The following is a 62088-nucleotide window of genomic DNA, read 5'->3' as shown; positions in this document are numbered from 1 at the left end:
TCTCTCTCTCTCTCTGATCACGCAAAGCAGTACAGGTCTTTCCCAATCTTCCACATGACACTAAACACTGACTGGCGGGTGAACCGCTGTTTTATACATTAGGCGCCACTAGGTGGCACCTGTGCAGTGGTGAAACCAGTCACTGTCTGGCAAGGTATGGGAGAAGATATGCTATGATATACTGCATTGGAGAAAAGGGTGATTGATCTGGCCACCAAAGATGTCATGTACATATTGCATCCTGTTGCATTTATTGACTATTTTTGATAAGATAAAGGAAGGTGCTTGGCTTGCTCATATCTAAATTTGGGCGCCAGGATGCATCATCCGGATGCCATTTTAAATTTTGCATTTATCGTTGTGTAACAGAGTGATGGCAGATGAATAAGCATGCAGGCATCATCACGCCTGGGGGTGGCGGCATCTATATAAAACGGCAGTTAGCCTTCTAAGCCATGTTCGGTGTTGGGAGGTAGTAGGCATGAGCAAAACGACAGACAGCATGATGAACTTGATGGATCCGTTTACAAGTCAATGGGGTCCATCAGGTGCTGTTGGTGCCGTCGTGTGACAGAGCCGTCACAGCTTGAATTATGTTTTTCTGCTCCTATGGTGGGACAGAAAAGCAGAATTCACAACACAGATGTGAACTTAACATAAAGGCATATACTTTCAAACTCAATTACCAACAGCTTAAAGGGGTATTCCCATCTAAATATAGCTTAAAGAGGCTCTGTCACCAGATTTTGAAACCCCTATCTCCTATTGCAGCAGATAGGCGCTGCAATGTAGATAAGAGTAACTTTTTTTTTTTTTTATAAAACGAGCATTTTTGGCCAAGTTATGACCATTTTTATATTTATGCAAATGAGGCTTTCTAAAGTACAACTGGGCGTGTTTAAAGTTAAAGTACAACTGAGCGTGTATTGTGTATGTACATCTGGGCATTTTTACTTCTTTTACTAGCTGGGCGTTGTGAATGGAAGTATATGATGCTGACGAATCAGCATCATCCACTTCTCTTCGTTAACACCCAGCTTCTGGCAGTGCACAGACACAGCGTGTTCTCGAGAGATCACGCTGTGACGTCACTTCCTGCCCCAGGTCCTGCATCGTGTCAGACGAGCGAGGACACATCGGCACCAGAGGCTACAGTTGATTCTGCAGCAGCATCAGCGTTTGCAGGTAAGTAGCTACATCGAGGGCAACGATCAGAAACCACTAGCAGTGGTCTCCGATCATATTTAACCACTCAGATGCGGCGCTCAATAGCGAGCGCCGCATCTGAGTGATTTTAGAGGGAGGGGGCTCCCTCTCTCATCCCACTGGCATCCCAATGTGTGCATCGCAGATTGGTTCTATGGCAGCCTGGGGGCCTAACAAAGGCCCCCAGGTCTGCTTTTAGTAATTGCCTGTTCGACCATGCCAGAGGTATGACCTAACAGGTGCCTGTCAGTTTTACACTGACCGGCAATAATACACTGCAATACCGAAGTATTGCAGTGTATTATAATAGCGATCAAAAGTTTGCACAGTAAAGTTCCCCAGTGGGACTAAAAATAAAGTAAAAAAACAGTTAAATAAAGTTTGAAATAAATAAATAAATGTCCCAACTAAAAAAAAAAACACTTTTTCCCCTTACAAAATACTTTATTATGAAAAAAAGTAAAAAGTTACTCATATTTGGTATCACCGCATCAGTAACTAACCCAACTATAAAACAATTACATTATTTAACCCGCACAGTGAACGCCGTAAAAAATATATAAAAAAACAACGCCAGAATTACTGCTTTCTGTTCATCCTGCCTTCAAAAGAATTTGATAAAAAGTGATCAAACAGTCGCATCTACTCCAAAATGGTACCAATAAAAACTACAAGTCGTCCCGCAAAACAAAAAGCCCTCATACAACTGCATCGGTCAAAAAATAAAAAAAGTTATGATTCTTAAAATATGGCGACACAAAAGCAAATAATTTTGAAAAAAATTGTTTTTACTGTGTAAAAGTAGGAAAACTTAAAAAAATCCATATAACTTTGGTATCGCCGCAGTCATAATGACCCGCTGAATAAAGTTATTATATTATTTATACCACACGGTAAACGGCGTAAAGTTAAGACGCAAAAAAAATGACGAAATGTCAGGTTTTTTTCCAGTACCCCACTAAAAAAGTTATTAAAAAGTTAATCAATAAATTATATGTACCCAAAAATGGTGCTATTATAAAATACAACTTGTCCCGCAGAAAAAAAAGTCCTTATACAGCTATGTCGATGCAAAAATAAAGAAGTTACAGATCTTTGAATCCGACGATGGAAAAACTTAAAAAATTGCTCGGTCATTAAGGTTTAAAATACCTTCGGTATTAAGGGGTTAATGTTGGTCATGCGACTGATGTGATATATTTAAATTTTGCCAAAGCATTTGATACTGGTCCACACAACAGTCTTGTTCTGAAACTACAGAGGCAGGGACTGGGGGTAAAGAATTGGTTATAAATGGTACTTACTCAAAAAGGGCTGAAGTCAGCAGCGGAGTACCACAAAGATCTACATTAGGCCCAATTCTTTTAAATCGTATTATTAACCTCTTTAGGATGCAGCCAGTTTTGGCCTTGTGGACACAGACGATTTTTTCAAATCTGACATGTCGCTTTATTTGGTAATAACTTTGTAATGCTTTTAGCAATCCAAGCGATTCTGAGATTGTTTCTCATGACATATTGTACTTTATGTTAGTGAAAAAATTTGGTCGATGAATTCAATATTTACATTGTGAGAAACTAGGCATGGTCCTCACATCCACAATATATAGGTTGACCTAAGCCGCTAGGCATAATTTATAAACGTGAACATGAGGTCCATTTTTATTAAACTGTATAAGCCCACTTACCACTTCACAGCGACCTCTTTCAAAGTGGGTCCCTACTCTATCGGTTGCAGCAACACATGGTGGCCACTGCCACCGCAGCACCGCTCCTGCACAGGGAGCAACCCAGGGACCCAAAAGCACCCATGCTATCAGGCCATGCCAAGCCTCCTTGGCTCTGAGCCAAATCTCCCCACAAGTGCAGCACTACAGCAACAGACGCCACCCCACACCACCACAACATGTGAACAGATGGAATGAGCTCACCTTACCATGCCCTCCCAGTGGCCAACTGAGAGCACAAGCAAGAACAGAAACACTTATGAGGTCATTCCTGAATTAAAATCAGTTGGGTCAAATGCGTGGAGTGCTGGTACCAAGTAAAACAAAAAAATTGAGGAGGATAAACTATATAATATCAGCATTGTGAGAAACTAGACAAGGACCGCACATCCACATTATATACATTGATCTGAGCCTCTAGGCATAATTTATAAATATGAACATGAGGTTCTTTGTTAACATTTTGATCAAACTGTATAAGCACACTTGCCACTTCAAAAACCGACACTACAAAACTTTGTAGAATACTTCAAACTCTGTTTAATTATTTAATACTACAGAAAGACGTAGATAATCTGACATCATGGGCAAATACATGGCAGATTAATTTTAATGTTGATAAGTCTAAAGTAATGCACTTAGGCCGTAATAATTGTATTCATGCATATACATTAAATGGAATAAAACTGGGGATAACAGAACAAGAGAAGGACCTGGTATTCTGGTTACTAATAAGCTAAGGAGCACTTAATGTCAAGCAGCAGCAAAAGCAAATAGGATTTTAGGGTGTTTAAAAAGAGACATAAAAACCTGAGATTCAAATGTAATATTACCCATCTATAAATCCCTTGTAAGGCCACATCTTGAATATGGAATTCAGTTTTGGGCTACAAATTGTAAAAAGGAAATAGGAGAACTGGAGAGGGTTCAAAGACGGGCAACTAGATTATTAAATTGGATGGGAGGTGTCACTTACAATCAGGGGTTGATTGGGAATTTAAAGTGGCCCTGGAAAAAATCTAAAGTGCCCTTGATATTGTAGGTAGGTGAAAATAGTGGGGGCTAACGCACAAATAAGTGAGGCATTGCACTGGTGGACAGGGTGAATACTACAAAACAGTAGGTGGAGCAAACAGCCAAATCACTGACCTCAGCAGTCCCGTGCCATACATACCGGCATCCTCTCTGAGGGCAGTAACTATCTGTAGCCGTCATGTACCGGTACGGCTCGTCATCGGTCCTGGCAAGTAAACTATAAACAAATATTACCACCACATAGTGACAGAATAATACTACTGTAACTGATTAAACATCATATACAAAGATCAATATTAACACTAGAGGTTTCACAAAATTCCTTTTGGGCCATCAGATTTGATCAGAATAAATTTGTTGCTAATTGAGTATCAGCAGGCATCGGCACGCTATCAGCACCAGCATTTAAATTTTAATTAACAACTATTTATTTGAAAAAAAAATGTAGCAATTCGTGTGGGATGAATCCCAAAAGTTTTTGATTCGCTAAAATCTGAAACTTTTGGGAAATTCATAACTGATTTGTGTAGAATCGATTCACTTATCTCTAATTACCACCAAATTGAACCTAATAAATACCACCATGAAGTAGTGTGTGCAGTCTGCAGAGTATTATCACACTGCAAACTATGCAAGTGAATACAGGGCTGATCCAACAGTCAGCATCAGAGTAGATTACAATAAGGCACAGTTCACACAGAGTTTTTTTACGCTGATTTTGACGCAGAAACCACGTCCGAATCAGCACCAAAAAACGGTCGAAACCGCTCGCGGTAAAAAAAAAGAAGCATGCTCTTACTTGCTGCGGTTACGTCTCCAATCTCCCTTTGAAATCAATGGGAGGCAGAGGAAGCATTTTTCGTAGTGTTTTTTGGCCGCAGGATAAAAACGCAGCGAAAATCGCAGCAACAAATTACAGGCAGGTCAAAATCTGGCTCAAAATTCCTGATGAAATTTTGAGGCAGATTTTTCTGCCTGCAAAAAAAGCTCTGAACAGGACCTTACATTCAGCAAAAAAAGGAACAAAACTGCAGCTTGAATACCCAGCCTGAGGCTGGGTGTTCCTAGCGCAGTCAAGCTAAATTTTGACTGCGACGTGTGAACCCAGAGTTACAAAACAGGGGACAGGAGCTGCGCATATTCATGAGGCTGGGTTTACATGCCGCGGTCAAAATGCATTTTTTACCGCTCCATTTTGCTGTGATTTTCCAAAAATCTTGTTAAAACGGTGCAGTTTTGCCGTGATTTTCGAAAAAATCGTGGGAAAACTGCACGGTTTTGCTGCAATTTTGCAAAATGGTGCGCTTTTGCCGTGATTTTTGGGAAATTGCGGCAAAATTGTGTGGTAAAAAAAGCATTTTGACTGTAGCATGCGATACCAGACTTACAAATGGCGCAATTTTTTTTTACTTTTCTTCTCACCTGCCCCAGCACATTAAATATAATCCAACATTGCCCCCAACATTATTCTTACTTTTAGTAGTACGTTGCAGCCTAGGCTCCTTCACTATCTCCTGCAATTTTCTTGCATTAACTTGCAGGGCCGCCCACTCGTCATGGCCCCGCCCACTGTCACTCCATTGGTTCTCCCACAGCTGAAAGAGGACCTACTGATTGGATAAATTCCTGTCAGCTAGGAGACTGACAGGCTCTCATCCAATCAGCAATTGGCAGTGGAGCTGGCAACTGGAGGTATGGGTGCGACCCACTGACTGACTGGCCAGGGGCGTAGCTAGGGGGGGGGCAGGTGGGGCATGTGCCCCGGGTGCAGCTTAGAGGGGGGCGCCAGCGCCACCTTCTCCTGCATTATAATTGTACCTGTGTCGCAAGGACGCTTCCGTCGATGAAAGGCGCTGACTGACTGACTGACAGGGAAAGTCATCCTGCCCAGCCAATCAGCGCCTTTCATAGACGCCACGTTCAACCCCCTGCAGACCTGCGCAGAAGAGAGCAGGTCTCAATGGCTGCCGGACAGCATGGGAGCGGGAATAAGGTGAGTTTGAATAGTTTTATTTTTTTAATTGTAATAAAAGTGTGCGGCTGTATCTGCGGGGGGACTTTGTCTACACGCGGGGGGCTTTATCTATGGGTGGGTGTCTATCTACAGGGGGACTGTATCTACAGGGGGACTATATCTACAGGGGGTGGGCTATATACAGGGGGACTATATCTACAGGGGGTGGGCTATATACAGGGGGACTATATCTACAAGGGGTGGGCTATATACAGGGAGACTATATCTACAGGAGGGCTATATCTACAGGGGGGGCTATATACTGGGGTGGGCTATCTATGGAGCACCATATACAGGGGGGCTATATACTGGGGTGGGCTATCTATGGAGCACCATATACAGGGGTGGGCTATAGCTACAGGGGGGGCTATATAGTATATAGCCCCCTGTAGATATAGCCCACCCTTGTATATGGTGCTCCATAGATAGCCCCCCTGTAGATATAGCCCCCCTGTATATAGTCCCCCTGTATATAGCCCAGCCCTGTATATAGCCCACCCCTGTAGATATAGTCCCCCTGTAGATATAGCCCAGCCCTGTATATAGCCAAGCCCTGTATATAGCCCAGCCCTGTATATAGCCCAGCCCTGTATATAGCCCAGCCCTGTATATAGTCCAGCCCTGTATATAGCCCAGCCCTGTATATAGCCCAGCCCTGTATATAGCCCACCCCTGTAGATATGGTCCCCCTGTAGATATGGTCCCCCTGTAGATATAGCCCACCCCTGTATATAGTCCCCCTGTAGATATAGCCCACCACTGTATATAGTATCCCACAAATATCTCCCCCTATAGTGCTCCACAGAAAGCCCACCCCTGTATATAGCCCCCTTGTACATATAGTCCACCCCTGTATATAGTGCTGCACAGATAGCCCACCCCTGTATAATCTAGTGGAGCACTATATACAGGGGTGGACTATATGTACAAGCGAGCTATATACAGGGGTGGGCTATCTGTGAAACACTATATACAGGGGTGGACTATATGTGGAACACTATATACAGGGGTGGACTATATCTACAGGGGGCTACATACATGGTTGGGCTATCTGTGGAGCACTATATACAGGGGTGGACTATATGTGGAGCACTATATACAGGGGTAGGCTATATCTACAGGGGGCTATATACAGGGGGCTATATACAGGGGTGGGCTATCTGTAGAGCACTATATACAGGGGTAGGCTATATCTACAGGGGGCTATATACAAGGGTGGACTATATGTACAAGGGGGCTATATACAGGGGTGGGCTATCTGTGAAACACTATATACAGGCGTGGACTATATGTGGAGCACTATATACAGGGGTAGGCTATATCTACAGGGGGGCTATATACAGGGGTGGGCTATCTGTAGAGCACTATATACAGAGGTGGGCTATCTGTAGAGCACTATAGGGGGAGTTATTTGTGGGACACTATATACAGGGGTGGGCTATATGGGGGCACTATCTACAGGGGGCTCTATGGTAGGCACTATCTACAGGGGGAACAGTGTGTGTGTGTGTGTGTGTGTGTGTGTGTGTGTGTGTGGGACATGGTGTATGGTGCTATTATAATTAGAGGTGCGGTGTATGGCTCTATTATATTTAGGAGTGTAGTGTGTGGTATAATGATAACTTTATATTTATTTATAGGTGCAGAAATGTTGGTAAAGTGAGAAGCTGAAGACATGTGAGCGGTAAACTGCAGAAATGGTCTGTGACCGGGAGAAGTCGTCATAGAGGTCTGGACCGGATGGAGAAAAATAACTAGAATCTGAGACATCACCGGTGAGTCACTCAATGTAAATGTTTATTCTGCCTCTAATCAGTAATGTAGTCACTGTACGATCTACAGTGAGATGATGGGTGGTGTGATTATAATATGATTTAATTTTTGTGAAAATACATCTCCCAGCATACCCTTACCATTGTTCGGGCCATGCTGGGAGCTGTAGTTTTACGCCGTACACACCTATACAGCAGGGGTTGCACTAAATTGAGCTGTATTTGTGCTGGTGTTGTATATATGTACTGAGCTTGGTTCTGGTGTTGTGTATAGAAACATATTGCTTGTAAAATGTACAAATGTTTTTATGCTCACGTTACATAAAAAGAAATGACACGTCGATTGGTAGAGAAAACAAACACGGCGAGGGGGAAGGAGATGTCGGGAAAGAGGTTGGGGGGGGGGGGCGCCATACTGAATCTTTGCCCCGGGTGCTGGAGAACCTAGCTACGCCTCTGGACTGGCCCACTGGGAATCTTCCCGGTACATTACATTGCCATTCCACTCCTGTTTACAATGAAACTCAAGAAAAATTGGACTTCTTCAGCTTGGGAAAAACTCCTTAGATGTGTACATAGTATGCTCTTTACAAAGGGCCAGGTGACATTCATTGCGGGTGAATGACATACGCATCAGACATCAATATAGGAAAGAGTTCTTTATAGTTAGACTAGTCAAACTATGAAATGCCCAACCCCAAGAGATAGTAATGGCAGATACTATGTCAGCAGTAGATTAATTTCAGAGAGAGAGTAAGGAGTTAGTCCGTGAGTTAGTAAGCCAGGCACAGCCATTTCATACATGAACTTGTGAATCACCAATCTTCATCGCATCATTCACAAATCTTGCTCGATAATAACAATCTTAGCGCTGATAGTGTTTTGCTGCTGATACAGATGTCACGATCGTGACGTCACTCATTGTTTTGCATTTATCTAATAGTAACATAGTCGATAAGGTTGAAAGAAGACACAGGTCCATCAAGTACAACCTACAATCCTACCAGGTAAAAAGATCATTATAAAGATCTCTGTACTGTCCAATTATTTATTTCTACATTGTAATTTGATTGCCCATAAGCCATCTTTTGTCTAAACTGAACAGCCCCAAGTTTGATAAACTTTCTTGATACTGCAATCCCTGACTGCCTTGGTCGCCCTTCTTTGCACTCGTTCTAGTTCAGCCATGTCCTTCTTAAACACAGGTGCCCAAAATTGTACACAATGTTCCATGTGTGGTTTGATTAGTGATTTAGAGATAGTGATATAGAGCAAAACTATGTTCTTGTCATGAGCATCTATGTCTCTTTTGATGCATCCCATGATCTTATTTGCCTTGGCAGCAGCTGCCTGGCACTGGTTACTAAAGGTAAACGTACTGTGCACCAATATCCCCAAGTCTTTTTCAGAAGCAGTTTTACTCAGTGTTTTACCATTTAATGCATAATTGTAAAATGTATTTCCTCGGCCCAAGTACATAACTTTACATTTATTGACATTAAACCTCATTTTCCTTTGCTCTGCCCACACCTCCAGCTTCCCCAAATCCCTCTGTAGTAGTACATTATCCTCCTGTGTTGATTACTTTACAAAGCTTAGTATCATCTGCAAATACTGAAAATATTCTCTGTAAATCCTCTACATGGTCATTAATAAACATATTAAAAAGAACCCCACTATTAACTGTGACCCACCTTGAGGATGTACCATTAATAACAACCCTCGGTTTTCTATCACTGAGCCAGTTGTTAAACCAATTATACATATTTTCCTCCCAGTCCTAGCATTTTATTTTATAAACCAACCTTTTATGTGGCACAGTATCAAACGGCTTTGAAAAGTCTAGATACACCACATCCACAGCCTTAAAGAGGCTCTGTCACCACATTATATGGCTATATCGCTAGTGCTGTGTAAATGAATGGAGAGAAGTGTATGACGCTGATTGGTCAGCGTCATACACTTCTCTTCACAACGCCCACTTGGCCATATAGTAAAACATGCCCAGTTGTCTATTGAGAAACTCATTAGCATAAAGCGAATATAGGTCATAACTCCGTCCAAAATGATCGTTTTTCGAAATAAAAAACACTGCTGTAATCTACATTACAGCGCCGATCACATCATGTACAATATAGGCCACTTATAATGTGGTGACAGAGCCTCTTTAAGCAGGTCCAGTCTTCAACTTACCTCCTCATAGATGTTAATCAAATTGGTTTGACAGGACTGATCCCTTATAAACCCATACTGATGCGGTGTTAACAGTTTATTTTAGAAGACCCTGAAATTTTTTTACCCACAATGGAGGTTAAAGTTTCCTGCCCATCGTTTCTGGGCTCCCTTTTATTTCCACTTATAGGGATTCCACGTGATAATTTTCCTCATAGATATCATCATGCAGGATAGGCTTTAGGCAAGATTTTACATATAAGCAAACCCCTATCCTTTCTTATTAGTGTCGTCATTTTTTAACAGACTGCAACCCTGCATATTAACAGCCCAGTCATAGCTATCAACCGGCCATGTCTCTCTTATCCCCACTATGTCACAATTCTCCTCCAGCATTATCAACTCTAATTCCTCCATCTTGTTATTGAGGCTTCTGCCATTAGTATACATGAACTTTATATGTTTATCTCTAAGTACAGTAAAAAATAGTGTAGTACCGTGTTAGGCAGAAACGATATGCCGAACCCGAGCAACCAGAAGACCGCAAACTGTTTGGTATTCCCGGTCTTTGTGACAGAGTGCCCTATCTGTTAACCTAATAAAAGAGTCTCCCTCTACCGGGACTTGCCTAGTCTTTCCTATACTCCCATTCCCCTGCTTACTGTCGCAGACATTTCCCTGGGTGCTAAAGGAGAGGTCACCAAAAATTTTCGTATTATTCTCCATCAAGAATTTATACAGCCGCAGTGCCGTTATACTTCAGTCTGTCTCCAAGTGACAATTTTTTCGCCTATAAATAAATTTTAATTTCAATTTCAATTCTGGTGTTGGTAGCAAGCCGCTGAATGCTGATACAAACGTTACGGATGTCACGTCACTAATGGTCTCGCATATATCTAATAGTGCCACCAAAAATTTTCATATTGTTTTGCGCAAGCATTTATACAGCGGCAGCGCATACTTAAATCTGTGTTCAAGTGCCAATATTTTTCCCATAAATAGATTTTCATTTAAATTTAAATCTTAGCGCTGATAGCGTGCCGCTGCCTGCTGATACAGCTGTCACTTACGTGACGTTACTCGTTGTTTTGCATACATCTAATTGCTAATAATAGTGCCACCCAAATTTTACATATTGCTTTGCGGCAAACTTAGCCAACAATAACAGCAGTACCAATACAGTGCACTTTTAGTAGACTGTTTGTTTCTGAATTTTTTTCTTTATAATCTTAGGCCTTGTGGTCAGAATAACCAGGGCAGGCTCAGTGGTGCCTCATTTAAAAATCAAATGTGGCAATGAACGGGATAATGTAAGAGGAAACATCCGTGCCATATCATCTGCCAGTAATAATGTAGGTGGTCGCAGCGCAAGTAACAGCAGCAGAACTGTCGGCACCTACTGTCCGACCAGCAGAAGCAGGCCACAGATGTCCTTCGCCTCCGGTATGCAAATTATTGCGGATGACATTGTGGACACAATGTTATCTCTGACACCATGACATTGAGCCAGTGTTCAGCGGATTCCTCCTCCTCCTCCTTTTTAGTTAATTTGCAGCCCAATAGAAGCATTTCCTTTCCGTCATCTCTGTCTTCACTGACCCCTAAAAGAGCGCCTTCTTTTCTCCTAAGAGACAGCCCTCTGGGTGCTAAGGAAAATAATAAAGATAGTGTTGTTAATGAGTGGTATGAGAACAGTCAGCGTTAAGACTGCGATGAGGAGAGAGATCAGGCAGAGGTGGAGGACATGAGTGAAATTCATCGCTGTGTTGGTTATAGTAGTGGCACTTGTAGCCAAGGGGTTAGGCAGAGGCTTAACTAGGAAAGACTGGGCCCCATAGCAAACCTTTGACTGGGCCCCCCCCCCTCCCCTGGTTGCGACTCACAGCCCCCCTTGTAGATAGTGCCCCCTGTAGATAGTGCCATACATCCCCCTGTAGATTGTGCCATACAGCCCCCCCTGTAGATTGTGCCATACAGCCCCCCTGTAGGCAGTGCTATACAGCCCCCCTGTAGATATAGTGTCACACCCCCCTTGTGGATAGTGCCACACTACCCCACAGATAGTGCCCCCTCCCCCTTGTAGATAGTGCCCCGACGCGCGTTTCTCATAGTAATCCTCAGGAGGCGTGAGGATTACTATGAGAAACGCGCGTCAAGGCGCAGCACACGCTTAAAACAAATATCATCTAAGGATTAGTAAGTTGTATTATATGGATGCTGTTATACTTATAAAAAACAATTAATCAGCAGACTATGTATAATGTATGAGGGCATACAATTGTAATAGTAATATATTTATCCCTGCGGGTCATTGAGAGTTCCCTTTTTATGCAGGGACTCCGCTTTTTCCCAAGTAAAGACATGGTTGGCTGTTCAGCGTTGCGTAACACACAAAACTTGCTAGTATTCTGAAACAGACCTATAGTATCACTATAAAGTCTGCCACATGTTATATAGATATCATACATGATTTCCTTAGTCCAGTACAATATAATAAGCGATGCTAATTGTTGATACCATTGTCCTTTGATATATTCTACATTAAATGTTTATCTTCATGGTATGTAAACATTTATATTTTTAACATGAGAATTTAATAAAGTATTTATACAATTTTAATCATATGGTTATCATTTTGGTTTCAAGCTCTTAACGCTAAAACAAGTAGCAGAAAAAGCAGCACCAGTAGCAGCCGATACAGTTTGCTAAACATGATGGAACAGGGTTTTTTTTTAAATCTGCAAACGGATACGCTCCACCTAAACATCCAGGTTTAGTCATACCTGGACTGTGCCTTTTCTTCAGCAGATACCATGAACCCTGACCTCATGGACTTCTAGGTAGGCAGATTAGACCAGTGGCAGGAACTGACCCAGTTTGCTATCCGTGTAACTGTCTTGTCCACCGTCCAGTTTACTATCAGAAAGGGTATTTAGCGTGGCAGGTAGCATCATTAAACCAAAGCAGATAAAACTGTCCTCTACAAGTGTGAAAAATATTACATTTGTAAAAATGAATCCGGCATGGATCTGTGAGGATTTTCAGAAACACCCTGGCCTCATGCACACGGACACCTATCCGTAGTGATACGAAAATGTGTCTGCGGCCAATAGAACCGTATGGGTCCGTAATTATCCGCAATTACGGGAATTTTTTACGGTTGTGTGCATGGGGCCTTAGTCTGATGCCAATGAATAGATCTGCCATTGCTGACAGTGGGGACTGGCTATTTATCAGCGACCCAATGATGCAACTTCCGTTGTCTTCCTGTCCAACATGTTCCATGCTGTACTGCTAATACTGGGAACCCTACCTTGTACAGTGTAAATATAACAAACCAGAAACTCCTCCAAAAAAGGGCTAATTTTTTTGAAAACTTTTGTAAAAAGACATTGCTTTTTCTCTTTCCAGAACGATTAGGCACACTGTCACTGGCACATTATTTATTAAAGGGTGGGTCAGCCTTATTCACAAGTCTCTAGCAGTGTGAACCGTGTATCCAGTGACATTTTCCTTCCAGCTTCACAGATGTGGGAATGGTCAACTGCACCTGGAAGAGTCCTTCCTACCGAGGTTCAAGGGTCTTCCTGACATGTCTTTTCACAGTTACCGAGTCTCCAACTTTAGACAGTGGCTTCCTGGTGAGGAATCAGTATCTGAAAGGGAACCATACACTCTGTGATGTATCTGTATCAGACTTTGTTGCAGGTCTCCTACATATGATGTGAGATCTGAGTGTTGCATCTATATATAAATGGAAAATATAATCCTGTTTTTTTTCGGCTTGGTTCTGATAGAGTACAGTGCTTTGGGGAGACACTCAGTCCAGGGTTTCCCTTTCTCGGTCATAGCTTTTCTTCTTCTCTTTCTGAGTTTAAGTGTTCCATTAAGTCTCTCCACTCTGCCACTACTCTATGGATGGTAGGCGGTGTGGAAGGCCTGCTCTATTCCAAATGCCCACAGTACTCCCCTCAATATCTCAGCTGTAAAGTGTGTGCCTCTGTCACTCTCTGTTGTTTCAGGGACTCCATACTTGCATACCACTTTTGAGAGTAGCTTCTTTGCAAAAGTCTTTACATTGGCAGCAGGCCACACTACTCACCAACCAGAAAAGAGGTCCGCACAGATAAGGACATATTCATACTGACCCACCTTTGGGAGTTGGATAAAAATCCATCTGCAGTCGTTAAAATGGGTATGATGGGGCGTAGCTTGACGTGCAGGCGATTGGACATGCTGTGTGAGAGCTCCTGACCGGGTCCCTGCAAAACAGTTTAATTCACAGCTAGCTATGGGAAAAGCCAAGACCAGAGGCTCCATTAAGAGCTCCCAGAAAACTGGAGCTTCGGATGTTCCAATTAGGAACTTTTTCCAGCCATTGCAGGAACTACCGTTATCGACAGACAGCGAGTCGGGCATGTATACGATCCCACCAACGCCATCTTGCCCTCTTCTGGATGCCGCAGAGCCTTCCTTGGGACCTCACCAGATGGCTCCCAGAGTCTAGATCACTCCGACAAGGGACTTGATGATTACGGTGGGAATCTCCCTACCTGTGCCGCCACTACCTCTGTGCCTGACTCGAGTGAGCCAGACCTAACTCACCGTGCTACATTATCGGCCACACCACAGCCATTGTCTGACCGACTGGGGGACAAAGTGAACAGGGGACAGGATGCAGACTTCTACGGGGACAGGCCACCCTCACAAGCTGGAGCAAATGACTTGCAAACTATGAGCAAGACGGCTCCATCCCGCCTACCTCCCCAGTCTCAGTCACCAAGTGGGAGCTCAGAGGAAGGACTTAGCCCACCGATGAAGAGATCTCTTTTCAAAACCTACCCTGCACTGCTAACAGTATCAGCCCTGACCGTTCTGAGCTCCAGGACTCTTCCTCAAATGAGGATGTCATCCCCCCGACAATACGTAAAGGTACATCTGGCAATCCCTCTCTGCAGAGATTTGGAAGAAGCATGGAGTCTTCCAAGAATTATTGCTCCCCTGACTTGCCTCTGCCAGACGAAGGGGCCAACACCCTGAGAGGCCATCCAGAACTGTAAGCCGTATTAGCCCTTTTACCCACTAAAACTGATATGACCATGCTGGCCACTGATCTCAAGAAGGCCTGGCGACAAGACTTGCAGCACGTTAAAGCAGTGGTCGGACATTGAACCATAGAGTGGTAGAACTGGAAGCATTTAAATGTTCAATTTCTGCTACTATACAAGATTTGCAAAGCAGCTGCAACTCACACTATTCAACAACATCTTCTCATCTTGCAACAATGACGATTTGGAAAACAGAAATAGAAGGAACAATATAAATATTCAAGGTCTCTCAGGGGCGCCTCACACCCCTGATCTCCTTCCTAATCTTAAAGGCATTGCCATTTTCAATACCCTTCTGAAAAAGCCGGTAGAATCTCATATTGAAATTGATAAAGCCCACTGTGCATTTTTTGCTCGTAGTGCCAATCCGGCCAGACCACTTGATGTTATGTGCTGCATTCATTACTTTGCGATCAAGGAAGAAATAATACAGAGGGCAAGAGCTCCCCAGACTATTAACTTTGATGGTGCCGAATAGCTTTTATTTCTGGACTTGTCCAGACAAAAAGCATCTTTAAAACCACTCCTTTTTGTGCTTGAGACCCGCAACATACCTTATCGCTGGGAATTCCCTTTCACCCTACATGTAATGATGGGACACACAGTTTTGTCTCTCTCTAAACCAGATGAACTCCCCTCTTTCTCGCGGGCCCTGGAGCTTCCGCTTAAGACTCTCCCATCCTGGGAAGCTTTCTTGAATGAACCTCTGGGTCCAATGTCTCCGTTCCCCTCTTGGGCTGCAGATGACAACACACGGGTGTCTTTTCCGAGACCACAACGCCAAAAACGTGAACAACGCACCCCAACGAAAAGCTCTCAAGACCGTTGATGCCACCTTCAATCTTCTCTTGTTGGTCTCCCTCGAGTGACTATGATTCCTAATACTGATGTTTCTCATTGTTATGCATATTGTCTTCTCATGTGATGGTTTCTTTCCATTTGCATATGTACTGATATACTATGGTTTTCCTGTTTGTTCTCTGTTATCTTTAGTATTTTTATGATGGCCCGGTCTCTCCTCTCTTTGGATGATTGTAATTGCGCTCCAACTGTGTCTTTCACAAACCCCCCCCCCATAGGTTTTACTAACTCTTAGGCCCCATGCACATAAACGTGCTTTTGCGGCCGCAATTCCCCCGAATATTCACGGGAGAATTGCGACCCCATTCATTTCTATGGGCCCATTCACACAACCGTGGTTTCCACGGTCCGTGCATGGCCCAGAAGCCTGGACTGCAAAAAGAACGGACATGTCTTATTATGGTCGTGTTCTGCGGTCCAGGCTCATAGAAAATAATGGACGCGACCATGTGCAAGGGCCCGCGAATTGCAGGCGGCTCGCTGGTGATACTCTGCGGCCGGCCGACGCGAAAATCACTGCCTTGCACATGGCTACGGTCGTGTGCATGAGGCCTTAGTATTGAATTAGCCCCGCACGCGCTTCATTGCTAGTGTTTAATATTGACAGCCTCTGCTGTCTTTTTCGTTCTGAGACATATGCTATTGTTTTCTATTTATTTGTACTCCTTTACGCAGCTTCTTCTTCTCTTTCCCCCTCTTCCCCTTCTTACAGTACAGAGTAGCTAACTACCTTGGAAATGGCAGGAGTGTCTTTTGAATCCTTTAATGTACAGGGCTTTAGTATACCCCAGAAGCGTTCCCAAATTCTCTATTCTATGCACAAGCAAATGGCCCAAATAGTTTGCCTGCAGGAAACTCATTTCCACACAGACCATTTTTCAAATTTTAAAAATCGTTACTACCCGACGGCCTATCACAGTAGTAGTCCTGATGGCAAAACCAAAGGTGTTTCTATCCTATTCCATAAATCCCTGTCACACAAAATACATAAGGAGAAATCTGACCCTGCCGCACATTTTCTCTTTGTGGCATGTGAGATTGGCTCCCACACTTACACCATAGCTAACATTTACGCTCCGAATGTGAGTCAGGTTTCCCTCCTGGTTAGAGTCTTAGATGAATTGCAATCCTTTACACAGGGAGGCCTTATATTGTGTGGTGATTTCAACCTCAATCTTAACCCTTCTTTGGATACATCTTCCGGACTCACAAACCTTGCATATAACAAAATCAATAGAGTACATAAACTTCTACATGACATGCAGTTATGTGATGTTTGTCCCATCCTGACGAAATGGATTATACGTTCTATTCCCATGTACATGCCTCCTACCGCAGAATAGACTATATTTTTGCTCAGCATAGACTGCTTAGTAAGGTCTCCTCATCCTCTATCTGTAACCAGTGGCAGATTAAGTAGACCATTGGCCCTGGGCTGTTCCACAAACTTGGGCCCCCCTTTCCCACTGCCGCTCTGCCGTGTCTATAGTGAACACCACCTTTTTGTGTGAGCATTGACAAATGGGTGTTACGATTCAACTTGTCAAAGGGCTGTGTCCCTACATACTGACAGTCCCCAACCATCACTGACAGTATCACACTGTGTAGGGACATATCCTCCTGACAATGGGAATGGTAACACGCATTTGTCTATTAGTCCTGGGTACATAAAGACTTTTATGTGGAATACAAGGATTTCCTACAACAGACATATCAGGAGAGGGGACAGATCCTCTATAGATCCAGTGACTCACAAGTGACGTCTTCTCTGATGGGAGTCATTCTATTCTCTTCTCCATCTGACACAGACCGGTATGGCGAATTCTCCTGATGAGACCTCTTTGCTCCTCGCTTCTGCAGCCATTTCCAGCCTCTATAAAAACACAAAAATTCAGACACCAAGGCTCAGGACCATAAATTAAAGAAGTTGTCCGGGTATGGACTGGTTTTTCATACTGATGACCTATCGATGTGCCCGGACAACCCCTTTTACTCAGACTAATATATTAGAATGCATACAGACGCCAGACCTTCTAAACTATTGCCGTCCCCAGACCATGTACTGCCAGGCATTGGATTGGTTGTCTCTGGGAAGATTTTTTTTTCCCACATTAAGAACAATATTCTTAATCTAGTGGGTGTGCTTTATTCTCCTTGCACACCAAGTGGGCTGACTTCATATTTTAGACAGGAGGGGGGGTGGACGACAGCATATCTGTCACCTGTTCAAGGATCTTTTCAAGTGCTCTGGTATCTCGTTTTTCTCAGTTGTCTGGTGCTTTGGTCTTGGATGCTTGGGGACTCTGACAGGGCGGGTCTCCTGGTGTTCTAAGGTTTCTACACCTCTGGCATTGTGCCTTGTCAAATGGATTACAGTACCCGCAAAAGGAACATTCCCATCCAATTTCCAACTGAGGTATTTGAGGGTAATTGATGGGGACAAAGTATGTGTTGTTTGGACTTACAGGTATCTGTAGTATAACTATGGTGGGAAGCAAATGTCCAGGAGGAGGCTGAGGAGGTGGCAAGAGTTCTAACGGGGACTGGGGCTGTTTCACATTGACTGGGAGTGACTGATCGGATTCCCTGGAAGTTGAGAGATGCTCATCATCTGAATCATACTGCTATACTACATACATTCCCTGCTTCAACTAACCCTTGGCATCCATAACTTCCTGTGACACTTCTAACCATGCCTTCACCTTTTCCTTCATACCCTGCTTCTCTATACATTTTCCTTCCTTATCCAAAAACTCCTGCCACTTACTGGGATCCAAACATCCTGTCTTGGGCATCTTTCCCTACTTCAGTACCCCTTCTATGCCTTCTACTACCCATCCTTCTTTTTGTTCCCTCACAACATCTATAGCATTTACTCCTTGTGGATATGGCTTTGCTCCAGGTCACCCAACCAAGTCTTCCTTGCTACGTCGTGAGCCCTTGATCCCCTCTTATAAGATAGCAATTCCTAACTCTTGGGATCATTTCCTGAGAGATCCCCCTTGTCTCTCTCTTCCAGGACTGGGTATTTCTAACAATGTCATTACGCTCTCATATCCCCGTGCTCTGATTTTAACGAAAACAGAGCAGGTTCACCACTGCCAGAAGGATCCCACCAGCCAGTCCGATCAGAGTACCATGATCTAAAGCCACCATGTACCCTTTATGTAAGTTATATGGCTTCAGCACTGTTTTTTAACTCTCTAGGGGAAAGTTTGTCGACTCTTAACTCACTCCTGTCTGCCTGCGCCTCGTAGGGTCACAGGACAGTCTCACAGAAGTGCTTAACTCGATTCGCGAGCGGAAGTGGTTACCCGTCCCTTCTACAAGGATCAACCTATTATCTGAATCCAGTGGACACAGGGACCAGGGGCAAGAGGGATCACCTCAGACTTGCCGATTGGTGCTATCACGGTCTTTATTCTGGTATGCCACGTTTTGGAATCACAACAAAAATGCTTATACCTCTCTGCACACACACATAGCTTGTAGTTTAGCAAAGCACATTTAACAAAACACAAAGGGGTTTTCCAGTGAGAAGAATATGATGACCTATCCCCAGGATGGGCCATAAATATCTGATCGTGCGGTTCTGATTCTCGGCACCCCTGCTGATCAGCTGTTTTGAAGGGTCCGCAAAACAGCTCATGCAAGCCCTGCATCCCCTTCATTCCTATCACTGATCCATACTGTGAAACGGTGACACACTTGTAGTGGCAGTTCACAGTGTCACAGCCTTCTCCCATACAGTTGAATTGGAGAAGGTCGTAATACTGTGAACCACCACTACAAGTGTGTCAGCTTTTCACAGTATAGAGAAGTAAAGGAAATGAAGGGGAAGCAGACCTTAAAAGTCAGATCCCCACAGATCAGATATTGCTGGCCTAAAAACAGACGGACATCTGCAATAACGGGCGGGATCGATTTCAACATTGATCACACCCGTTTAACCCCTTGTATGTGGTGCTCAATAGCGAGTGCTGCATCCAAGTGGTTTTGGAGGGAGGGTGCTCCCTCTCTCACCCCATTGGCACCCTGCAATTGCAATCGCAGGGTGCCAATGGCTTCTATGGCAGCTGGGGGCCTAACAAAGGCCCCCAGGTCTGCCTGTGGTGGATGCCTGCTAAGCCATGCCTGAGGCATGACCTAGCAGGTGCTGGTTAGTTTTACACTGACAGGAAATAATACGCTGCAATACAGAAGTATTGCAGTGTATTATAAAAGCGATCAGAAGATCGCATAGTGAAGTCCCCTAGTGGTACTAAAAAGATTAATAAACGTAATAATAAATAAATAGATAAAAATCCCAAATAACAAAAATTAAAAACCCACCTTTTCTCTTATAAAATACTTTTAATATGAAAAAACAAAAAAAATTATTAAAACATTACACATATTTGGTATCGCCGCGCCCGTAACGATCCCACCTATAAAGAGATTATGCTATTTAACCTGCACGGTGAACGGCGTAAAAAATAATATAATAAACAATGCCAGAATTGCTGTTTTCTGTTCATCCTGCCTTAAAAAAAAATGTGATAAAAAGTGATCAAAAAGTCGCACCTACGTTGCCGACGCTGTGACTAGGGATTCCACTCCAGGAGAAGCTCCTGTCGTCTGTGTCCATTTATGGACAGTGACGTCATTGGCTTCTCGTGGAGTGGAATCCTCCTGCAACGCTGTGGACGGGGATTCCGCTTCAGGGGTTCCCCCTGAAGTCACTGTCCATATATGGACAGAGACATCAAGGAGCGCCCCAGGAGTGGAATCCTCGGCCACACAGGGATTCCGCTCCTTCAGGGAGCTATAGTGCCACTATCTACAGGAATGGGGGGTTGCTATCTACAAGGGGGCTGTGTGGCACTACCTACAAGGGGGCTGTGAGCTGTGTGGCACTACTTACAAAGGGGCTGTGTGGCACTACCAACAAGGTGGCATGTGGCACTACCAACCAGGGGGTTGTGTGGCACTCCCTACCAGGGGGCTGTGTGGCACACACTCCCGACTAGGGGGCTGTATGGCACTCCCTACCAGGGGGCTGTGTGGCACTCTCTACCAGGGGGCTGTGTGGCACTCTCTACAAGGGGCTGTGTGGCACTCTCTACTATGGGCTGTGTGGCACTCTCTACAGGGGGCTGTGAGGCGCTCTCTACAAGGGGGCTGAGTGGCGCTATCTACAGGGAGTCTGTGTGGTGCTATCTACATGGGGTTGTGTTTCACTACCTACAAAGGGACTGTGTGGTGTTACCTACAAGGGGGCTGTATGGCGCTATCTACAAGGGGGCTTTGTGGCGCTATCTACAAGGGGGCTGTGTGTCGCTATCTACAAGGGGGCTGTGTGTCGCTACCTACAAGGGGGCTGTGTGTCGCTATCTACAAGAAGGCTGTGTGTCGCTACACAAGGGGACTGTGTAGCGCTACCTACAAGGGGGCTGTGTGGCGCTACCTACAAGGGGGCTGTGTGGCGCTACCTACAAGAGGCTGTGTGACGCTACCTACAGGGGGCTGTGTGGCGCTACCTACAGGGCGAATCTGTGAGTGGTGCGCTGATGGTCATTTTACTGTGAGTGGTGGGCTGATGGTCTTACTGTGAGTGGGGGCAGATGGTCATTTTACTGTGAGTGGGGGCTGATGGTCTTCAAGTGGTTTCCGCCTCTGACCTCCAATTGAAATTAATAGGAGGCAGAAAATACCTGCGGCGCCCGTTTGGAGATTTATTGCCTGCGTCCCTTGCATTAGCTTCAACGGCTTAAGAAAAAACACAAAAAAATAGTCAAATAACACTGTCAATTCAAACTCTGCTTCAAAATTCCTGAGTGAATTTAGAGGCAGATTCTTTTTGCCTCACAAAAAACGTGTGTAAACATACCCTACGAGTGTAGTGCTTTTTTTTTTAGCCGTTTTCTGTCTTTCTCAAAACTTTTTTGTAGGGGTGCCCTGAGGAAATTTTTGTTTTACAGTGCTGCCTCGAGTCCGAAAAGGTTGGGACACTCTGTACTAGGCTACAGGATCCTGTCGTGGAGCAGCTCAGTTCGTCATGGGAACGGGGCCTAGGTGAGTACAATTTTTGTTTTTGTTTGGGGGCACTGTCTACAAGGGGTGTGTGGGGGGGCTGTATGGCATGATCTACAAGGAGGAGGTGGGGGATTATGGCATGGTTTACAGGGAGGCTGTATGGCAAAATCTACAGGGGGCACTATACTGTGTGGGGGCCACTAAGCGGACATTATACTGTGTAGTGGTACTACAGGGGGCATAATACTGTGGGCACAATTAGAGGACAAAATCAGTGTCTCTGAAGTGGTTGTAATATATTATATTATTAAATATTATTATTATACTGTATGGGGGCACTAAAGGGGCATTCTAATTTTTTTATGTGCTATTTTTTTTTAATGATGGGGGTGGGGTGCAAAAAGATCATTTCGCACGGGGCGCTATTTATGCTAAGGCTGGCCCTGGTTAAAAGAGTCATGGCCAGAGGGCTGATATCATTTTTACAATTAAAATTCTAACATTAAATAAATTATTATTAATGCAAGATCTGAAATCACTTTGTGCTTTGCAAGTTTAATGCAGTTCAAGGACAGTTAATGATTAGTACACTTATCTTCAATTAATCTGCAAATTCAGATGATATGCTCAATGTGTATTACTACATCAAATCCCAGGGCAGAACATAACAATCTAATTGGTCCAAAAATGACAAGAACAAAGGTTAGATTAGTCATATATAAAAAAGCATAATCTGACCTAAACTATTACTGCTTCATCGTAATAGAAAGACCACATTTGCCTAAAAGGTAAGAAAAAAAATAAGTATTACTTTTTGTTGTTGTAACCTCAACTAACTAATACATATAAATTGTACATTTTTAGGTTTGAGAAATCAGCAATGGACCGAGATGCACTTGATGAAGCTCTGAATGCTCTTATGTTTAAACATAAAGGCATATACTTTGATGCCAATTATACATCACCTGAAGTCATAAATGAAATAGAGCACATGGAAATGAAGGACCATGATGTTATTCTTGTCACCTACCCAAAATCTGGTAAGTTCACTGGCTGAAAATTTTATTAAATAGTGGTGTAAGGCTTTACTCACACAACCTGGTGAGAAATCAGCCGTGAAAAACTGCCATTTTTCACGCCCGATTTGCACCCGTGCAGTACCCATTTTTCACGGATCCCTCATAGACTTGAGCCGTTCACATGGTCCGTTATAAAAATGGCCGTGTGAATAGCCCAATAAACATGCATTGAATTTAATGCAGCCGTGTGACAGCCGTTAAAAATACGTCTGTCACCCGGCCGATTATCCCTGTTGTCTGAATAGGGCCTAAGAATAGTTTTGATTTTATTAGAGTAGTCTGTTAAAGAGAATCTTACATATTAGTATGTAGTCATACTATTCTGGATAATAGTGCAGGAGTATAATATAAACAACCTTTTTACATCATTGGGATAGATTATACTGTAGAATTATAGTGGATAGCTATTAACAAAATTCCCCTGCATTTTATAAAAAATGGTACCATATGCAAACCCATGCAGAGCTGAATTAAAGAAAAGTACCATGCTGTATGTAAGCAAGATAGAACATACTCTAAATATAAAAAAAATATATGCTTAACATTTTTTTTTATTCAATATTAATACATTTTTAATAGTCTGAGCAAATGCTAAAGCCCCCTCTCCAGTTTTTGAAACTGGAAATCATTGAGCATCAACAGAGTCAAAAATCGGAAGTGAAATCTTTGTTTTTGGCACTGATTGGCGTTAAACTGGTTGATGTATTAGCTCCTATGTGTAGAAATTTTTTCATTCCCTTTTCCCATCCCTTGGTTGAACTTGATGGACATGTGTCTTTTTTCAGCCGTACTAACTATGTAACTATGTAACTATGTCTCAATGATTGGTGGTTAATGTCACAGCTGTGGGGTATGCGGACCCACAAGGCAACTCCGCCGTAGTGGAGTAGCAGCTGGCCAAAACAACAATCAATAACAGTCTCTGGGGTAGAGTACCTGGAAAGATGATCTAGTAGATACTCGGAGAAGCAAGCCCGTGGTGTAGTAGACACTTGGTACAGATGATGATTGGCGTGGTAGATCACACTGGATGTGTTGGACGACACTAGACGTGGCAGATGACACTGGACGTGTCAGATGATACTGGACGTGCCAGATGACAACACAACTCCAACACTAGATACAGTTCAGGAACAAGCACAGTTACGAGATATAGGATACAGGAAGTAGGATGCAGGAACACTGGGAGCAGTAAACAACTAAGGGACCATTTACTAGACTAACATGGGAATACAACAACAACAACAACGCTCAGGCAAGGAGTGGAAGGGCAGACCCCTTTATATAGTTCAGATGAAAAGGGATAGGTTAGGGAACATTTTGTTGGTGCTCACGCTGGCGCTTTAAGGCCGGGGACGAGCGTGCGCACCCTAGAGGCAGGGGAGTGCAGCTAAATGTGTTGGCGTTTCCTGGGAGGGAGATGCCGACAAGCCCTCTGTGTCTCGTGATCGCGGCTGCCGGTAAGTACAGCGTGCCGGCGATCAGCGATAGTGGACACAACAGTTAACATCTGCCTGCCCTTGGAAACTTTGTGGACATCCAAGTATATTGTGTAATTATTGTGAGAGTGGTAAACACTGTGGGGAGAATTTATTAAGACTCGCGTTTTATACGCCAGTCCTAATCTAAACAGCACTGGAGTAAAATGTGCCTAATTAAAGTGGCAGCGATTGTAAAATATTTTTTTTAACCAGAATAAAACCGTAACAGAAGAGCACGACTGTAAATATATTATAACATTAAATAGACCAAACAGGCATTTGGGCAGATTCTTCTGGCTGCCCTTCTAAACGTATCTGCCAGATTGGTCTATAAACGTGCATTTTTTTACAAACATGTACTGTATGTAAAAACCAACATTTCCAACCATTCAAAACCAAGACTAACAGATACATACATATCTAATACAGAGTAAGTAGCTGAACAGTTTTTTCCCCACCATAGAGAATGATGAGATATCACTAGGATAGCCCATCATTGTCTGATCAGTGGAGGTCTAAGGTCTGACCGCTGGGACCCCCACCAAACACAAGAACTAAGGAACAAAGGCCCATTTTTCTATTTTCAGTTATAGCCTCACTCCTGACCAGATGCTGTGTCTAGCACAACACATTCCCATATAAGTGGTCACTATCGATTAATTGATGCCATATCCTAGCAGTATACCATTATTGTATACGTTGGCAAAGCCACTTGAATAAAACAGCTAGAGACAATGCGTCACTGTTTACATAGTGAACGGGGCTAAACTTGTAGCTTAAATACAGAAGAGGATCTGTGACACATCATCTAAAAAGGGAGGAAGGGCAGTTCTCCAAGTGCTGTGAGGCTGAGACGCTAACATTAGGAACTACACAATTTAGGTCTATTGCTGTATATTTTTTAGTGGCCAGAACACAACTAAAATCTTGTTTTACAACTTGTCAATAATAAAAATAAATACTATAAAGTAAAACCTATATGTTATTTTGCAGGCACTATTTGGACACAACAAATTCTGAGCCTAATATTTAATGAAGGCCATCGAAACGGCACAGAACATATTGACACGATGACAAGATTGCCATGGATTGAATATAATATTAACAACGTTGACTTGAAAAGTCATCCATCTCCTCGTCTTTTCACAACTCACCTGCCATATTATCTAATGCCAAGAGATCTGAGGTTCAGGATGGCAAAAGTAAATCACATAAGCGTTGTTTTACACTATTTCTCATATAAATAGATAATTTTGTCATGTATGCATGGTGTTTCATTTCACAGTGCATAATATTTGTTTTTGAGTAGTTATTACCAAAAGGAAATAAGAAAAATATTTATTTATCTAAACTTTTTGTAAACTAAAAATCTTCTGCTTGAAATTCCCATTATTTTTGTCAGAATTGTCCTCCATGTCATAAAAAATAACTTAGCCTGTCATACAGCAAACAGACAGGGCAAGCTGTAAAAGGATATATATGAAAAGAATAAAAATAATGCAGTGTGTGTATGTTAATGTACAAGTATCTGTACATGCATTCATGTATGTATGTGTTCATCCATGTATGAAGCGAGTGTGCACATGTATACATGCATATATGTAGCGAATGTGCTGGCGTGCATGACTTTTTTATGTGTACAGTTGGGCAACATTGTTTAGGTGTACTTTATAGTTTACAGTTTAAGTATGCAGCTATTGTTATTTTATGTGCTTTTATATGAGGGCACTGGCTGTCATCCAAGTGTTTATGCGTAAGCGTCAATGTGTACTTGGGTGTATGTGCGCGCCCCTAAAAGTAAACCCCTGATAGATCTGAAAAGATTTAACTGCCGGTGTGTCAGCAGCACAGCATAGGTTGAAGATGTACTCATCTTTCTCTCAGACAGTTACTTTATGATTAAAGGGCTTATTTTAAAAATAACTAAGGCTTAAAAAAGTTGTCCCAGTATCGACAATTATTACCTATCCACAGGTCTAATGTCTATAAAACTAACGGAAACAGCCAAGCGCTGTACTCAGCTGTTTTCCTCAGTCCCATAGACTTTATAAGGAGTCTATGCTCGACTGCCGCTCCATTTAAAGTTCTCCTCACTTCAGGTGATCAGTGTGGAGGAATGGGGGTTCAGGACCCCGCTATAGTGATCGTTGCGGTCCCATTAGTAGGGCCCCCGGTGATCAGACAATTATTACCTATCCGTTAGATAGGTGATAATTGATGATTCTGGGAATAACCGTTTAATAGATTACATTTTTAAAAAAACAAAACACAACTTGTTTTGTCTTTTTTATGACGTAATATATGTAAACATAACAGACTGACTCTTTGCATGAACTTAAATAAGACCTCCAGTCTATGAATGTGTTGTTATGAGTGGAGGTCAAAGTCAAGTCCATGCACAGAAGTTAGTTGACTCTACCATTGCAACCATAAGAAGATAAAAAGTGTATATTACTGCACTAGTCAGAAGTTTGAGTAAATGTTGTTTTTATTATTATTACTACTGCAGACCCCCTTTAGATGGTTATGGTATTAATTGATAAAAATATAATAACATTATTTATTATTGAATATTTATTACCCATTTGACAAATTATTGCATTGGATCAAAATAACATTGTGATAGAGTTCTAATTTTTTACTATTTAATTCAGATTATACATGTGTGTCGAAACCCAAAAGATGCCCTGGTCTCCTATTATCACTTCTACAAAATGAATACGAATTTAAAATATACGATAAATTGGGAAACATTCCTAGACCTCTACATATCAGGAAAAGGTAATAACAAGCAAACAATTATTTTTGTCATTTAAATATAAGCAAATTAATTGCAGTTTATTATAGCTTTTAACCTTTAGAGCTTATTCACACAAACATGTGTCAAATTGGCTGATTTGCATCGATGTGGGACCCATTTTCACGGATCCCTTAATAGACTTGAGTCTATTGAGGGTTCCGTGAAAACAGGCAAAAATAGGACATGTCCTACTTTTTCACGGGCCGTTCACACGGTCCGTTAAAACAACGACTGTGTGAATATCCCCATAGAAGTACCTTGATTTTAATGCAGCTTTGTAACAGCCGTTAAAAAAAAGTCCGTCACACAGTTGTTAAAGTGGTTCGTGTGTATGACCACTTAGTATTTGTTTCATCTGAATCAGAAATCATGAGGAGACCAATATTTTTCATAAGAAAGTTAGCCCTGGAAGGATGAATGGGCATATTACCTAAAAGGCTGTTTACTGTACATGGATCATCAGAAAGGAACCTCGGAGATAGTGTTACTGTTGCCATCCCAATCTTTCAAGGTATTTTAACAATTAGGCTCTGTTCACATCTAGGTTGTGGTTTGTGTTTAATATTGAAACCCCATCGCAGTGCCACCGGGTCAGACTAACCCCATTGAGGTCCTTCAGGTTCCATTGCGGAAAAATAGCATGCAGCGCTATTCTTCCCATTAAATCTGGCGTGAGTCAGCATGGAGGCTCAGACTCTGATGTGAACAGAGCCTTACAGTGATACCACATAACTAGCCTACCATTTTCAGATCTCTCCATGTTTCAACAATACCACCTCAGATTCAGTAAAAATTTCAGTACACAGCAAATAATGTTGCTGATTTGTTTTTTCTAAACTAACCCTGGTGGCATGATTACACAGGTTTTCGTCTGCATTTTTTTTGTAAACATAACTGGAGATGATGCCACATGTTAACACATACCTCCCAATTATCCCGGATTCAGCGGGACAGTCCCGGATAACGGGCGGTGTCACGCTGTCCCGGGTGGCCGGGGGTATGTCCCGCTGTCAAACTAATTCTGAAGCAGGGAACCATCAGCTCCCTGATTCAGAATTAGTTCATAGCGGAGGAGCAGAGGGAGCTCCTTCCCCTTGCCGAAGACTCCCCGGACACAGCGCTACTTTAAGTGCTGTGCTCGGGGAAGCCCTTGACGGTACTGTCCATTTATGAGCGGAATCCCCGGCCAGAGTTGGCAACGGAGATTCCGGTCAAGGATTAGCCACTGACGTCACTGTTCATATATGGACAGTACCGTCAAGGGCTTCCCCGAGCTCAGCGCTTTCCCTTGTGTCCGGGGAAACTTCGGCGAGCGGAGGAGCTCTGAACTAATTCTGAAGCAGGGAGCTGATTATTCCATGCTTCGGAATTACTGGCGACTCCTTGAGCGGAATCCCCGTTGCAGATGATCTGGCCGGGGATTCCGCTCCTAGAGGAAACCCTTGAGGTCACTGTACATATATGGACATTGACGTCAGTGGCTCCTCCTGGAGTGGAATCCCCGGCAGTGACATCAGGGCTTCCCTCTAAGAGCGGAATCCCCAGCCTATGCACTAGGGGCAGCTTTGGGGGTATTATACCGTATAATGGCAGCTAGGGGGGCATTATGCTGTAAGAGGGCTTTAAGCTATATGGGGGCAGCTATGGGGCTTTATACTGTATAGGGCAGTTATTGGGCATTATGCTGTATGGGGGAATTTGTTTGGGAATTATAGTGCATGAGGGCATCTGTGGGGGCATTATACAGCATGGGAGAATCTATGTGGGCATTATACTTTATGGGGGAATTTGTGTTGGCCCTATACTGTATGGGGGCATTATACTGTATGGTGGCAGCAAGAGGGCAATATACTGTGGCACTACCTACATGGGCACTGTGTCACTATCTACAAGGGCACTGGAACTAGGGACAGCTAAGGGAGCATTATACTGTATGGGGCAGCTATGGGGGCATTATGCTGTATGGGGGAGTTTGTTTGGGTATTATACTGCATGGGGGCATCTGTATGGGCATTATACTGCATGGGAGAATATGTGTGGACATTATACTGTATGGATGCATCTGTGTTGGCTTTATACTGTATGGGTGCATCTATGTGGAATTATACTGTATGGTGGCAGCTATGGGGGCATTATACTGTATGGTGGCAGCTAGAGGGCATTATACTGTGTGGGGGAAGATATTTGGCATTATACTGTGTGGTAGGCACTATGGGAGCATGATACTGTGTGGGCTGAATCAGTTGTGTATGGGCTGGGGTTGGGTGGGATTAGAGGCGTGGTTTAAAAGAAAAAAGTTGTCCCTCTTTGGGATACTTGAAAGTTGGGAGGTATGGTTAACATACCCTGGAAAAGATGTCACGTGAACATTCCCTTAGATATCAGGTATCTGCTTTCCTATTGAGACCAAGACAGGTTGCAAAGTCATTGATTTCTCTCCTTAGCAACAAAACTGCTACTTTGCTGTCACTTTGTCATGAACAGTACTTGTTGGTGGCACTTTGTAGTCTGTTGCTTATCATACAACTCACAAAATTTTAAACTGTAAAAGTGAACCTACTCCTTGCATTGGTCTAAGGGACTATTCACACATATCGCAGTCATGTCGTGTTTTAGTTCGAAAATACCCTTATTCTGCGGCAGGGAACTTAAAAAAATACCTATTTATTCTTATATAACATTTATATGTTGCTGTTGTTCACACTTGTTTTAAGATATTGTACAGCAAGACTAAGTCACTAAATGTAAACTTTGTGTTTTTAACCTTTTATGCTTTTTATAAAGATAAATTTTATCTTATTTTACAGTCGTAGGTGGCTCGTGGTTTGATCATGTTAGGGGTTGGTACACGCACAAAGAGGATTTTAACATACTTTTTGTGACATTTGAAGAAATGAAAAAGGTAATTAGTGGTTTATTTACAAATGATAAGAAGATGACCCGTGTATAAAGTGAATTTGACAACTGTGGCATTTAGTTAGAAGTTATATCAACAAATTGTACAGTGCACAATTAGAGGAGGGAAGCCATGGTCAGCACCAGAGAGCTACATGTGACCCCTAGCCGCCAGTTGCCCTTCATTGATCTATAAAATCAGTGGCATAATTACCGCTTTAGCAGCGTGGCCTGCGACATGATGGGACCCACCCCCCCATGTCCGGTGGCGCTGCTAGCAGCTGTTCTGGCTGCTACAGCGGTAGCGACGCCACGAAGAACTGGGCAGCATGGCCACCTCTTTCCCGGTGGCTTTGCTAGCACCAGAGGGGGCCCCAGTGCTAGCGACAGCCACATTCATTTGTATCTGCACCCTCAGGACACAGATACAAATGAATACTATAGGCTGCAGGCCACGTTAGGCCTGCAGCCTATAAGGCACTGGGAAGACTCCCTGCACTGGCTGGTGAGATGACATCACTGCATCATGCTGGTCTGTGCATGCGTCTCGCCTGGAAGATGTGAAGCGATCCGTCTATCGCGGGAACGGGGCAAGGTAAGTACAATATATTTCGTTTTTTGGGGGTGCTGTGTGGCAATATACAGGGGGGAGCAGGATGGCATTATAAACAAGGGGGGGAGCAGAGTGGCATTATACAAGGGGGGAGCAGGGTGGCATTATATACAGGGGGGAGCAGGGTGGTATTATTTGCAAGGGGGAGCAGGGTGGCACTATATATATCAGGGGATAGGGGGTGGCGCTATATACAAAGGAGGAGCAGGTTGACATTATATACAAGGGGGAGCAGGGTGGCATTATATACAAGGGGGAGCAGGGTGGCACTATATACAAGTGGAGAGCAGGGTGGCATTATATACAAGGGGGAGCAGGGTGGTATTATATACAAGGGGAGCAGGGTGGCATTATATACAAGGGTGGGGGAGCAGGGTGGCACTATATACCAGTGTGGCACTATATACAAGGGGGCTGTGTGGCACTATATACAAGAGGGGCTGTGTGGCACTATATACAAGTGGGGCTGTGTGGCAGTACTAAGGGGGGCTGTGTGGCACTACTATGGAGGCTGTATGGAAATTTACAGGGGGAGGGCTGTGTGACGCAATCTACAGAGGTCTGTGTGTGGCGCAATCTACAGGAGTCTGTGTGTGGCACTATCTACAGGGGCTGTACATTCTCTAAACTCAAATTCAAACTTGATACTTTACAGAGTAGCTGTATAAATAATATATCTCCACTAGAGTACTTGCTTTACATTTAAAATCATATGCATTCATCTATGCACCATATATGTGGGCATTCTTCTCCTTAAACTCATATCATATGCTACAGAATATCGTATTAATTTCAGTTACTTATTGCGTTAGCCCTTTGCATTCTGTGTTATCAGTATTGCATGGGCTCTCATGCATGGTTATATTGTATATGACTATAGAGTCCCCAATATCCTCTTCGCTGGTATTAAACCTGATATGTTTGTCAGGTCCTATTTAGACTTACTCCTGTCACGTTGCGGTTTTTCCACATACGTATTATTCAGTTGCAAAATAATGCACATATTGTCAACATGGTAACCGCAAGTATATTTATTCATTTGCTATTCTATATATGTTTATATCATTGTTTTTAAACTTGATATACAAGAATTCCTCTTTCTTACATTTCATGTGTGACATTATTGCGCATTGTCATTCTGTATCGTACTTTATTTGTTACACATTATGCTTTTGTTGCACTTTTCTTGTCATATCATTATCAGCACCTTTTCTCTTTTGTATTTTTCTTTATTTAGTATCTTATTTATTGTGGACGCTTTGCGAGTTCTCTCTAGTTTCCCCACTTGATTATGGATGGGTATTATTTCAATGAATATTTCTTCTGATGTGTTTGGAATTTCATCAATTTGTCTATACAACTACATTCATAATATCAGTATGGGATTTTTCCTATATTTTTAGTATATTCTACTATCTCCAGTCTGATTTGGACATGCGGGGCTTACATCCCCACATGCATTGCAAATGGCTATGGGCGTTATTTATTTTCTATACCGCCTAAAATTGAATCCCGTAGTATATCTGCTAGAGAGGCTCTCATTGCACAATAATATCTGCCATGAATAAGAACACCGATCGTGTTCGAAACGCGTAGGCTTCCGAATTATGCCATTCAGAGACCACCTTGTTACTGCGTTCTCCCTCTCTCTTTTATGATTTGATTGTCTATGTCAATAAAGTAGGGAACATTGATTTCCTTTTATCCACTTACTTCGCTGGATCTTACCTTCTTCCCTTCTACGTTATTTGCCGTGTGCCGTCACGGAGATCCGGACGAGGTTTGAGTGCGGGACGCAGGACTGGTGAGCTGGAGGTTTCCTCCCCCCCCCCTTTTTCCCTTTGTTTTTCTACATAAATATAGTTCCAGGCTCAAGCTCAGTACATAAATACAGTTCCATGCTCAAGCTCAGTACATACATATAGCACCAGAACCAAGCTCAGTACATAAATTCGGCAGCAGAGCCAAGCTCAGTAAATACATATAGCCCCAGAACCAAGCTCAGTACATACATATAGAACCAGAACCAAGCTCAATACATAAATACAATACCAAACTCAAGCTGAGTACTGTAACGTCCGTGGTCGCTAAACCTTAACTCTTTTCATCCTGCTGACGCCTTTCTCTCCAGAGATGCCAGCACATGCGGCCATCATGTTCCGCAGTGACCACTAGGGTGCGCGCGTAAGCCCAGTCCAGCCTTAAAGAGCCAGAGCGCACACATGTGGGAGATTGAGCTGATTGCTCCCAGATCACCCTGGACTATAAGGGCCCTGCCCCTTCCTTAATTGTCTGAGCGTTGTTTGTACCTACCCGTGTCTGTCTTTGCAAATGGTCCCTTGAGTGTTTTCCAGTTCCAGTGTTCCCGTTCCTGCTACCTGTATCCTGTATCCCGTGTTCCTGTGCTGTACAGTGTTGGAGTCGTGTTGTGTCGCCTACTACACCCGCTGTTTTTCACTGCACCTGTTGTCTGCCTGCTGCCAGAGTTCCATCCGAGCCTAAACCATTGCTACTGTCTAAAATTGCCACAGGTACATTTATCCAAACTATAGACATTGACTTTGTACCCTGTTTGGCCAGTTGCTGTACCGCTACGGCGGTACGATCCAGTGGGTCCACACCCCCCTCGTGACCGTACGCTCAGGCCATGGACCCCGCTGGTCAACTCAAGACAGTGACGACATCACAAGCCAAGCAGTCGGATATGCTAGTCTGCCAATTACGACAGGACCAACTCCAGAAGGGAACTCCATTACACAGCGACTGGATGCACAAGCTGCAGTTCCCCTGGCACCTGCTCCTATTGCCTCTGCTGTTCCTCCTACTATACTTCCTGGCAGTACGGATCATCCGACTACACCTCCTGGCAGAACGGATCCTCAGACTACACCTCCTGGCAATGCTGACCCCCAATTTTCTCTGACACTACCTCATCGCGATGATGGAGTGCCAGATTCACTTCAGCCTGTATGCCAGAGCATTTTCCCACTGACGGAGCAAGGGTCGCTTTTATCGTCTTCCTCCTGACTGGCAGGGCCCTAGCATGGGTGAACCTCATTTGGGAACATCAAGGACCAGAGACGCGTGAATTCTAGGGGTTCATACGGACATTTCACACGGTATTTGAGGAACCTGGTCGAGTCTCTTCGGCAGCCGCCACCTTGCTGAACCTTCGCCAGGGAGACACTTCCGTGGGTGAATACACCATTCACTTCCACACCCTAGCGGGAGAGTTTTTATGGAACCACGAGGCCTTAGTGGCAACATTTTGGCAGGGATTGTTTCCCCGAGATAAAGGACGAGCTTGCCACCAGAGATCTGCCATCTACCCTGGACGATCTCATTCTTCTGGCCGCACGGATTGACATAAGGATCCGAGAACGGTTCCGAGAGGCTCGTTGGGAGGGAGGACTGCCTAGTCCGGCTTTCACATTTCAGCAACCCCTGCTGTCCTCATCTGCTGCTCCACCTAAGGAGTCTTTGAAGACGCACCATCTCAAACTCTCTATCCAGGAGAGAACGCATTCGCACTTCGGGACTCTGTCTGTATTGAGGCCATCTTGTGCGTCTGTGCCCCCAAAAGCCCCAGTACCTAGGGTTGGTTGGAGAGATAACTCTGGGTGAGGAGGGACTTTCTTTCAAATTGCCCATCTCCGTGACCATAGTGTCCAGCGAGAGAGTGCATCGGGTCTCTGCCTATCTGAACTCGGGATCCGCAGCTAACTTCATTCGGAGAGACCTGATGGATCTTCTCCAGTTGCCCACAACCCCTCTGGAGAGGCCTTTGACTGTTGCCTCAGTGAATGGACTGCCTCTGCCAGACCCGATTGCAGCTGTGACCCAACCACTGAAGGTCCAATTGGGAGCCCTTCATTCCGAGCTCATCTAATATTTCTGTCCTGCCCAGGGCTGTCAACCCTGTGCTGTTCTGGACTGGAATTCTGGAGAGGTTCTCCAGTGGGGTTTCGAGTGCCTCAACCGTTGCCTGGGTAAGATCCATCCGACCCAGTCTCCCCAGTTTCAGTCATTGGCAGGATTGAGTTCTCACTACTCACAGTTTGCAGATGTCTTTTACAAGAGGGAGGCGGAGACGCTGCCCCCACACCGCGCGTATGACTGCCCTATTGAACTGACTCCTGACGCGTCCCTTACCCGTGGAAGGGTATGCCTCTCTACTTGACAGAGACTCAGTCTATGTCCACCTATATTAAGGAGAATTTGGCGAGGGGTTTCATATGGAAATCCTTCTCCCCAGTCGCGGAGGATTCTTCTTCATCAAAAAGAAGGATCGATCTCTTCGACCCTGCATCGACTCCCGGGGTCTCAACCAGAACATGGTAAAAAATAGATATCCGTTGCCATTGATTTCAAAACTGTTTGATCTCATACGAGGAGCCAAAAAAAATTCTAAACTAGACCTGCGTGGGGTACAACTTATTCCGGATTCGCCGGGGTGACTAATGGAAGACCGCATTTAACACTCGAGATGGGCACTAAGAATACCTGGCAATGCCCTTTGGTCTGTGTAACGCTCCCGCGGTCTTCCAAGCGTTCATCAATGACGTCTTCCAAGATCTTCTCTATGTCTGTGTTGGGGTCTATCTCGATGATATTCAGATTTTTTCCCCAGATCCAGTGACTCATCGGAGGCATGTCCATCAAGTTTTGCTGCGATTAAGTGAGAATCGTCTGTATGCCAAGCTGGAGAAGTGCGTGTTCAAGAGAAAGTCTCTACCTTTCCTGGGCTATATTATCCCGGATCAGGGTCTCAAGATGGATCCTGAGAAGGTAAAGGCCGTCCTTGAATGGCTACCCCCGCAAGGCTTAAGGGTCAAACAGCGTTTCTTGGGATTCGCCAACTTTTATCGACAGTTCATCCCAAACTTCTCTCTGACTGCTCCCATTTCTACCCTCACCAAAAAAGGCATGAACGCCAAGGTGTGGACTCCAGAGGCAGAGGCTGCATTTAATAGCTTGAAGAGTGCCTTTACGTCAGCCTCCAACCTCCATTATCCTGATGTGTCTCTACAGTTTTCGTTAGAGGTGGACGCCTCCTCTGTTGGTGCTGGCGCACTTCTGCTTCAGAGAGGTCCCAAAGGCAAGACAATGGTATGTGGCTATTACTCCGGGGAGGACTTTTGTGCGTCTGGCAGACAGAAGCTCTAAACTAGCAGGTCTCGCGTGTGTCCGTAATACCCGAGACCTGATTGCCCGTCAGTTCTGGTGGCCCACGCTGCCCAAAGACATCATGGACTTTGTCTCCTCCTGTACGGTGTGCGCAGCAAACAAAGTTGCTCACTGCAAACCGGCTGGCATGCTCCAGCCGCTGCCTGTGCTCAATGCTCCCTGGCAGGATATTGCAATGGACTTTGTCACGGATCTGCTTCCCTCTGCTGGATGCAGTACGGTCTGGGTGGTTGTGGACCGATTCTCAAATATGGCTCATTTTGTTCCGCTGACCGGCCTACCTTCTGCTTCTCGAATGGCCAACCTTTTAATCCAATACATCTTTCGCCTGTACGGCCTACCTCTGCATATCGTGTCTGTTCGGGGGGGGGGGGTTCAGTTCACCTCAAAGTTCTGGAGGGCCCTCTGTAAACTCCTCGATATAAAGTTGGACTTTTCCTCAGCCTACCACCCCCAGTCCAATGGTCATGTTGAGAGGATCAATCAGATCATGGAGAACTACTTACGACACTTCATCTCCAGGCAGCATGATGACTGGGTGCAGCTTCTTCCTTGAGCCGAGTTCACCTATAACAACCACACAAGTGAGTCCACCGCCTCCACACCGTTCTTTATAGTCTACGGCCAACATCCACGTATTCCTCTCCCTGTTTCTGCTTCGTCCCAGGTGTCTGCAGCTGACCACGAACTCTCTTCATCCTGCCGACGCCTTTCTCTCCAGAGATGCCAGCACATGCGGCCATCTTGTTGCGCAGTGACCACTAGGGTGCGCGCGTGAGCCCAGTCCAGCCTTAAAGAGCCAGAGCGCACAAATGTGGGAGATTGAGCTGATTGCTCCCAGATCACCCTGGACTATAAGAAGGGCCCTGCCCCTTCCTTAATTGCCTGAGTGTTGTATGTACCTACCCGTGTCTGTCTTTGCAAATGGTCCCTTAAGTGTTTTCCAGTTCCAGTGTTACTGTTCCTGCTACCTGTATCCTGTGCTACCATGTTCCTGTGCTGTACAGTGTTGGAGTCGTGTTGTGTCGCCTACTACACCCACTGTGTTTCACTGCACCTGTTGTCTGCCTGCTGCCAGAGTTCCATCCGAGCATAAACTATCGCTACTCTCTTAATTGCCACAGGTACCTTTATCCGAACTACAGACATTGACTTTGTACCCTGTTTGGACAGCTGCTATACCGCTATGGTAGTATAGCCCAGTGGGTCCACACCTCCGTCGTGACAAGTACGTACATATAGCATCAGAACCAAGCTAAGTAGATACTGTATATACAGCACCAGAACCAAGCTCAGTTCATATATACAGTACCAGAACAGAGCTCAGTTAATAAATACAGTACCAGAAAAAAGCTCATAAGATAAATAACAGCATCAAAACAAAGCTCAGTAAATGAATACAGCATGAGAACCAAGCTCAGTATATAAATACAGCACCAGAACAAAGCTCTGTTGATATATATTGCACCAGAGCAAAACTCAGCACATAAATACAGCACCAAAACCAAATTCAGTCCATAAATGCAGCATCAGAACCCAGCTCAGTACACGAATACAGCAACAGAACCAAACTCAGTGTAACAGCTGGCAGATATGTGGACCCACTGCTCCACTCCTCTGTAATGGAGCAGCTGCTGATCAACAGTCTATGGGAGTCAGTGATGATAAAGTAGCTGTAGGTCAGAGGTGGGTATATGCCGGACAATCAGGGGAAGCAGGCTTATGCAGGACAATGCAACTTGGCCAAGACACCGGACAGGAGTAATGCAGTCATCTTGGACACTGGACTTGGCTAGGACATTGGATAGGATTAGTGCAGTCGTCACTGACACTGGACTTGGCTAGGACACCGGACAGGAGTAGTGCAGTCATCTCGTTCACTGGATTTGGCTAGGACACCGGCCAGGAGTAGTGCAGTCATCTCATACACCGGACTTGGCTCGGGTACCAGACACAGATAGCGAAGTCGTCTCGGGCACTCTATTTGGCACGGGCACCAGACACAGATGGTGAAGTCGTCTTGGACACTCAATTAGGCACTAGAACCAGACACAGATACTGGATACAGGATATGGGATTCAGGATATGGTATACAGGATACAGCTAAGGAACCATTTGCAAGACAAACATAGGGAAGACACAACATTGCTCAGGCGAGGAAGGAGTGGACAGAGTTCCTTTTAAAGTTTCAGGTGTGCTGGGATAGGTTGGGGAAGGATTCCCTGGTGCAAGCGCTGGCCCCTTAAGAACGGGCCGGGTACCAAAGAGGAAAACAGTGCGCTCCAGCACTGTCGCGGCTGCTGGCGGACAGCGACCACAGCCATTATACTCAGTACATAAATACAGCATCAGAACCAAACTCAGTACATATATACAGCACCAGAACCAAGCTCAGCACATTTATACAGCACCAGAACCAGGTTCATAACATGAATACAGTACCAAAACCAAGCTCAGAACATATATACGGCACCAGAACGAAGCGCAGTTCATATATACAGTACCAGAACAAAGCTCAGTTCATAAATACAGGGCAATAGCCAAGCTCAGTATAGAAATATAGTACGAACAAAGCTCAGTACAGAGATCATTTTCAAATTCAGTTTAACCAACCCCTGCCATATAATTTTGTACCATGTAAAACTACAGCTACCAGTATGGCCTGAACAATGGTAATGATACAGTACGCTGGGAGCCGTTGTTTCACAAAAACACAATGGTACCACCCATTATCTCACTGGAGATCATACAGTGACTACAGTACTGATAAAACGCAGTCAGAGGGAGAATAAACATTTACATTCAGTGACTCAGAGGTGATGTCTTCTCTGACTGGAATTGTTCTCTTTCCTTTTTTTCCTCCTTTTGGCCCAGACCGCCATGATGACTTCTTGTAGCTATACCTTGCCTCTGAAGAGTTTGTCATCCAAATGTCTGTTGCTCCTCACTATTTCAGCATGCCCACACCTTTAGACTTCTGATATTGTCACACATTGCGCCCATGAATACAACAGCACCATACACTATGACCGCATACAATTGTGCCACACATTGTGCCCCTAAAAACTAAAGCAACACAGACACAAAGTGCTCCCTAGAAACAGTTCCACATGCTGTATCCACTGAAAATAAAGCACCACACTCACTGTGCCCCCTGTAAATTGTTACACACACAGAGCCTTCTGTAGATAGTACCATACACTGTGTCCTCTGGAGATAGTGCCACGCACTGTGCCCCTGTAGATAGTGCCACTCACGGTGCTCTCTGTGGATTGTGCCACTATAGATAGCGCCAACTGTAGATAGTACCACATACCCTGTACTCTCTATAGATAGTGCCACACTGTGCCCAGTGTAGATAGTGCCACACACACTAAGCCCACCGTAGATTGTGCGACATACACTGTGCCTCATGTAGATTGTGTGACATTCACTGTACCCCCTGTAGATAGTGGCACATACACTGTGACTCCTGTAAATATAGCCACATACACTGTGACCCCTCTAGATAGTGCCACATACACGGCTGTCAGGGGGAGGTTGGAGCTGACAGCCCGCAGCCACGGACATTACACATATACTGTGCCCCCTGTAGCTAGTGCCGCATACATTGTGCCCCCTGTAGATAGTGCCACATACTCTGTGTCCTTGTAGATTTAGACAGTGTCACATACAATGCCTTTAATACAAATTACCATGATAAACTCACCTGTCCGAATTTCCACGCCGTTCTGCAGCAATGCAGGCCTGGTCTCTGCTGGCTATGCCTGCTCCAGCAGAGCAACTCAGGCGGCGCAGTAATGTCATCGCACAGCCTCCCTCATTGACAAAGCGACAATTGGTGGGGCAGGGAACTTTAAGCAGCCTTGATCCTGCTAGCGCCAGTTAGACTGCTCAATTATATCTGCGTCATAAAGTCACGGATACAATTGAGTTAAAGGAAGATCGGTCAGGGTTCCACCGAGCGAAAGTCCCATATGCCGCAGGCCGTCCTCATGACGTCATGGCCCGACCAGCCCAACAGGATTTCTCCAGTTACGCCAATGGCAAATCCGCCTATGGTTTAAATACAAAACATGACACAATAAAAACAATAAGTACAATAAACTTGAGCTTATTCAGTGACAGACTGGTACAGAAGGAGAGAAGGCCCTGTCTTCAAGGACTCTCAACAAGGGAAGAGAGGAAGAGACAGTAAGTGAGGGTAGAAGCTGCTTATACAGTTGTGTAGCGGAGACATGGTTATTTTAGATTGTAAGCTTTTCTGAAGAAGTGGGTTTTCAGGTTGTTGGGAGAGAGTCAAAGTGATTTCCATAGTATAGGGGATGCACATGAGAAATCTTGGAGGCGATGATGTGAGAAGCAGACAAGAGAAGAGCAGAGATGGCCTTGTGAGGACTGGAGATTGCATGTGAGGAGGTATCATAAGATTAGTGGAGAAATGTATGGAGTGTACAGGTTTATGGACTGCCTTTTATGTAATTGTTAATATTTTAGGGACTCGCAGAGAGGAGCAGCAGTAGAGGAACAAAGGTAGAGATATATTAACCGGGTTGCGGAGTCAGGGTCATCATCAGAAATTTATGTAATGTAATGGAGCCGATTCATTTCTTCAAAGTAACTACAGCTGTGGATCAATTTGATAGCGACGGGTGGGGTGGTGGCGGATGGGCCCTACACCACTGGCACGGCCCTGTGCTATGGATGAATTGGAGAAGTGCAAGAGTATTAGACGAGAGACCACAGGGAAAGATATTGCAGTACTTTATGAAGGATATGATATGCAATAATTTTTGTTGACTCAGGGAAAAAACAGTAGACTCGAGAAATGAGTTTGAGGTGAAAATGACAGGAGGTGGTATTAGCTTGGAGGTGGTGTCTGAAAGACAGGGAGAAATCAAAGGTTATTCAGAAGCAGCGTATTTGGGAGACAGGGGAAAGTGTGTAGCCATTAAAGAGGCTTTGTCACCAGATTATAAATGCCCTTTCTCCTACATAATTTGATCGGCGCTGTAATGTAGATAACAATAGTGTTTTTTATTTTGAAAAACGATCATTTTTGAGCAAGTTATGAGCAATTTTAGATTTATGCTAATTCGTTTCTTAAAGACCAACTGGGCGTGTTTTTACTTTTGACCAAGTGGTCGTTGTACAGAGAAGTGTATGACGCTGACCAATCAGTGACCAATCAGTGACATACACTTCTCATTGTTCCAGCCCAGCATGATCCACAGCACAGTGTGATTGTGCAGTGAAAGAAGCTGGGCTGGAACAATGAGAAGTGTATGTCACTGATTGGTCACTGATTGGTCAGCGTCATACACTTCTTTACAACACCCACTTGGTCAAAAGTAAAAACACGCCCAGTTGGTCTTTAAGAAACTAATTAGCATAAATCTAAAATTGCTCATATCTTGCTAAAAAATGATCGTTTTTCAAAATAAAGACCACTGCTGTTATCTTCATTACAGCGCCGATCAGATTATGTAGGAGATAGGGCACTTATAATCTGGTGACAGAGCCTCTTTAAGTATGATTGATAGTTCTAGTAAAGGGGTTGAGCAAAATGGGGGAAAGATGATGAATTCGATTTTGTGAATGTTGCGTTTTAGGAAGCAGAAGGAGCAGCTCATAGGAGGAAATAGCTGATAGGCACTCTGGAACTTTCGATAGCCGAGATTTAAATTTGAGTGTCATCAGCATTAAAATGGTACGTTAAGCCATTGTATAGATGGAGAAGAGCAGGCATCCCAGGACAGAGCCAACAGAAAAGGGTGAGTAGAAGATATAATGGGAAAAAGGGGGACATTAAATGTATGGTTGGTGTGTACAGAAATTAGTATACAGTGCAAGAGCAGAAAAATTGGCAAGAGATAGTCCTTATAGCTGCAGCACTTGCCTTCAAATGTGGAACTACAAAAGTTTTATAATTGTAGTGCCAACAATAGGGGTGTGCAACTTGTACAATTGCACAGGTAGCTTGAGCTGCCCCTACTGAAGGTGACACCTCGGATGGATATTAGTATTAATTGTATAGAAGTTTTATTTAGAAATTGTATAGCAGTTATTAGATTACTTTGTGTATGGAACTGTCATTCAGTCACTGTATTTTGGTATTTGAGCACTGTATGGTGATATTTCCATTGTTTGGTGCTGCTACTTGGGCAATGTTTAGTATAGTATGTATATTGCCGTATATTATTGTGGCAGTACTGTATAGAATTTTCATTAGACCAACTGTATGGCACTATTTGACCAATAAATGGCACTGTAATTTGGGAACCATACTGTATGGCGCTTGTAATTATACAGTGTAAAAATAACCATATCGAAACAATGTCTAAAAGTACGATATATGGGGTGGGTGAGGCAATAGAAGGTAGTTCACCGGGCATAGTCCAATGTAAGGATCGCTGTGTTTAATTGGCAGGTTGGTTATAATATGATATTGCTGACAATAAAAACACATTTAGTTTTCTCTTACTAGTGTGTTTTGCTATTATTTTTTCATCTGTTTAAGGACCTTCGATCTGCTGTGCTGAAAATATGCAAATTTGTGGATATAACCCTTGATGAAGAAGCAATAGACACAGTGGTGGAAAGAGCAACTTTTAAGAAAATGAAACATGACCCTCTTGCTAATTATACATTTATTTCAAACGACATTTTAGACCGAAGTAAAGGAGATTTTCTACGTAAAGGTAAAGTAAAATCAGAGAGTGCATATGTTATACACACAAAGAAGAATCAGCTCCAGCGGCGTAGCTATAGTGTTCACAGCAGTCACTGTTGCGACCGGGCCCCTAAAACAGGAGGGCCCCACAGGCCCCTCTTCGCTGCACTAATGGTTTAATGAGCTACTTTCAAAGACAGTGCGGCATGCAGCAGCATTTAAGCCGCTAGAAAAAGGGGGCGGTCTCTTCTCACATCCCATTGCCCACCCCAATGACGCGATCATGGGGTGCCGATGGTTGTCCTGGCAGCTTGGGGGCCTAATGAAGGCCCCCAGGTCTGCCATCTTTGTGCACCTATTAAGCCCTACCAAAGGCAAGTCCTAATAAGAACTTGTCAAAATCACGATAAACTGCAATACATTAGTATTGCAGTATATCATGCAAGCGATCCATCAATCGCGTGTTCAAGTCCTCTAGGGGGGACTAATAAAAAAAAAGTGAAATACAGTTGAATAAAGTTTTTTTCAATACAATAATTTTTTTTATAGTTTCCGAGTGCATTATATGGAACAATAAATGGTGCCATGGAAAACTAGAAGTTCTCCCGCAAAAAACAATCCCTCATATGACTACGGATGTAGCCATCTTTATATTGACTCTGATAACTTGCTGCAGCGTGATATCACACAACCAAAGCCATTGAAAACTCATTGAAAAAGTCAACATAAAGGATCTTGCCACTGTGTATTTAATGCGTTAAAAGTCAAGATAAAGACGGCTACATATGTACATCAACGGAAAAATAAAAAAGTTATGGCTTTTGGAAGGTGGGGAGGAAAAAAAGCGAAAAGAGAAACTCAGAAAAATGGCTGTGGAAAGAAGGGGTTAAAAAATGTTCAGCTTTATTTCAACATTAAAAAGAAGATGCGCGCACCCAGGGAAACCTTAGATCCGAACTTACGAAGTTAGTATACTGACAGTCCACAAACATCACTGACAGTATCACACTGTGCAGGGACACATCCTCCTGACAAGGGGAAAGGTAACACCCATTTGTCTATCAGTCCTGGACTGCACAAAGACTTTTTGTGAAATACAAGGATTTCCTATAATAAACATGTCAGGAGAGGTGACAGATTCTCTATAAATACAGTGACTCACAGGTGACGAATTTTCAGATTCTAGTAGTTTTTTTTCCTCTTTTCTTCTCCATCTGGTCCAGACTTCATGATGACTTCTCCCGACCATGACCCATTTCTTTAGAATTTGCCACTCAGATATTTTCGGCTCCTCACTTTTTCAACACATATAAAGAAAGATAAAATTATCGCTGCGGCGCACCTTATAGGGAACAGTGCTCATAGACAAATGAGAGATTTAAGGCAGGGGGAAAGAGTCCTCCAATTCACATCATACGTTTGCGTATAAATTATACTACAAGCTGAATGGTTAAACAGACAAGAAGTGGAAATCTAACCTTAGACATACAAACAGCATTCACTAAACACATCATATGGGCAAAATACAAAGAAAAGCTAATTAAAATACATCGTCTGTCTTTGAATACCAGGTCACCATAGGGGTTAAACTCAATGTCAGGATCCAAAATACTTCACGGGTGAGTAAAGTACTCCTCCAATCCCCCCTCTTTTAGGTTTATTAGCTCTATGGCAAAAACCCTGAGCATGTATTTCACTGAAACTTGTACATTCTCCAGATGTTTTATGATTAGTTATAGTATCCTAAATACTGGCATATGATCTATGTTCCTCAATACAAATTATTAATTTACGTCACATTTTTTGCAATCCCCCTTAGTTCAATTTTCTATCTGAAAATAAATACTCTGTCCTTGTTTTGGAATCCGTAATAGACCTAGCTCTGTTCAGAATTCCTTATTTATTAGCTTTTCTTTGTATTTTGCCCAAATGAGGTGTTTTTGTAATACTATTTATATGTCTAAGGTTGATTTCCATTTATGTTTCTAATGTCTATTTAACCATTTAGCTTGTAACATCATTTATATGCAAATTTAGTTTGTAATATAATTCACATGCAAATTTATTTATACATTTCCAGGAGGAATAACAGAGGAATAGCGCAACATAGCATTTTAAGAAAATATGCTCCAGCATTGTTATTTCATGGGAAATATAAGAATTAATTCAAATGTACAGCTGGCGGGCCCCTTTTAACATACTAGTACTCCTCAATTATTTAGAATATCATCAAAAAGTTGATATATTTCAGTAATTAAATTCAAAAAGTGAAACTCATATATTATATAGATTCATTACACACAGAGTGATCTATTTCCAGCATTTATTTTTTTAATGTTGAGGATTACGTCTAACAGTTAATGAAAACCCAAAATGTAGTCTCTTAGAAAATTTGAATATTGCGTAAAAGTTGAAGATTGTAGATTCACGGTGTCACACTCTAATCAGCTATTCAACATGAAACACCTGCAAAGGTTTCCTAAGCCTTTACAAGGACTGGTCTGTTGCTCAATGGTCCAAAGACCTGTTTTCAGATTAAAGTAAATTTTGCATTTCATTGAGAAATCAAGGTCCCAGAGTCTGAAGGAAGAGTTGAGAGGCATCAATCCAAGTTACATGCGGTCCAGTGTGAAGTTTCCACAGTCAGTGATTGTTTGGGGAGACATGTCATCTGCTGGTGTTGGTCCACTGCGTTATATCAAGTCCAGAGTCAACGCAGCCGTCTACCTGGAATTTTTAGAGAACTTCATGGTTCCCTCTGCTGACAAACTTTATGGAGATGCTGATTTCATTTTCCAGCAGGACTTGGCACCTGCCCACACTGCCAAAAGTACCAATACCTGGTTTAATAACCACAGTATCACTGTGCTTGATTGGCCAGCAAACTCGCCTGACCTAAACCCTATAGAGAATCTATAGGGTATTGTCAAGACGAAGATGGGAGACACCAGACCTAACAATGCAGACGAGCTGAAGGCCGCTATCAAAGCAACCTGGGCCTCCATAACACTTCAGCAGTGCCACAGGCTGATCACCTCCATGCCACACCGCATTGATACAGTAATTTATGCAGAGTCGGAGCCCCGACCAAGTATTGAGTGCATATATTGTACATACTTTTCAGTAGGCCTACATTTCGGTATTAAAAATATTTTTTTTTATTGGGCTTATTTAATATTCTAATTTTCTGAGATACTAAATTTTGGGTTTTCATTAACTGTTAGCCATAATCATCAACATAAAAAGAAAAAAATGCTGAAAATAGATCACTCTGTGTGTAATGAATCTATATAATATAGAAGTTTCACTTTTTTAATTGAATTACTGAAATAAATTAACTTTTTGATGACATTCTAATTCATTGAGAAGGACTAGTATAAGTTTTTAAATTGACATCAATAAGCACTAAATTTCATTTAAAATATTATATTTATATTATGCAAAGTTTTTAATAAACCATAGCACCTAATACACTTACATAATGTAAGATACAATTTACTTAGTGCTGGCAAGTGCAAGGGAAAACATCTTTATAATGCAGCACTCAAAAAAGGTAAAATTTTGCTCTGGGAATCGAGGCCCAAAAAACCAAGTTATGAAAGGGCTAAACAAACCGGAATAGAAGTAAATGCACTTACAGATCCCTGGAAACACAGATTTAGGGTACGGACACACACACATAAACACTGCAGATTTTCTGCAACGGATTAATTTCGGAAAATCTGCAGCGTATTACAATAGTAGCAGTGTGGGTGAGATTTCAACAAATCTCGTCCCCACATTGCAAAAAAATGCAGCCGAAAAAAACGCACATAAATTTACCTGCGGTGCGGTTTCTTCAACCGCAGCATGTCCATTAATGATGCGGAATCGCAGCTCTTCCGTTGCAGGTTTTCCTATTATATTTAATGGGGTGCTTAAACCCGCAACAAAGTGGTGTATGTTGCGAAATTTGCGGTGGAATCACAGTGATTCCGCGGTAGTTTTCGAAGTGAGAATTTTTTTTTATAAAGTTATACTTATCCAGAATTCCCTGCTTCTTCTCCAGTCCGGCCTCCTGGGATGACGTTTCATTCCAAGTGACTGTTGCAGCCAATCACAAGCTGCAATCGTCGCATGACCTGCAACATCATCCCAGGAGGTCGGACTGCGTGCAGAGAAGCGTGAGGTGGTAAGTATGAAAGTTTTTTTTAATTTTCCGTGCTGCATTACGCAATGTGGTGCGATTTTTTTTTCAGATGGCATTCCCTGCAGTGTTCAGGCCAGATATGCTGTGCAGCTTGACGCAGTGTATCCGCGCTGATTACGCTGTGTGTGTTTGTATCCTAAAATGTTGGCAATGAGAAATACTCTAATCTGATTTTCTTTCTATATTCATGACTGCACTGTTCATTGTACCTAAAGACACTGGCTAAGCTTTTCTCTATACACTTTACCAGGGACTGTTGGCGACTGGAAAAATAAAATGACTGTGGCACAAAGTGAGATGTTTGATAAAGTGTACAAAGAGAAGATGGGAGATCTGCCAATCAAGTTTTTGTGGGACCTCAATGAAGAACCTTCCCTATAGCGTCTGTTATCTTCATAACCTTAAAATAGCTGAATAGTTAAAGGCTATGTATACCTTTGAGGGCATTTTTTATTTATTTTTAATAAATAGCTGTGTGATTACTGTAACTTTTAAAATAGTTTAATAAAATTTCCTTTTACTTTTGGAGTTACAGCTGTTCTGTATTCTATATACAGAACAGCTGTATCGTTCGTTTTACACTGAATCCGTCAGTCCTGCGGACTCTGACACCCAGGATCCTCCTGTAAACGATCACATCTAACTTCATGACTTAGATGTGATCGATTACAGGTGGATCCTGCTTTTAACAGACGCGCAGGACCCGTCGACACTGAACCCGTCAGGTGCGCAAGACAGATGGATTCAGTGTAAAGCGAACGATACAGCTGTTCTTTATCTAGAGAATACAGAACAGCTGTATCTCAAAAAGTAGGTCAACCATATATGATCGGGGGTGATCTGACACCCGGACCCCGCACCGATCAGCTGCTCACGCTGCCTCTGGGTGCTGGATGTTATGCAGTGTATGCAGTGTTCAGAGCCGCGGAAGAAGATGACTCCGTACACTGCATAGCGGCCGTGCTGCAGAACTGCAACCCTGCTCCTATTCTCTTGAAAAGGTGCAGAGCTGCAATGCTGCAGCTCGGTCGCTATTGTGTGACTGCAGCCATCTGCTTCGGGCATGGACATCCGGTTACCGGAGGCAGCCGGAGCAGCTGATCGGTGCCGGATCCGAGTTTCGGACCCCCACTGATCATATACTGGTGACCTATCCTGTGGACACACCCACATTGTCTTTCATTACTTGTAATGTAAGCTATGGGACGGCAAACTCTTTGGTGTGTGACCTGTGTCGCGGCAAAAGTCAGTGTGTAGCCCCAACTGTACAAACCATCAATATATACAGAGAGAGAGACAGGCAGCAGAATAATAATCTTTATTTGTATGACACAAAAATCTGCATTTAGATCATTATAACACAGTATCTTTCTAACTAGACGCAGATTTTTTGTGTCATACAAATAAAGATTATCTATCTATCAAACTCATATATCTTATATATATTTTCGGAAGTTTGTTTGTTTGAAGCCCGATTTTTCGTTGGTTTAAAATCAGGGAATAGCTATTTTTGATTGGACATTGAACAAAGTTTGCCTCCTTTCGCGATTTTTGATTAAGTGGCAGGAATACACCTTCAAAGTCCATGTTTTTCCCATGGGCAACTATATGTTGCTTGCTCCAGAGTCGGCACTGGAAAGAATCTCTACATCTTGGCACCGGATCAAAAGACAAAAAACATTGTTTACAGGAAAGCGTTGGAATAGATACATGCAGTCCTAAATCAACACTATATACATCTGTAATGAATATATTGCTTCATTTCATTTATTTTATGCTTCCAATAACACTATTTACACTCTCTAGCAATTAAATTCATATCGGGAGGTAGCAATTAAATTCATACTGAGAGGTATTTAAATAGTGAGCTTTTACCGTATCTATACCGTAAGTCAACCTCCCGAGCAACGGCGGGGGTATCAGGTAGTATTGATATATAGTATAGTTTTAGGCTGGGGCTAAACGGCGACTTTGGCCATGACGTAGGTCGCACCGCCAAAAGTCTCTGGCCGATATCCTATGCTGTATGTAAAATTACCGCGATGTGACAACACTGACTGTCATTACTTGCGATGTAGGCTACGGGACATAGCGATCTTTGGTCGGGCGACTTGAGTCTCGGCCAAAGTCGCTATATAGCCCCAGCCTAAAACTATACTATATTTAAATTGATATGAGATGATTAGACTATGGCCATAAGCAGCCAGTCGTGGCTCAGCGACGCACAGCAGCAGGATACCTTGAGTCGGCCATCCCCGGTTGCAGAATATCTGGGGCATTAATGTGTTAATTTGCTGGCTGCATATTGTTACAATGTTCTATGACTTGGGCCAGAGTGATGGGTGTGGCTCAGTCAGTGTATTGCGCAGCTGGAGAATAAAGCAGAATCCTGAAGCCTGGGCCTGATAACCTGTGTCATGCACTACACCCCGCGCACACAATTACTGTTGCTTTCGATGATCCAGGGACTTATTTTTCGAATGGAGCTAAGTCCCGGCATCTAGCTACGAATGATGTTGACATGCGAATGGTGCTAAGTATGGTAGTGGGGGGGGGGGGGTCCAAAACAAAAGTCTCGCCCATAAGTGGGTCCTAACCTTAGAAGGTTTGGCAACTACTGCAGTAAGTAATGCTGATCTTTTTGCTCCCACCAAAGTCAGGCTGTGTCCTTAAGGGGTTAAAAATACCAGTTTTCTCCTAATGAACCTGGCCATTTTTTTTTTCAAATCGGACGTGTCACTTTATGTGAGAATAACTTTGGAATGCTTTTATTTTTTCAAGCGATACTGAGATGGTTTTCTTGTGACACATTGTACTTTAAAGAGGCTCTGTCACCACATTATAAGTGCCCTATCTCCTACATAATGTGATCGGCGCTGTAATGTAGATTACAGCAGTGTTTTTTATTTAGAAAAACTAATTATTGATGTAGTTATGACCTATTTTAGCTTTATGCTAATGACTTCCTTAATGGACAACTGGACGTGTTTTACTTTTTGACCAAGTGGGCATTGTGGAGAGAAGTGTATGACGCTGACCAATCAGCGCCATATACTTCTCCCCATTAATTTACTCTGCACATAGTGATCTTACTAGATCACTATGTGCAGCCACATACTCACACACTAACGTTACTGATGTGTCCTGAGAGTTAATAGACATCACCTCCAGCCAGGACGTGATGTCTATTCCCAATCCCGACACTTCAGTAACGTTTGTATGTGATTTACAGCACAGCAAGCATAAACTCGCTGTACTCTAATTTACAGCATAATCTCGTGAGATTACGCTTGCTGTGCTGTAAATCCCACACAAACGTTACCGAAGTGTCGGGATTGTGAATAGACATCACGTACCGGCTGGAAGTGATGTCTATTAACTCTCAGGACACTTCAGTAATGTTAGGGTGTGATCACTATGTGCAGAATAAATGAATGGAGAGAAGTGTATGACACTGATTGGTCAGCGTCATACACTTATCTCCACAACGCCTACTTGGTCAAAAAGTAAAGCACGCCCAGTTGTCCATTAAGAAAGTTATTAGCATAAAGCCAAAATAGGTCATAACTCAGTCAAAAATGATAGTTTTTCTAAATAAAAAACACTGCTGTAATCTACATTACAGCGCCTATCACATTATGTAGAAGATAGGCCATTTATAATGTGGTGACAGAGTCTCTTTAAGTTAGTGGTAAAACTTGGTCAATACATTGTGTTTATTTGTGAAAAATACCAAAATGTAGAGAAAATTTGCATTATTCTAAATTTAAATATACAAACAAAATAGTTACTAGTTATCATTTCCCATATCTCTACTTTATATTGGTATTGTTTTTTGAACATTCTTTTATTTTTCCAGGACGTTATAAGGCTTAGAACTTTAGCAGAAATTTCGCAAACTTTCAAGAAAATTTCAAAAGGCAATTTTTTCAGGGACCAGTTGAGTTCTAAATTGGCTTTGAAGGCCTTGTATATGAGAAACCCCCTATGAAACACCCCATTTTAAAAACTGCACCCTTCAAAGTATTCGGAAGAGCATTTAGAAAGTTTCTTAACCCTTTTGGTATGTCACAGGAATTAAAGCAAAGTGGAGGTGAATTTTACAAATTATTTTTTTTTTGCAGACAATCTGTTTTAACCCGTAGGCGCACCAGGATGCAAGTGTATGTCCATGTGGCCAGTGTCTTAGCGCACAGGGAAGTACAGTTACTGCGTGGGGCCCGGTGCACACTGTCGGCGACAGTGTGCACCAGGAACCGGGAGGCCAGCTGTACCAAATTTGCATGTACCAAAAAATTGTACCAATAAAAACTACAGCTCGTCCTGCCAAAAATAAGCCCTCACACCGCTCAATTCATGGAAAAATAAAAAAGTTATGGCGTTTGGAAGGCGGGGAGTGAAAAACTAAAATGGAAAAGCAAAAAAGGATCAGTCCTGCAAAGGTTAATTAATTTCTATTAAAAAAATAAATTATTACCACATGTGGGATATTGTTGTACTCGGGAGAGATTGCGTTACAAATTTAGGGAGACTTTTTCTCCTTTATCCCTTGTGAAAATGAAAAAATTCAACATTAGTGGACAAAAAAGTTTATATTCATTTTCATGACCTAATTCTACTAAATTCTGCAAAAGAACTGTGTGGTATAAATGCTTACTATACCCCTAGAAAAATTCCTTGAGGGGTGTAGTTTCCCAAATGGGGTCACTTTTGGGGTGTTTCCACTATTTTGTTCCCTCCAGGGGGTTGCAATCGCAAAAATTGGACTTCAGCTTGGCAAAAAAAAATGCCTTAGATGTGTACATAGTATGCTCTTTACAAAGGGCCAGGTGACATTCATTGCGGGTGAATGACATACGCATCAGACATCAATGTAGGAAAGAGATCTTTATAGTTAGACTAGTCAAACTATGAAATGCCCAACCCCAAGAGATAGTAATGGCAGATACTATGTCAGCATTTAAAAAGGGCTAGATGATTATTTAGTGAGGAATTGCATTGATATAAACTATTCTAGCAAAGAAAGACTTTGAATTGATTAAGATAAGTTGAACTTGATGGACTTGTGTCTTTTTTTCAACCTATGTAAAGCAAGGAATAAGCTTCCTCTATCAAGGGCATCTAAAGTCGCGCTGGTAAATATGGTGATTTTACCCAGGGTTTTGCATTTCTTAGTAAACACACCAGTATGGAACACACAGTATATATTTAGGGCATTGGAATCTTTGATTTGGAATGGAAAACAGCCATGGATGAAATATTTCATATTTGCGATGTAGGACTTTTCCTTCTATGCTTTATTATTATGCAAGTCAACTCCAACAATTAGTGGGTTTGGAGCGATACCAAGAAATAGAGATACTTTGATTAAAGAGTGAAGATATATGGCTAACAGTTGTTGGAATATGGGTGTCTGGAGTATCAAACAAGCAAAGATATGCTATTATATAAATTACAACACAAAATATGGCATACCGCTTAGAATATACAGGGAGTGCACAACTTTGTGGATGTACTTACCACTTTTAGTTTAATTTCTATATATCGAAATTTAAATCTTATATTGACTAAGTTTTGGTACAAATTCAATATTTTTTGTAAATGGAAATTTAAAGACTTTTGAAGCATTGCAAAGATAATTTTATGTTGTAGCATATGGGTATTAGAACTATGCAGAAATTCTATATTAAATTTTTTTTTAAATTTTTTTTAAAAAGTCCAAAATAAATCTAAATTTGCAACATAAGAATTCTTAATATACACTATGTTTAGTAAGCATTCTAAAAGAAAAGGTTTGATATCTGCTTTATATAAAATAATGTTGAATGATTTTTGCAGGGTACACGTTCACAAGAGTAAGGGTATGTTCACACGCCCTATTTACGGACGTAATTCAGGCATTTTACAGCTCGAATTACGCCCAAAAAAAAGTCTCCAAACCATCTGCAAACATCTGCCCATTGACTTCAATGGGTCTTACGGTGTTCTATGCAGACGGGCTTTTTTTTTACGCGCCGCTGTCAAAAGACGGCGCGTAAAAAGAAGCCCGCCTCGAAGAAGTGCATGTCACTTCATGGGACGTAATTGGAGCCATTTTTCATTGACTCCAATGAAAACCAGCTCCAATTACGTTCGTAAAAGACGCCGCGAAAAACGCGTGCACTTGTCAAAACGTATGAAATTCAGGAGCTGTTTTCGCCTGAAAACAGCTCCATAATTTCAGACGTAATTGGCGTTGCCATGTGAACATACCCTAAGAGTTGATGGGTTAAGGAAATAGGGGGGAATGTGGTGGTAAATTGGAAAAATGTTCACAGGGACACTATTATACTCAATAAATCATGCAAATTATGCATTACAGTTTATAATTAATCATGCACTGCACTATAATCCAGAGTTTTAGAATAAGTGCTATTCTGCCTGTTTCAAATGTTTATTACCTGTGCTGGCTGTGTGTCCAGCAGCGCTGGCTGTGTGTCCATCGGAAAGCATTGGAGGGGGGTGTCTCTGACTTCCATCATCGTAAGGTCTGAGACTGCGACAGACATCTTGAAAAGCGCAAAACGGAGGATGGGAACGCAGGAACATAGGCCAAAAAAATGACTTTTTTTTAACTGGAGGGTCGCTATAAGATCATGAATAAGCACGAGTCCACTATATTGCTTTTACTTTCACATTAACCCCTTCAAAGGACCAGCCTATTTTGGTATTTTAAACAAACAGGTGTAGTCAGTTGTTACAAATTTAGCAAATCCAAAACATTTAGGATTTGTCCTACACAAATCGCTCAAAATGGCAAATGTAATTTTATAGATCAGAAGAAAATAAGAAGACAGAAAAGAAGGAGAGCTCACATAGCCACTATAAAAAGCCCAACCAAGAAATGCTGGGGAGAGAGAGATGACGTCAGACAGAGAGTTAGAGAATAGAAATAGTAAGATGTATCGTGTACAGATCGATAGTGAATTAGTGTCAGTGAGAGATTATAGAATAGATAGATAGATTTACAATAATTTGACAGGGAGATTAATTTCAGAGAGGGTAAGGAGTCAGTCCGTCAGTTAGTAAGCCAGCCACAGCCATTGCTGCGAGTGCTGCTGCAGCTATACAATTCAAAAACATTTCATACATTAACTTGTGATTGTGAATCACCAATCTTCATCGCATCATTCACAAATCTTGCTCAATAATACTAATCCTGGCGCTGATAGTGTTTCGCTGCCTGCTGATACAGATGTCACGAACATGACGTCACTCATTGTTTTGCGTTTATCTAATAGTAACATAGTTGATAAGGTTGAAAGAAGACACAGGTCCATCAAGTCCAACCTACAATCCTACCTGGTAAAAAGTTCATTATAAAGATCTCTGTACTGTCCAATTATATATTTCTACATTGTAATTCGATTGCCCATAAGCCATCTTTTTTCTAAACTGAACAGCCCCAAGTTTGATAAACTTTCTTGATACTGCAATCCCTGACTGCCTTGGTCGCCCTTCTTTGCACTCGTTCTAGTTCAGCCATGTCCTTCTTAAACACAGGTGCCCAAAATTGTACACAATGTTCCATGTGTGGTTTGATTAGTGATTTAGAGATAGTGATATAGAGCAAAACTATGTTCTTGTCATGAGCATCTATGCCTTTTTTGATGCATCCCATGATCTTATTTGCCTTGGCAGCAGCTGCCTGGCACTGGTTACTAAAGGTAAACGTACTGTGCACCAATATCCCCAAGTCTTTTTCAGAAGCAGTTTTACTCAGTGTTTTACCATTTAATGCATAATTGTAAAATGTATTTCCTCGGCCCAAGTACATAACTTTACATTTATTGACATTAAACCTCATTTTCCTTGGCTCTGCCCAAACCTCCAGCTTCCCCAAATCCCTCTGTAGTAGTACATTATCCTCCTCTGTGTTGATTACTTTACAAAGCTTAGTATCATCTGCAAATACTGAAAATATTATCTGTAAACCCTCTACATGGTCATTAATAAACATATTAAAAAGAACCCCACTATTAACTGTGACCCACCTTGAGGATGTACCATTAATAACAACCCTCGGTTTTCTATCACTGAGCCAGTTGTTAAACCAATTATACATATTTTCCTCCCAGTCCTAGAATTTTATTTTATAAACCAACCTTTTATGTGGCACAGTATCAAAAGTATGAAAAGTCTGGATACACCACATCCACAGCCTTACCCAGGTGCAGTCTAGAATTTACCTCCTCATAGAAGTTAAATAAATTCGTTTGACAGGACTGATCCCTTATAAACCCATGCTGATGCGGTGTTAACACTTTATTTTAGAAAACCCTCAATTTTTTTTACCCCCAATGGTGGTTAAAGTTTCCTGCCCATCGTTTCTGGGCTCCCTTTTTTTTTTTTTACACCTTTTTGAATATTGGCACCACATTCGCTATGTGCCAGTCCTGTGGAACAGACCCAGTCATGATAGAAACCTTAAATATTAGAAATAAGGGCCTGTCTATCACGGTACTTAATTCCGGGTTGTATATCACCTGGACCCGGTGATTTGTCTAGTTTAGTGTTTTTACGGTGGCGCTGCACTTTTTGCTGGGTCAAGCAGGTGAAATTTTATGGAGAGTTTACTTTATCCCTAATCATGTCGTCTGACATTGGCGTTTTCTGCGTAAATACAGTACAGAGATAGGCGTTTAAAAGATTTGACTTTTCCTCATCCTCCTCCAACATTATACCCGGATTATTTTTCAGAGGGGAAACACTTTGACTTTTTAGTTTCCTATTAGTTATGTATTTTAAAAATATTTTTGGGTAATTTCTACTTTCTTTGGCAACGATTTTATTTAAATTTTGCAGCATTTATTTGTCTTTTACACAACTTCTATGAAAAAAAAATCGTTATATTTATTTAATGCCTTGTCACTACCATCCTGCTTTAGTAGTTTGAATGCTTTCTTTTTATCATTTATTGCCCCCCTTACTGTTTTATTTAACCACATCGGTTTCATCCTGTTTCTAGGTTGTTTATTCCCATAAGGTATATATTTTTCACAGGACCTATTTAAGAGGCTTTTAAAAATGTCCCATTTAGTTTGTATATTTTTTTTTTGGAAGACATTATCCCAGTTTATGCCATTAAGGTCATCCCTTAGGCCTCATGCACACGACCGTAAAAACTCCCGTTATTACGGGTCGTAATTACGACCCGTAATAACGGGCTCATAGACTTCTATTGGCGACGGGTGCCTTCCCGTTTTCTCACGGGAAGGTGCCCGTGCCGTTGAAAAAGATAGAACATGTCCTATTTCAGGCCGTAATAACGTCACGGACAGTCCATAGAAGTCTATGGAGCTCTCGTAATGACGGGTGGCTACATGTGTGCACCCGTCATTACGGCAGCGTTGCTAAGCGACGTCAGTAAATAGTCACTGTCCAGGGAGCTGAAAGAGTTAACTGATCGGCAGTAACTCTTTCAGCACCCTGGACAGTGACTACCGATCAGAATAAACCTGTAAAAAATAAAAATAAAAGACGTTCATACTTACCGAGAACTTCCTGCTTCCTCCAGTCTGGTCTCCCGCCCGTTGCCTTGGTGACGCGTCCCTCTCGACATCCAGCCCGATGTCCTGGATGACGTTTCAGGCCATGTGACCGCTGCAGCCAATCACAGGTCAATCACAGGCTGCAGCGGTCACATGGACTGCCGCGTCATCCAGGGATGTCGGGCTGGATATGAAGAGAGGGACGCGTCACCAAGACAACGGCCGGGTAAGTATGAATTTCTTTAACTTTTATTACAGAAAGGGCTGTCCCTTCTCTCTATCCTGCACTGATAGAGAGAAGGGGCTGCCGATTAGTGCAGAGCTATTTTGCCGCCAAAAACGTGCCCGTAAATACGGGTGGAATACGGGTGACACCGGACCCATATTTACGGGCACGGGTTCGTAAATACTGGTGCAAAACGGGTCGAATACGTGTGACACCGGACCCGTATTTACGCCAGTATTTACGGGTGGGAAAAAATACGGTCGTGTGCATGAGGCCTTAGCCCATGAAAATTGGTCTTTCTGAAGATTAGTGTTTTTGTAGGTACTCTACCAAACATCTTATTAAAGGATACATGAAAACGTATTATGTTGTGGTCACTATTTCCTAGGTGACCCCCAATCTGTACTTTTGATATCCTGTCCGGCCTATTAGTTAATATTAAGTCTAGAAGTGCCAAACCTCTTGTTGGCTCGTGCATCAGTTGTTCTACTAAATTTGCACCTTTAAACGACAATACACCCATAGATGTCTTTGTAAAGGTTGTTGAAGACCAGCTCCGGTCACTTGATGACTCGAAGATTGGTCATTTTAATACAACCAAGGAGGAAATGGCGGGTCTGCGATCCCTTGAATCAGATGACACGATTGTCATAAAGCCATCCGATAAAGGCGGCAACATCGTGGTTATGGATCGCAGCCGGTACAAGAAAATGTGTCTTCATATCTTGCATGACCAACAGTGCTATAGGGTTTTGGAGTCTGACCCTACGAGGATTTTCATGAGCCAGCTTAAGGATATCCTTGACCCAGCTAAAAATCTCAAATTGATCAGTGAGAAAGAATTTAAATTTCTGTTCATTGAATTCCCGCAGGTTGCAACATTCTATAGTTTACCCAAAGTCCATAAGGGGACGGCCCCCCTTAAAGGTCGCCCAATTGTATCTGGGATAGACAGTCTGACGCAAAATGCGAGTGTATATTTGGATCAGATATTGAGACCCTTTGTATTATCATTACCCTCATATGTGAGGGATACGATGGATGCCCTTAGGAAATTGGAGGGCATCCGTCTTGATCAGGATGTGCTCCTTGCTTCACTGGATGTGGAGGCATTGTATAGCTCGATTCCCCATGAGCTTGGATGTTGTGCCATCGAATATTTTTTGAGAGGAAAGGGTACACATTTTAAGCCCCACAATGAGTTTGTGATCTTGTTATTGAGATTCATTTTGGAGCACCATTTCTTTTTATTCGATCAAAAGATCTACCACCAGCTCAAAGGGGTTGCTATGGGGAGTCCTTGTGCTCCCACATATGCCAACCTATATCTGGGTTGGTGGGAAAAAGAGTGTGTCTTCACAGAAATAATGGAAAAATGGACCTCTTGTATCCTCCTATGGATTCGTTTCATAGACAATATTTTGATATTGTGGAAAGGAACTAAGGCTGAATTCGTTGAGTTTGTGGGAGTCCTTAATGTAAACAATTTAGGCCTTTTTTTCACGCATGAGATTAATGAGAATAAGATCACATTCCTCGATGTGTTGATCCAAAAGACACCTTCAGGAGCTATACAGACTAATATGTATAGAAAATCTACTGCCACAAACAGTCTACTGAGATGGGAAAGCTGTCACCCTTTAAACCTGAAACGTGATATTCCAAAGGGCCAATATCTGAGGGCACGCCGCAACTGTTCAACTATATCCGATTATAAGATCTCGGCACGTGAACTAGAAAATAGGTTTCGGCATCGAGGATATCCGAGACAGGTATTAAAGGAGGCGTATCAGAACGCACTAGGCAGAAATCGGGATGATTTACTCAACCCTAAACCAAAGAAAGTGGAGGAGGAAACAGCTAGATTCATTGGCACCTTCGACTCGGCCAATGTGGAGGTTCGGTGTATTCTACAACGTTATTGGGGCATTCTGCAAGCGGATCCTGATATTGGTGACCTTGTGGGACAGTCCCCTTTGATTACTTATAGACGTGGACGAAATGTGAAAGATCGGCTAGTGCACAGCCATCTAAATACTCAGGAACCAGTTGGTACTTGGTTAAATCAGAGTTTAAAGGGTAGCTACAGATGCGGGTCCTGTAAGGCTTGTGCGTCAGTACTTTGTAGCAGTAAATTCACTAGCACCACCACTGGGAAGAGCTTTGAAAATTGGTCCTACATTAATTGCAAAACAAGGGGGGTGGTCTACTTGATCACCTGCGATTGTAAAATGCAATATGTAGGGAAAACGATACGAGAATTCAGAAGGAGGATCAGGGAGCATATTGGCGACATTAGGCGACAAGAGGATACCTCAGTGTCCCGTCATGTCTGGGAGCGTCATAAAGGTGACTCCTCGTGTCTCAAATTTCAAGGGGTGGAATGTATTAGACAGACACCGAGAGGCGGTGATTTAGATAGAAGGATCATGCAAAAAGAAGCGCAATGGATCCACCGTCTACAGACCATCTGTCCCCAAGGTCTTAATGAGCAGATCTCATATGCGTGTTTCCTGTAGAAAAATTTACACCCATAAGACCTACTCCCGTGTATGGGTGTATTTGCTTTCTATTCAATGCCTGTTGCTGGTATGTAAATGCTCCAATTAGTTTTTTGGTAATTGACAGAGTCATGCGTTATTTTGTTGGGCAAGGTTTTTTTGCTGCACTGCGGTATCTGATTCGTTGCAGGGGCCTTGCAAATCCAGGGTAACCTGGGACCTTGACAGTATGCTGGTCATACTGATGGCTGGTTGGTAGGCTCGGCACTTTACTACTGTTATTGCGGTTTGGTGCCGGACATTGAATGTCTTGGGCATCTGGAGTAGTTACATTTTGTGCGGTATTGGCCGGTCCGGGTCCCCCCGTCTACTCCAATGTGTGGTAACAGAATGGTATGTGCCTTTTTGTACTTGGATCGCAAGGATCATTTATCACAAGGGGATTCCATCAAATATAGATAATCAATATCTGATTATGTTTATGATGCATTTGGTGTTTTTGTTGTTGTTCGTTTCGTGCTGAGACGCATGTGTACTGCGGTATTGGATCGTTTATGGGAGAGTGTGTCCGCCTTTAATCTCCATGGCAACACAGGACGCTGTGGCGTCCGTAACAGAACTGATTGGTGGCCAGTAAGGAGGCTCGGCATTCACCCTGCAACGTCATTCCTTTGACGTGGTCACTGCGGGTTGGTGCCGGGCCTAAGCTACGTCAGCACAGTGGGTGGGCCTGGACCTGTCAAATAGACCGGAACTTCGCTGGCACGTGTGCGGCCAAGGCATTAGTGTCGTACACGCGCCGGGAGGTTTAACAAGCACACAATTGTGCTAGCCGGCTGAATTAACAGTGAAATAATACACAATACCGAATAGAATCGATAATCCCTGATGATGTGTCACTTATTTATGTGGCACTGAAACGCGTTACATTGTTACTTAGGGCTAAGATGGCTCATTTTAATGAAACAATTTAATAAATCAATTTTAATCGTTCTATTTTCAGGCAGTAAAATCAGTTGTGAAAGGCAATTATCTTTAGTTATTGTGAAAAAAAACCTTTGTTGGACCTTTCTGCTTCCCAATTTATATAAGGGTAGTTAAAGTCCCCCAATAATAATTACTACATTATGATTTGCTGCCTCATCTATTTGTTTTATTAGTTGCTTTTCTGGTACTTCTATTATACTTGGAGACTTATCCCCTATCAGTATTTTATTATATTTTCTCCCTGCCATTATTTCCACTTATAGGGACTCCACGTGATAATTTTCCTAATAGATATCATCATGCAGGATAGGCTTTAGGCAGGATTTTACATATAAGCAAACCCCTACCCTTTCTTATTAGTGCAGACATTTCTTAACAGACTGCAACCCTGCATATTAACAGCCCAGTCCATGTATCTCTTATCCCCACTATGTCACAATTCTCCTCCAGCATTATCAACTCTAATTCCTCTATCTTGTTATTGAGGCTTCTGGCATTAGTATACATGAACTTTATATGTGTATCTCTAAGTACAGTCAAAAAAAAAATTCTCCTATAAATAAATTTTCATTTCAATTTCAATTCTGGTGTTGGTAGCGAGCTGCTGAATGCTGAGACAAACGTTACGGATGTCACGTCACTAATGGTCTCGCATATATCTAATAGTGCCACCAAAAATGTTTCATATTGTTTTGCGCAAGCATTTATACAGCGGCAGCGCTTATTTTAGACGTTAATGACCAAGCCATTTTTTACGTTTTTCCATCGTCTCATTCAAAGAGCTATACACTTTTTATTTTTGCGTCACCATAGCTGTATAAGGTCTTGTTTTTCGCGGGACAAGTTGTCATTTTTAATAGCACCATTTTGGGGTACATATAATTTATTGATTAACTTTTATTAACTTTTTGGGGGGGGGAATAGAAAAAAAACAGCAATTTCGCCACACTTTTTTGCGTCCTAAATTTACGCCGTTTACAGTGTGGTATAAATAACACAATAACTTTTTTTTCACTTTTTATTAAACTTTTTTTTTTCACTTTTTTACTAGTCCCACTAGGGGACTTCACTATGCGATAATCCGATACTTCTGTAATGCAGTGTATTATGCCTGTCCGTGTAAAACGGACCGGCATGACCAGGGGTGAACCTAGCCCCTTTGCTGCCTGAGGCGAACTATAGAAAGGCGCCCCCCCCAAATCTATTCAAGTAACCACTGCCGGACGTTCTGACTTTCTGCTGAGTTCAGCGGCCCAGCGCGGATGGCATGATGCAGTGACGTAATCGCGCTAGGCCACTGACGTCAATAGCGTGCTCTTGGACTGTTGTAGACCGCAGGCCTAAACCAGGCTGTGGTCTACGAGAGAAAACGGTGGGGCAGGGAGTCAACGGCCCAGGGCTGTCTGGCACATTTTAGCCTGGAGGCAAGCACACAGCACTTTCCCATTGTGAAATTGCTGAGTTTGTCCTCCCTAACACCACGACTACAGAACTGCTACATGGCAATGGAAAAATCTTCCACCGGAGGAAAAAATGTTTCCCAATGGTGGAGTAAAAGAAAGCTTCACCTAAGCCTGGGACCTGGTACTCTGCCATGTGGAAAAAAAATTCCCTCTGGCGAAAGACCTTTCAGTTGACTGGTAGCAGAGTCTGAAGGGGAATTATTTATTTTTTTTACCTCTCGACTCTAGTGCATTGCAGGGGAGAAGGAAAGTGTATATTTTTTTATTTTTCATACTTTTCCCGGTTGGTTCCAATGGACCGTTTGGACTACGCCGTAGATTTATTTGACTACTTTGATGATCTATGTTTTTTTGTTTTTTTTAAAATAAAATGGTGAAAGCGGGTTGTGTGAGGGAGTTTTTATTTAAATTAAAAAATGTTTCTTATGTCCATGTGTTTTTTTAATACATTATTACCGCCAGTGTAATGGCCGCTATCTGATTGACAGCATCCATTACTAAGGCTGGGGCTTACTGTTAACCAGTAAAAAGGCTAGCACCAACCTCCCATTATTA

The 62088-nt window shown here is 42.8% G+C and overlaps 1 protein-coding gene across 1 annotated transcript; it reads left to right on the top strand.

Moving 5' to 3' along the window:
- The first annotated feature begins 22590 nt into the window (after positions 1 to 22590).
- On the top strand, positions 22591 to 49220 carry LOC142759766 (amine sulfotransferase-like). The gene is made up of 7 exons (XM_075862301.1): positions 22591 to 22697; positions 22774 to 22949; positions 25463 to 25671; positions 27124 to 27250; positions 30077 to 30171; positions 42485 to 42665; positions 47077 to 49220. The coding sequence occupies exons 2-7, from the start codon at positions 22790 to 22792 to the stop codon at positions 47205 to 47207; spliced, it is 903 nt and encodes a 300-aa protein (XP_075718416.1). The 5' UTR covers positions 22591 to 22697; positions 22774 to 22789; the 3' UTR covers positions 47208 to 49220.
- Positions 49221 to 62088: the final 12868 nt, after the last annotated feature.

The sequence above is a fragment of the Rhinoderma darwinii genome, chromosome 4, assembly GCF_050947455.1.
Source record: "Rhinoderma darwinii isolate aRhiDar2 chromosome 4, aRhiDar2.hap1, whole genome shotgun sequence".
NCBI classification, from domain to species: domain Eukaryota; kingdom Metazoa; phylum Chordata; class Amphibia; order Anura; family Rhinodermatidae; genus Rhinoderma; species Rhinoderma darwinii.
Note: the sequence above shows the minus strand (reverse complement) of the source record. Positions and strands in the feature narration are given on the sequence as shown.

Excerpts from the sequence above, each read along its gene's own strand:
- LOC142759766 (XM_075862301.1), top strand. The coding sequence starts at position 22,790 with ATGGACCGAGATGCACTTGATGAAGCTCTGAATGCTCTTATGTTTAAA. Across the intron at positions 22,950-25,462 it reads TGTCACCTACCCAAAATCTG|GCACTATTTGGACACAACAA; the intron begins GTAAGTTCACTG and ends GTTATTTTGCAG. Across the intron at positions 30,172-42,484 it reads CATTTGAAGAAATGAAAAAG|GACCTTCGATCTGCTGTGCT; the intron begins GTAATTAGTGGT and ends CATCTGTTTAAG.